The following is a 72089-nucleotide window of genomic DNA, read 5'->3' on the forward strand; positions in this document are numbered from 1 at the left end:
TAGGAGGGCTTGCTAAAACCTCTAAACTAACTCAAAAACATAAAAACAAAGTTAAAAACGTTTGAATAGACTTAAAGAACTCAAAACAGGTTCACAAGACTCAAAATAACTTAAAGACACTCAAAACTGCCTAAAAACACAAACTAGGCAGTTTCTGACTCTAGCACAACTTTGGACGAAATTTGGGTTTTGACTTGACTCAAAACACTCTAAAACACAAACAAACAAATTTTAAACACTTTGAAACAAGAAAGTAAAAGGGGATTTTAGTTTTGATGAATTTGAAACAAACAAACAAGTTATAAAACTAGGAAGATTGTAAAACAAATTTAAGAAATAAGATGATGGATGGATTAGTTAGAGGTCCGTTCTTCACACATGACACACTTGTATATGAATTGATTTCCAATTGCTTTTCAATAAACTATGATGCTCAACACCCCAGATTAATTAGGTACGCTTAAATTAATCCTCAGATTTTCCTAATTTCATTGAATTGGATGATTGCATACAACAACCCAAAGCATTCCCCACAAGTTCCCTACATGAATTGCATAATAGAGATACAAGCAAGAATCATTAAGTTCTATAAAAATCATAAGCATTGACGAAACACTTGTAACTATGAATTGCATGAAACTTATGCCAAGAATTCAATTAACGCGATTGTGATAAACAACCTTCACTACTTATGAATATAAATTTGTAACGATTAGGTGAAACTCATTTATATTCTAGCATCTAATTCATGCATGAAAACTAAGTATGCATCCTTAATAAACATACAAGAATTAGTTATGAATAAAATAGATAATTGAATTGCAATCACAACTTATCAAATCACAATTGGAAGAAATCAATTTAAATCTCAAGCATGTTCATGGCTTCAAACTTCCCCCTAACTAAATAGGGGTTTAGCCACTCATACTTACAAAGCAAAGATAAACAAATTTAAACATTGAAAACAAAAGAAAGAAAACACCTAAAAACGCTCCAACAATCCAATTTGAATGGCAAGCACGTCCAAGATCCTTCTTCTTCTCTTTGTAGCGGCACAAGGTGTGGTTTGATGGATGAGTGGTAAATTATGGTGGTGGATGGATATAGGTGGGTTATGGTGAAGGGTGGATGGGTGGATTGTGTTCTCTTTGGTTTTCTTCCCCCTTGTTATGGTGAAGGGTGGATGTATTTATAGGCTAGGGAGAGGACCACTCCATTTCCTTTGCATGTGAGCTTGTGTGGGTGTGTGTTGGCATGTTTCCTCTTTACATTTACACACACATGCTTCATCATTTCAACCACAAAACACACACATTTTCTGCCATGTTTTTCCCTTTACATTTACACACACATGACCTCCATCATTTCAACCACAAATCAACCCATTTTATGCCCATGTGTGTGTGTTTCCTTTGCCCATGTGTGTGTGTTTCCTTTGCCCATGTGTGTGTGTTTTTCCTTTGCATTTGTACACACATGTTCTTCATTATTTCAGCCAACAATCCACCCATTTTCTGCCCATGTCAAACTATCCATGCCTTGCCTTTCTCTTTGTGTATGTGCTGTCCACGTTTCTGAACCTTTCAGTGTTACAATGCCCATAACTTCTTCTAGAAAAATGATATTAACAATCCGTAAATTGCTCCAGAAAGTAGACATCCGTAGCTTTCCACGAATATAAGGCTCATTTTCTAATTCATTCTGAGCTGTTTGTAACATGCTTTCAAAGTCAGCTAATCTGCACAGGCAGTTTTGACGAATTTGTTACTTAATAATTCACTTGTGCTACTTTTCTTTTCTTTGCTTGATAAATCACACAAAATACAAAAACATAGTAAATAGCTCAAAAATGTAAGGAACTAACTAAGAAAAGACGAGTGAATTCGAAGTAAAAATATATATAAATATGATCCGATCAACAAGCCCCACAACAACCTGCCCAAAACACCTCAGGTACATCTTTAGATAATGACACACTTCTTAAGTTACTCACCAATTTGTCTCAGGGGCAAGAAAATCAAGCCAAAGCAATGCAAAACTAAGACAAAAGGGTGGACCAAATGGAGAAGCAAATTGGGCAGATTGCGGAGTTTGTAGGATAATTCAGAGAGCAAGGTAAGTTGCCTAGTTCGACCATTGTCAACCTGAAGGGAGGATTCAAATCTGCAAAAGCCATGAGTTTACGAAGTGGAAAACAAGTTGGATCTGATCCCCAACCGTCCAATTCACGTTCCAACGAGGTTGAAGAGTTGATAATTGAAGAGGAGGAGCAAAGCACCCCCACGGCAAGGGTGGAAACATCTTTGCCGCAGGCCCCAAAAGCTCCTAAACCATCCAATTCGGCCAACAAAGGTAAGGAAGTTCCAATTTTGATTAATTCTAACGTTGTTCCTCCAAATGTACCATTTCCTCGTAGGTTTATGCAATCAAAGAAAGAGGAGGCTGAAAAGGATATTTTGGAAACATTTAGAAAAGTTCAAGTCAATATACCACTTTTGGATGCAATTAAGCAAGTTCCAAGGTATGCCAAGTTTTTGAAAGAACTTTGCACAACTAGGAAGAGAATTTCGAGCAAGGAGGTTGTCAAGGTAAGTGAAAATGTCTCAGCTGTTTTACAGCGTAAACTGCCCACTAAATGCAAGGATCCGGGTAGTTTTACCATTCCTTGTGTAATTGGGAATACTCGTTTTGAATCTGCCATGTTAGACTTAGGTGCATCTATAAATGTCATGCCTTATTCAATCTATGCATCTATGCACTTAGGCGAATTGAAAAAGGATGGTGTGATTATACAATTGGCCGATAGATCTAATGCCTATCCAAAAGGAGTTTTGGAAGATGTTTTAGTGCAGGTCAATCACTTAATCTTTCCGGCGGATTTCTACGTGCTTGAAATGGACGAGTCGGACCACTCCCCTACATTACCCATCCTCCTTGGACGGCCATTCATGAAAACTGCCCGTACTAAGATTGATGTGTTTAATGGAACTTTGACGATGGAATTTGATGGGGAAGTTATCAATTTCAATCTTTCTGATTCTATCAAGTATCCTAGTGAGGATCACTTATGTTTTTCTATTGATGTATTTGCTTATTTGGCGCAGGACCATTTTGAACAATTGAATGACGATGCACTTGAATTGGTCATTGCACGAGGAATGGACATTCAGAACAATGAAGCAGTGACCATGCACCCCCACGGCATGAATGATTTTTCCCTTGCCGTAACCCCTAATGAAGACGTGATGGAGATGGTGGCTGCCCTCGAATCATTGCCACTACAATCTGGGAAGTTTTTGGACCCAATTTCCATTTCAGTTTTGGCTAATAAGTTACTTCCTTCAGTTGTGCAGCCACCTACACTTGAACTTAAGCCATTGCTAAGCCATTTAAAATACGTTTTCTTGGGCGAAGATGAGACATTGCCCGTCATCATCTCAAGCACACTCACGGCACAAGAGGAGGACAAGTTGGTAAGGGTGCTAAGGGAGTACAAAAGAGCAATTGGGTGGACATTGGTTGACATAAAAGGAATCAGTCCCACCATTTGCATGCATCACATACTTTTGGAGGAGGGGTCTAAATCATCTCGAGAGGCTCAACGCCGACTCAACCCTCCGATGATGGAAGTTGTGAAGAAGGAAATAATCAAGCTTTTAGATTGTGGAGTGATCTATCCTATTTTTGATAGTCGTTGGGTTTCGCCCGTTCAATGTGTCCCAAAGAAATTCGGAGTAACTGTGGTGACAAATGCTGAAAATGAGCTTGTGCCTACTCGAATCCAAACAGGTTGGAGGGTGTGTATCGATTACAGGAAACTAAACGCCACCACTAGGAAGGACCACTTCCCTTTGCCATTCATTGATCAAATGCTTGAGAGGTTAGCGGGTTATGCTTTCTATTGTTTTCTTGATGGTTATTCTGGTTATAATCAAATTGTCATTACACCCGAGGACCAAGAAAAAACCACTTTCACATGCCCCTTTGGTACATTTGCTTATCGTCGCATGCCATTTGGTTTATATAATGCACCTGCCACATTTCAAAGATGCATGATGAGCATATTTTCTGATTATTTTGAGAAAATTATTGAAGTTTTTATGGATGATTTTAGCGTTTTTGGTGATTCATTTGATGGTTGTTTGCATAATCTTAGTTTGATCTTAAAATGATGTGTTGAAACTAACCTTGTTCTCAATTGGGAAAAATGTCAACTTACATTTCTTGAATTCTTTGAAACATTTTGCAAAGTATTCGGACTTGTGTTTATTCAAAATAAACTATAGTCCAACCGAGAGTGATCTTCGGTGAATGTCATCCAACATGAGTAGTATTATGTTGTGGACAAGTGCCACTAACATCTAAGTGAATTAACCTCAACAACTTTGTGATTCTTTCTTCTTTCCAAAAGAATAAAGATTCGAACATTTCGCCTCTATACAATTTTAACAAGAAGGTATTGGATCCGGATCTAACGATCCAAAGCGTCCATCTATGACCAACTCGTAATTTATGTTTTAGAGGTATCACAACTTTAGTTGGGATTAGTCACTACCTTGCAACCTTTTGGGTTTTAAGCATCATTATTTTCTAAACAGTTAACACTACCATATTATCTCTACTATAGAGATAATTAATTAGATTACCATAATCCAATCATTGATTAATAAAGAACATTGTTTTGTCAAACAAAACATTTATCCATTTCACATAGTGACGGAATTTAGTTCCTTAAAATTTGGAATATAAAGACAATCTATGTTTTTCCAATTTCTTTGGTAGTTCATATGAGGAAGTAAGTACCATCTGCTTTCGCAGAGATCTACATTTGATTCACGTTTCGAATGTGAAGTACTTTCTCTTCTCTCATTAATCTTCTACTTCTTATTAGTCACACTTTTACAACGATTGTAAAACATAGTTACTAATACGGAATCAAGCATTCAAGTAGAAGAACCAACTGTTTTGAACTTTTCAAGAACAATTTACAACACCTTCGAAAGGTGTGTTCTTGACACTTGCAAGACATTTCTTGCAAATACCCCTTCCAATGTCCATCCTTTCATAAAGAAAGTTTGTTCCCTAGGAGTTAATTTTAATCTTCTTCATTTGACTTCTCCTTTGACTACAATAGTCATGGTCCCTAAACTCCCACTATCTCTCTTGAAACTTATTTCAATTGTGTTATACACATCAAACATTTTGGAGAGCATGTGGTTATTGTTCACTATATAGTTTACAATAAACTTAGTGAACCATAAGGATAGGGACACAAAGGTGAAGTCCTTGCCTAGTTTCCGTCTCATTAAGTGGTTTATCACTTCAACACTCAATGATTCAGAATCATCATAAGTCCATGTTAATGGACTATTTTTGTCAACCAACCATTATGTTCTAAACATAATTACAAACCTTCAAGAGTTGTACAAGGCAACTCTCATTTCTTCATACAACAATTTGTAAGTGAAGAATCATGGCACATAAAGTGTCCATGCCTTTGTGCTTTCTTCTCAAGTTCTTTGTTCATTTAACAAAGAAACAAGCACTAGTGTTTGCATTGACTAAGGGTTGTTCAAAGCAACTATTATTTCTTCATACAACGATTTGTAAGTGAAGAACTAATAACACTAAAAGTGTCCTTGTCATTATGCTAATCTTCGTAAGTTCCTTTGTTCATTTAACAAAGGATTAAGCATTGGTTGTTTGTGTTGTCCTCTTCATGATAGACCTTTCTAACATGTTCTTCCAATGATACATTATCATTAGGAAGATTGTGAGGATGAGACTACTTAGGTACATATACAATCCATTTAAGACAATCTTTGGGATTGTGGTACCAAGTCCGGAAACTAAAGCATTCGGCTTTTCTTTGTCAAGTTTTGGATAGCGTTTGCAAATATATTGGTAAACAAATACATAACGAATATAAATTGATTGATTTTAAGCCATTTGATTCGGGTTTTTAAATCAAATAGCACCACCCACTATTTTTGGCAAATTCCATATCCCTCATTGGAATTCGAGAGTTTTGGAGGAAACTCTTAGTAGGTTATGGGAGGCTCACTATTACCAAGCCCACCTCACAATGATATGATATTGGCTAGCATTAATAATAATGAGAGAGTACGCTTACTCATTTGCAACTAATGCCAGTACCCATCTTATTTGGCCTCTAGAGAATGTCACCTCACAATGATATGATATTGGCTCCATTGCACTTAGTTAAGTCATTCCCACCATGCTTAGTTCGTGAAGGGGTTCAAGAATAGCCTCACGATGATACGATGTCGGCCATCCTCGTTGCCTACACTAACCTCATCATATGTTTATGGATTCCTCCTGAGTATAAGCATGCACTTTGTACTCCCCCATGATAGGGTGAAGCCGGTGTACAAGTCATAAACGATTGGAGCCACCACGGTGGAAGGCCTACGAAAGAATGTTCAAAGCACTCTCACGCTTATCAACTTAATAATGGTTTGGTTGAGGGTTTTAGGTCTCATCACATATAAACATACATTTTAATCTCTATTAAAACTATTTTGGTCCTATTACAACTATTGGTCCATATGATTGTTTTTAGTTGTATATAATACTCTCACTATGCTTATAAAACGGTTTTTAGTTGTATATGATACTACTAACATAAACTTTGCATTCATTTTATGGACTATATAGTTGCCTTAGGGCCTTAGGATGACTATGAACCTTTGTTTAGATTCAACACGAGCCTTGTGTTGAATCTCGGTCTAAAAATGGTGATTGATTTTAGTTACGCGTTTAATCACATTAAGGCGTGTTGTCTTAGGGGCGTTGGACCCAACTACTTCATTTTCATGCATATCATATAAAGCAAGAAAGAAGTACTTCAAAGTAAAGGTGAGCTTATGCTCATTACAACATTTGCATAAAACAAATTACTTTAAAGTAAAGAAGAGCTTATGCCCTTTTACAACATTTGATCAAATCAAATTACAACCAAAGTCTAATCTACACATTCCCATGGTTCAAACAAATTTGAAACGGCCTTTCACATAGCTCAATTATATTAGGCTTAGGTTCATAATCACCCTTTAATTAATTAACACATTAACTAATTAAATTGAATGCAACATTTTCATTTGGTTTTTGTATCCATAAAATTGATTTAAATGGAGCTAAACAAAATGAAAATCCAATTCTCATTTAAAGAGACAAAACAATTTTGTTCTCTACCTAATTTGGGCCAAATTGCAATTACCACAACCTTTGGGCAATATTGCAAAAACATAAACTTTTGGGGTCACTTTGTAAGAACACAAAAGTCCACTACTTCATGTAATTACACTAGAACCCAAAATTTAAACAATGCAAAAACTTCATTAAAGGAGCAAAACAATTTGTCCTTTAGCGTTTTTGGACCTAAACGTAAAAACGTAAACTTTTGGGCCAAAGTGCAAATACACAAAAGTATCAAAACTTTATGTAATTGCATAAAAGACCCAAAAGAACCCTAATAATAGGGTGGCCGGTTTTGGAGTGTTAGTCCACAAAAATTTTGAAAATTTTTTCAACAAATTCATAAAGCCTTGCAAGTGGTTTGTGACATAAATACATGCAAGTGGTTTGTAAGGTGTGTAAGTCTTACACACCCATCACAATTTCTATCACCTTTCAAAAAATATAAATGTTTTGATGATAGATATTTCACACCAATCAACACAAAACAAAGACTTTATGAAATTAATCAAAACTTTGAATCAAAACACCAAACTTTTTGTTCTTGGCAAAAATGTCAAGAACAATGAAGAACATTCATGAAAAACCCAAAATTTTTCCATGAACTTTTTCCACCCAAAAACATTCCAAAACCATTCAAACTTTAGGGAAATAACATCTAACCAAACTAGGGTACATAGGGGTTCCAAAAGTCACCTTAAAACACTTTTAACAAGTCAAACAAGAACCCAAAAATCCACCCTTTGGATTTGGCCGAAAATCCCCAAAGTCATGGCACCAAATTTTAGCTCCAATATTCATGCTCATATGAACTACATCTACAACATTTGAGATGGCAAATTTTCTAACAAAATTTACATTCAAAGAAACAAGAATAAAGCTTGTAACAATTACAACTTTTAAATCACAAACTATGAACCACAAAACCCAAAAGGATTCACCAACTACTAGACCTAGGCTCTGATACCACTTGAAGGATAATTTTGTGAAAACATGTTCATTTAAGCAACATCATATAGCATGCAATTAACAATTAAATGCGGAATCATGCTAGCATGCTCTTAAAAACAAAACATTAACCAAGAAATTCAAAGCCTAGTAGATTGGTGAACCATAACTCAACTCAAATCAAAGTGAGTTGAGAAATATACCTTTGTAGATTCCTCTTTGCATAAGCAAAGGCTAATCACCCAAAGAGAGGGCCTTCATTCCTTGCATCTTAAATCTATGGATTTGGATAGATGAATAGGTTTCTCCAAGTTCCCAAAATAGGGAACCTCTAAGTCTCTTCACCAAGGAGAGATTGGAGAAGAAATGAGTGACCTTGGAGTAGTGGGATTGCAAGATGCACCCCAAAGGTGGCCGGCCTCTTTAGAGAGAAATGGAGAGACATGTTCTCTCCAATTTTCTCCAAAACAAACCCTAATGAATTTTAGGCTATAAAGTCATATTTATACCTTTATTCATTTGAGTGGCAAACTTGTAAATAAGTCCAAGTTCACTACCCTTAGCATCATGGCCGGCCCTAGGGTATTTTTGGGCTAATTAGGCCTTTGTGAATCATTATTCATTAAGTTGTCATACAACTTAAGTCAATGGGCTTGACGTTCGAAGCTCATTGGGCCTTAATGTCCAAAACTATCCCGAGGTCTTTAACGAACTTATTCGTTTGATTAATTAACATATTAATTAATCCTTGCCATAAATAAATGATTAAACCATTTAATCATTCTTACTCATCTCCATTGTTTCTTCAATCTCCACCTTACACGGTGTGCAATCCATTAGGTTCCTTTTAGCGAGGCAGTGGGCGATTAAAACCATTTTATATCGATTGTGAATTGAAACTTACTTTCAATTCTCCCTTTAGTGATTACACACGTTTAGGGCTTCCACAAACCATGAGTGACACCTTGCAGCATATCATGGTTACCCAAGCTAATCAGAAGAGGTAGAGAAAACCTATTCAGTTTGGGATTACAAATGCAATACGGTCTTTCTCTAATACAATACTCTTGACCACATTGTTTGGTTTGATAGTTTATTTATTCATGTCTACTATCCAATGTGATTCGTGTGCTTATATGATTACCTTGAATGTGATTTAGAACGACTTTTCTAAATCTCATTCATACTCTGGCTAGAGATTCTAAATCATATCATAGAGTATTCTCCCTCAAACATTTTGAAGGTTAGAGATCCCTTGTTGCGCATTCACTTGCCTCCATGGCTAAGTGGCTTAACCCCAACGATGCCATGGACACCCCGATGGGGTGACTTTGACATAATCAAAGATCAAGGACTTAACCACAAGACAACTGTGATGCCTCAGGTCAAAGGACTACTTTGCATTATCCCAAGCATGAGTTCTCATGTGACATGAGTATGAGAACTCTTCGTTGATCGCGTTCAGTGAACTCATTCTCTACTGAGCACCTACGTACTTGTCTTGATGTCACACACACCAATGACTCGAGACTAGTCACTCTCCCTGAGAGAAGACATAGCACGTACCGATCTTGACGGACTGTCAATGCCCAATTGGCAATCCTATGATCAGGAACATTTAGGATGTGTCTACGAAAGAATGGTCTCATGAATCTAACTTCATTAGATTACATTCTCCCAATCACATATTCCTTGGACTTTATCGTTTAAGCATATAACATTTATATGAGACGGCTCAAACAATAATCTTTGCCCTTTATATTAAACTAGATTAGTTTAACATGTGAAATGTCCGTAAAGCATCATCACATGATTGGTTTTAGGGCACATTTCCAACACTCTAGTGAGAAACATTCCTTGTTCTAAGAGCTTTTGGGCTGTCACCTTGGTAGGGCGGCCGTTCTTATCTGCTCCTGAACATTGCAGGATTCCTACATTGGGATCGTAGAAATTTGCTTCCGCTACATTGGCTGTAGGAAGAAATGGCCGTGACTCGACCTCTAACATCTCTCAAAAGCCTGGTCCCCCTATTCCTGCTTCGTGGTAAACAGTAACTTGTTGATGTAGAGTGGAGGGTATGGCAAGACTTTGGTGGATCCAATCCTTTCTGAGTAATGTTCCATAGGTGGAAGAACAATCCACCACAAAGAATGCCAGCATGATTCGCTTGGATCCCAAGTCCACTTCTACAGGTAATATTCCATGAGTTTTGGTGATAACGCCGGAGAAGCTCGAGACCGTGAGATCTGTGGGAATGAGATCTTCTACACCTCTTCCTATTTTCTTCATTTTCGAGGCAGGCAATATGTTAACAGCTGCTCCTCCATCAATCAAAACTCTTTTGAAGGGAACTCATTCTAAATGAGCTGCAACATATATTGGCTTAAGATGGTTGGCTAGTAACACGTTTGGGCGGCTGAACACCATTTTATCAGTATAGATTCTTAACGGGCCATTTTGGATTGTCTTGGATGACTCAGCTTTTCCCAATTCTTCTTCTCCAGCTACTTCAACACTGACATGGGCCATCATTGGTTCTGCTGTCAGATAGTCACCTTCCATAGTGGTGGGCTGATTAGGTTCAGCACCGAACATGGCGGATAACACATACGTCATGTTGATATGAAAGGTACTAGGCTCTGGAAAGTCTTCTTTCTTGCTCCCGATCTGTTCCATAAATTTGTCTAACTAGACCATCGCATCTTTTGGGAGTAAAGGTTATGGTACTCCCTCCTGTTGATTTATGCCCGAATCTGGTATTTGCTTGGGAACTTCACCGAAAAGATCCAATGATACATCAGGGAGCTTCTTATCAGGCGAAACAGTTCCAAAACAAATAGGCTCTGTCCTCAATCCAGGAGTAGGCATCATTATCATATCTTCTTGAGCTCTTCTCAATATCCTGTACTTCCCAGGGTGTAGGCTTTATGGTACATGGTTTCCCTCACCCTCTGTTTTGCTATTAGCCATCTGCACCTCCTTTTTACTCCTCCAGTTAAACTGACTACTTCCCCAGAGGGTGTTTTTTCAAACTTTTGATTCTTGGAGGCTTCAGATGTCACGGGAATATTTAAAGAATTCATATAGGCTTTATGTTGCCTCTGGACCTTCTGATCATAGATGCTCCCATTTGTTTAATGGGTTGGCCATTTTTCCCGACCACGTACCATTTTCGTCCGAGACGGGCATGGTTCTCCTTTTTGACAGGATTTGATATCCTATCATTTCTTTTATCTTCTCTCCCTGTACGGCTATATTGAGGATGCCTTATCTCCCTCTCTTTTATACTTTTAGCCTCTTTGTCTTCTGCCTCCTCAGAAGCTTCGTGATTTCGAAACACTTCTGATAGAGCTCTGGGTTGGGAATCTCCTCCTAACCGCTGAAAGACATTTTGGGAAGTCTCTATTCCGGCTATTCATCTAGCTTTTTTGCAGGCTTCTTTTCTTTCTCCTTCCTCTTTACTCCTGATTAGTTCATGATCAATGAGGACTCCTACTGGCGGTACTTCGAGCTCACATTCGTATTGGCATCTACTGCACATAACCATTCCTTTGATTATGGTTGCTTTTAGATGTTCGGGCAATTTGATCACCCCTTTTGTGGACCTGTCAGTTGGCCTTCCTTCTTCTGTCCTTTGCAACTTTCCCTTTTCCCTTCTCAGCCCATGCTAAATTAATCATATTAACTAGGGCTTCCAAAAAGGAATCTGCATGCTTGTTTAGCATTGTTTCGCCTTGCACCGGATATGGGCTAGGTGGATTGTTTGCCAAGATCTTCTCTTCACCTGGCTGGCTGGCCTCCAGTTTTCCTCTCTTTTCTCCCCCATCATCTTCCCTCCTAATTAGAGGTAAAGATATGGGAACACTTGGTTTCATAACTAGATCTGTTTTTCTTTTGACGCTTGAGGAAACGTCTTCCAATCTTTGCAACATCTGCAACAAGGTGTTTTGCAAATCTTCAGGTAGCTTTGACATATTTGATCAAGAGTCCCACTGGGCGTGCCAAAACTATGTTCGGTATAAAGGAATATCTAGTGAGGACGTTTCCTAGCCACCGAGCACACAGCTCCCCGAGAGGTTGGCGTCAGTTGATGTCATCTGTCGGGCTTCTGCTTATTGCCGAGCTGTAAGAGAAGGACAAAGTTAATTTTGAAAGGTGCGTTTATGGGGCCTTAGGTGTAGGCCTTGAGGTTCACAATCAAAATTAACTTTAAGTACCCAGGCGTGCCACTGCCATCTTTAGCATGACAGATGTAAAACCGATGTTAAGTTTATTGTATATGTATATATGCCCGAGCGACCCAGTTAATTCTGAAAGGTGCCTTTGTGGGGCCTTAGGTGTAGGCCTTGAGGCTTCCCGTCAAAACTAATCGAATACTTGAACACATCTTGGTTGTTTCATTGTTTGTAGAAGTATTACACCTGTTATACTTTTAATTGCCCAAGCCCGTCGAGCAGAATGAATTCAAATAGGTGCCTTTGTCGGGCTTTAGGTATAGGCCTTAAGGCTTCATATCAGAGTTAATTCCATACTCAAACGTTCTATAGGAATTATGATATAACATAAGTAAGACTAGAGAATAAGACAATTACTTGCGCCCTAAGTAACTTCGGGCTTCTTGTTATCACGGATTGTCGTGGATGGGTTAAGTCCACATAAGGTTCTTTTTATGCCTTACCAAGGACTTTTAATTGATCAATCTCGTCTGCCCGAATGATTAAAACTTATAAGTCTTTTAATCATAAATTAACTAGCATTAACTTGGATGCAAATGAAAACATACATCATAGTACTAGATCTATGAATGAAAGACAACAACAAAGGAGGTTGGGCAAGGTTTCACCTTGTCGGGCAAGGCTGATCGTCTTGCAACTTCCTCTCTTTGTGATTTACAGAGTATTCAAATGCTAGAAAGGGGAGATTGGAAGATGAGTTTATATGAGGAAATCGATACTACAGCAAGATTTAAACAGGGTAGCAAAGCTTTTACAAAGGATTCCTAGTGAAGGTTGATCCCGAACGGGATGAAGATTGGGGGCTGACTACAGCTTCGTGAAGGCAAATCTGGTTTGAGCAGAGTTTGTGCTTGTATTTGTTTGTTTGATTGAGTGTCCTTGTCTCTAATTTTTCTTCGTCCTTTTATAGACGATTTGGCTTGGCTGTCTGCAGTAGTGATTTTGCCCGAATGCATCTGAAGGGCAATGACTCATCAACTTTTTACTTATACTACCATTGTAAAGTACTTTTGGGCTGATTAGCTGGCTGGCCTACACCACTTGACCTTTAGGTAGGTGAGCAGGTGGTTTGATGATCTGCACTTGGTCAGGAAACAAACCCCTTCTTTCTTCTGGGCTTCGGCTGGGCCTTGGACTTCTTCTTTTGAACCTCCTTTTGGGCTTTCTTTTGGGCTAACCCAAAGTTCAAGTTTTATCCCAAATAGGAGGCCCTTAAGGAAAGGGGTTCCCATTTGACGTAGCTGCTAAATTCATAATTGAAAATAAGTTATGAAATTCTATTTATGCTGAATGTTTCCGTTTTGCAGGATGAAGTTTTGGCTCTTCGACAAGTGCTAACATGGGCGATTAGACTCAAGTTGTCAAGACTAGAGATTGAAGGAGACTGAAATTTAGATATGAGTTTAAAAAAAGAGATCAATGTGTCATGGAATATTTGACCAATTGTCCAGGATATTGGGTATTTAATCGATCAAATTTCATCCGACATATCTTTTGGGGAAAAAAATTATGGTGGCTGATATCTTAGCTTCCTTAGGACAATTATATGATCACTCATTGTGCGTGGTTTAGTAGTTTTCTTTCTTTTAGAGTAAGCTATAGAATTTGTCCTTAAATTTTACTATGGTTTAGAAGTCCTTAAGTTTTATTTAATGCAGAAAATTGGTATGCTATTAAATTTTCTGTCAAAACTGTTGTATGAATTTAGTGAGGGAAGAAAAAGGGAGATTGGCCAGAGAGAAGAGAAGGGAGAGAGGAACTTGATGAATTATGTGTGTGTTATTCCTCATGCCTTGTGCCTTTATTTATATTAATAAGGGAGACAGAAATTTGCTCTCCAAGTAATACAAGTTGTACAAGGAAAGATCTTTTAGATCTCTAGGATTCTTGTGCATAATCTATTAACATTTACACAATCAAACTACTAATGAAATTAGAAATGCAACACTCCCCCTTGAGTAGGTAAATACTCAAGTAAATGGCACATCAAGTCTTCATGTGATAATGTAGAAATAGTTACTGAAGTAGTCTTATCTAGTTGGCACATTGAAGCAAATGCGAGTTTAAAAAATAAACGGAAGAATGCGTAAGTAATTAAACTCACAAAACTTGTCTATGGTAGAACCCAATGTACGATAAAAGCCATAGTCTAATGAGAAATGTGAGAAGTTGCATTAAGTTAAAACTAAACGTCTTCAGGACGCAAGTAGAACACACACAAGCGTATGACTAGCCTATGATAGGTGCCTCGTTAAAACCTTATTAGGTAGCAAAAACCCAGTGGAATAAATGCTCCTAATATAAGAAAAAAGAGTACATTAAGGTCAAGTAAGTATACTTCTGGGACTTAACGTTTGAGATAGTTTACGCATACTAATTCCTCAGACAAATTTTTGGAAGTTTGACTTCAATGGTGACTTCGTGAAGAGGTCAGTAAGGTTGTCTCGAGTTCAGATCTGCTTGACTTCAATCTTTTGATACTTTGCTAATGTGATGATGGTGCAATATGCTTGGTGTTGGCTTTGTTGATGTATCATGTCTTGGTCTAGTTGATACATGCGATATTGTCTACATAGATTGTCCTTGAGACTTAATGATGCATAAAAAACCGCATGCACTTTGAATATGCTCAACAAGAGCTCTCAACCATATCTCTCACGTGTGGCATTGTGAGGTATGGTGAGCTTTGGAACGATAAGAAGATTTGGCAACTAAGGTCTATTTCGTGGACCTTAGATATTGCGATATCCCTAATAGTAAAGACATAACCATTTGGAAACTTGCCTTGTGCGTATTTGATAAATAACCAATGTTAGCATAACAAACAAGGAAAGCATCATTGCGAGGATCAAGGGGTTGGATCCACTCGGGATACATAGGGATAAGCCCAAATCTATAGTACCTTTAAGGTAGTGGAAAAACGACTTTAATGCCAATTCAGTGGATGTGTGCAGGCCTAATGTTGTATCTTTACCAACATATCAATAGTGAAGGAGATGTCATGTCTCATGTAATGAGAAAAGTACAACAAATCACAAAGTTGAACTTAGATATGAAACTTCGAGTTCCACAACCTTTCCAAGGTATTCACTAGCATCTAGCGTATGAACAATCATGGGCATACTCAAAACAACACCTTCAAAGTGAAGTTCGACTAGTAGACCATATTATTGTTAGAACAATGCTTGAACTTCAAGTAAGACATAAATAAGTTTTTCCAAGATCCTTCATCTCAAATGCCGTCTTCAGGTGCGAGGTAGTTTTCTCAAGCTCTTCCAGAGTCTTAGTGAGATTTATGTTATCGACATAAACTGCAGCTTTAGCAATTCAGAATACTTCTTAATTAACGCGCAAGGGCACAATTTATTCTCCTATTCTCGACTATCAAATAATCACTTAGATGGGTATACCACATCCACCCGGATTGTTTCGATCTGTAAATTGAATGCCTCATTTGAATTGAGAGGGTGTTCCGTGGTCTGGAACTATTTGAACTAGTCCATGTAATTCTTCGGGAGGTTACTTGTAAATCTCAGTATTAATATCCCCATGGAGAAACACTAACTGCATTGATAATGCTACAATCAATCACATGACGTTTCAGAAAAACCTTGCGCCATAAGGTTTACCTTACATTGCACTATTTCATTCATCTAATTACGCTTCCTTTCTCACTTGTAACACAACATGGTTACCTTGGGCATTGCAGGAGCGACAGGTTCAAACACAAGATAAGGAATCTAATTCAACCTGGATTGTCATTTGACCAATATGATCTGCATTGTCACTAATCAATGAATTAGTTACGCATACTTATAATATGCTAAGGCTCATGACCTCGCCCTAGCAAAACGAATTAGTTACGCATACTCATAATGAAAACCGAAGAAAATATCATTAAGTAGAAAAAGATTGAAAATACTTTGTGGGTTAAAAGTCCCAATGTAGCGTAGAGAACCCTAATGGCTAAATAGCCTTTTTTGTATTACTACAAAATAAAATCCTTCCTAGAAAAGGTATTCTAAAAACTAGGAAATAAAATAATAAAAAGATAACTTTGAATCACAATCCAAATCAAGGTAGGAAATCTGCCTAGTAGAGAAGTAGCCACGTTTCTGGACCTTTAGGACTCCAAAATAGGCCCAAAACGACTTGAATTACCGATTAGGGCCTCATCTTCAAGTTTCAAGTACAACTGAAGTCCAAAATTCATCATCTTCCAGCTCAAAAGTTGCAAATAAGCTTTGTAACACAATCTGCCAACACTACGTGCTGGACATAAATTAATTCACCACAATCAAATGCTTCGGGTTAAAATTATGAAAAACTCTACCGTTTGACTATTTTAAGCTAAAAAAGGATTCGCTTGTACTACATTGAAAATACATAGCAAAACATCAAAATCTTACCAAAATAATCACCAAAACATACTAAAAATGGGGAAAAATATATAGTATAAAATTGACTCATCAGTCACTTTGGGTATCTCAATTAGTCCTGCAAGGTCCTTTAGGACAATAATTCTTTCTTGGGCCATCCGTAACCTTGTCATGGTCAAGAATTATTTCGGTGTTTCAAATTTTCAGAGGATTAGAATTATAATAGTTTGTTCAACCATGTAACAAATGGAGTAGTACACCCTAAGTTATTTGTGGATGAGACATGGTGTTTCCATTTCCTATGGCAGCGGTTCCCTCCCTTCAAAAGTGATAACGACAGCGCGATCCGGTCATTCATTGTTTTCATAAAGCTACTAAAGTAAAGTAAAATCACCCATCCAGTCCATCGTTCTGGACGAGAGCCACTCACTCTCACCCACACATGATTCCAAAATACCAATTACATGATTTGACTTTTCAGATTCTGTACTCTTAACCCAATCCAAATAGACAAACCAATCAAAATCCTCTCTCTCTCTCTCTGTGTAGGTATTAGTATTGTATATGGCACTTTTACGGGGCCACGTACATAATACTGTTCATTCTACAGCAAAATAAGTGGGCATATTTGCAGGCGAGTTACAGTCCACAACAACGTCCTTGGTTTCAACAGAACGTACCAAGTTAAATGATGCTTGTACGATTTACGACCCCACGTCTCTCATTCTTGCTTTCTCTAATCAACCCTGGGTGATGATAATCAGAACCCATCAACGGCGAGTGAACTAGCTAGGGTTAACCCGTCAGCATGACCAAAGCAATATGCATGCATCCCGCAGTTTATGTGCATGGCCCCTTGGTTCGTTCACAGAGATCATACAAATTAGCTGAATGAAGACGTTATTAATTTAAGATGCATATATAAGTTGCTTAATTAAGTTGAGTAATGGAATATCTTAACTTGAGAGGGAGACATGCATGCATATGCAGCTAGCAAGTAATCAATTACTTAAGTTGCTTAATTAAGTTGAGTAATGCGAATTTCAGCCTAATTAGTTGCTTAGTCTTCTATTAAGAAAGTGACCCACGACTAATGATGCCACTAACCTAATTGTGGGTACAATCTCTAGCGTGGTTTGAAGAAATTTTGCAAAACTGAATCTTCTTCATAAATGAAATGTTCAAGGAGGGACTTGTGGTCAGCAATCTAGCATGTTTTTTTTAGTATCATTTTCAATATGGTTAGCTATTGACCTGTGTCATCTTCAAAAGTTGTGTTTTTGAAACCCAAGGTATTGTCTGCATCTTTGCATATTATTCGTTCCACCAACTTGGTGATTATTTTGTACTTTAACTATGATTTGGAAGTGTAATGATACAAATAGTAATTATGGCGGAACGAATTTCATTTACTTAATTTTTTAAACTGAAAAGAAAGATAAATTAGGTGATTTTGTAACCATCTAATTTCTGTGGCAGCTAGTTTCACTAAAGTGTCTTGATATTTCTATCCTTTTTTAATATTATAATAAAATCATTATCATTTTGTCTAAAAAAAAATAAAAATATAAGTATTAGTAATCGGTAAGCATTCCATATTCAATCTGTTCATGTGGTAGCAAAAATCTCCAATCTTGTTGAATTCGCACCTACAAAACAATCAACACCTTTAATCAAGGCCAAAGCCTCATGCACCCATGAGGTGTGGGGTTTGGCCAATGGATTTGCATTGCCTAAGTCAATATCTCTGAAAAGAGTGAGTGTTTATGGCTTGTATGCGTAGCAAAAGGTTACAAGTAAATGGTCGAGATGAGGTATCTATAAGTGGTGGCCGACCATGAGTATAGGGTTTGCCCTAATCATGGTGGCTTCTAATTGGCCAAGGTGAATCATCCGGATGGATGAGGAAGGTAAATTCTAATATTTTAATTAAGAGAGAATATCTTAGAATTGTCAGGTAAGTAACCTTGATTGAATGTGATGAAGATTTCTTACTTGTTTGAGTTGATCTTCAAATAGGGATGAATTAAAGATAGGATTTGGTGATTAATCCCATCTTTAATGCCTTTGACTTTTCCACGCCATAAGTCGATGAGCTTGATGGTGTCGTAGGCAGCTTCTTGAGCCTCCAAGGATGTTGAGATGCACGTGGGAATATTGGAGAGCCCTGCCCATTTAATGAGGGCAATCTTGTCTTCTTCGAGATAAAGTCCACGTGCCATCTTCTAAATTTATGGGATTATTTTTGCCTCCACAAATGCCCCACATCTGCTGGGCTGCATGCATGAAAGGGAAGTAGGTGTAGAAATCCCAAGCTGATTAGGCGAGCTGAGAATTATTTCCTGGTTTGATGTATCTCCACTTTGACTTGGAGTGTAAGCCTTCTAGGAAAGGGAAACCAATTGCGTCCAAAAATCTATTTAAGCCTACCTTAAGTAGGGGTTAAACAAATCTAGAGAGCTAATTTTTTACCCACCAAGAAAGAGAGAAAATGCTAGAGGATATTGTAAATCCCTCCCTCAGTTTTCTTTTTTGCTTGTCCTTATGAAGAGTCAATCGTCATTCTTGTCTCATTCTCTGTGCCGCACCAAGGTAAAGTTTAAATTTTTCTTTTTCTTTTTTTCAATGGGTGCTGCCATAGGGCAGTCGTCGTGGAAGGTAGGGTGAGCTGTTGTGGGTGGCGTCATAGCGAGGTCGGCTGGCTAGGGCCAGGTGTTGGCTCATAGCAGTCGGGAGTTGTGGAGCAGAAGTCGGTGCGACTAGGGCCACGCTAGAGGCACGAGGCCTTGCTAGCAAGTTGGCTTGCTTGCTGGACCTATTGAGAAGAAGTCAAGGACTTTCTCTGCCACTCGTGGGAGTTCAGTTGCTTCTAGAAAGCTTGTTATCGAGCTATTTCTAGCATTCGTGTCTAGGGATAAAGTGAAGTATCCAACTGTGGCTAAGTCTGGATTAGCTTATGAAATTCTCACCACTATGAGAAATGGGGAGAAAAGTTCGTCACTTGGGAAAGTGGATTCAGTGGCCAAAGAAGCGTCAAAGCTTGCTCCTTCAACTACTTCCAAGTCTGTGTTGCCTACCAAGAAGCGGGGAATTGCTCGAGTTCAATTTCTCAATTGTCGTAGATGGAGCAATAGAGGATGAACCTACCAAAATTGCATATGTTGGAGATAGAGTGTCGGATAAGCAAACAGTTGAGTGCAAAGTGGTTGCTGAAGGCATGATATTTGCTGGAGAGCCCAAGGTCATCCAAACTACTAATAAGGCGTCTGCTTTGTTTAGCTTACGTCAAATTTTGGTGACCTTTGTGCATGTTTATCAAATTTCTAGAAATTTAATAAATTGTTTTCTTCACTTTACTCAATCTTCATTTTTTTTTTGAAACTTTGCTTGCTTGAAGTGTCTGGCAAAACTTTTAGCCATAGAACCGTTGGCTGGGCATGCTCTCTTAAAGAGCAGACGATCCCACTGAGTCACTATGTCGTGAGCTTTGGCTTCTTGGGGCATCACAACATGATAAAGATTTGTGGGACAATAAAATTGCTAACTAATCACATCAAAAGTGTGCAGTGTAGACATTCATGGGCAGTTTACCCTTTCTCAGGGCTCTCAGGGGGAGAGTATACCCATATGGGTGTCTGAGAATTAGTTTATAATCTCTCACTGGATGGTGCAAACAACATCAACTTTTAGCATTCGCCTCCTTGGTCTTTTGAGTGACCTTCAGGCACCACCCATGAGTAGTTAGCTTAGGATATTTTACATATGTTGTACTAATGCTGTCGTCAGGCAAGTTTGGTTTGTCGGCCCAAGTTAGTTAATGTATTTTACCCGACAAAATTTTTTGTCAGGTAAACATTATTTGCCCAATGAAATTTAAATAGTTGTTGGGCAAACGTTCGTGCGATGACCCTTGATCCAAGAATTTCGATCGGGGGAAGTTTAGGTGAACAAAAACCTTATTGTGCCTCACGAAATCCTTTGATCTGGACGTTGTGGTTTTTTTTTCATATTGTGTTACACACTTAAAAAATGTTACTATGCAATATGCACTCCTTCAAGTTCTTTAATTTGTCCTATATATTTATACATATTTAGAGTGCAAACTAACCTTTTTTAGAGTGTTAATAACAACTCCCTAATATATACATTATAAATGTTCTGTGAAAAACTAGAGGAATGTGAACAATAATCAATGATACTATTTTTTTCAAAAAAAAAAAAAAAAAAAAAAAAAAAACTAACACTCTCCAATAGAGTTGGACCCTTCATTATATGTGTTACACCCACCCCCACATTTTAAGTATATTGCTATTTCCTCATGAAACATATTTAAATCTATCAATTTAATCCCTTATCTCATTTAAATCCTAGCCATTGATCTAGATTCCCTATTTCTCCTAAACTGCCAAGTGGCAGGTTCTCAGCTTTCTTTTCTTCCCTCTCTTCCCGAGCACTTCCTCTCGAACCTCTCTCTCTCTCACGGGAACTCTCACACTCTCTAGAGCTTTGAGAGCTCTTGTTTCCTTCCTCTTCGAAAACTAATCAAACCCAACAAATTAACAATCCTTGGGGCTTGAGAAGCACAGTTATAAAACCTGCATGCATCAGTAGAACACCTCTGTGTGTTCTGCCATTGAAGCCGAGAGCTTCAAATCTCTGAAACTCGAACTCATGCAAGGCTCACTACTCTATTCTGTTTTGTTGAGTTAATCTCAGTTCAAATGGAAGGTTCTAATTTATGCATGCCTTATATTTTTGTTTTCCAGAACCCGACGAGAAAACCTGATGAGTTTCGTGAATCAACCCAGGCGAGAAAACCCGATGAGTTTCGTGAATCAACCCAGCCATTCTCGACCACAGTCGAGACTCACAGTGGTATATTCTCATTCCCATCATTTCAGCTATCTTCCCTCTTCATTTTGGTACTTGGTTTGGGTGTTGGATTGCGAGTTTGCCGTCAACCAGAGCTGTAGCAGCTCTAGTGTCCTTCCCTGACACCCCACAGGCCACCAGGCCTTCTCAACACACCCACGGGCCTTAGCCCGTACTTAGACCAGCCCATTTTGTTTCTTGCTTAATTGGCCTACGGCCGTGCCATACATGGGCTCAGCGTGTGTGTGTGTTGGGCCGTGCGTATGTGTGAGTGTATATGTGTGTTGTGTCCGTGTGAGTGTACGTGTGTTGTGCATGTGTGTGTGTGTTGTGCCTGTGTGTGTATGCGTATGTTATGCACGTGTATGTGTGTGCATGTGTGTGTATGTGTGCTGTGCATGCATGTGTGTGTGTGCTGGCATGTGTATGTGTGTGTTTTGTGGGTTTGTGCTCAAGCCTAAACCACCACCTTTTTTATTCCTAAACCTATCCAAAAAACCCAATAGGTGCTAACCTTATTTAACCTAAACCTAAACCCTAATCCGGATCCAAACCCAAGACCCATTTTCCATTCCTTGAAATTCTATAGTTGGGTAGTTTGATAAATTGTACATTTTTGTGCTTAGGTGAAGTTGCTAGTGGGGATTTCCTTAATCCTTTTTCGCAAAACTTTGCTGCTACGGAGTATCTGTGAGTGGACCCCTTCTAAAATTTGCATAATTTTATAGTTTATTTGCATAAAGGAAATGCATGCCTTACGAATTTATGAACTAATTTTATGTTAAGCATGTTTATGGAATATGTTGTTTATCGTCTCGTTTTTTGTGAGGAATTAATTGTTGGCCTATATTGAGCTATATTTTAAAATATCTATTTTTCTATAAAAACCTTGAAGTGGTAATCTATTTGATGGATGACGATAGGATGCTAGAACACGTTTTAGAAACCCCTCTTTATAGTATAGACGATGGATGACTTTATACTATGAAGTGGTTATTTATGAGAGCCGTAACTATTTGTGCGTACCTAGTAGACACTATGCTGCCTGGTGCGAGGATTTGGTGTTGGCAGATAGGTCGGGAGAAATAATCCCTAGCTACGGGCCAAGGGACACGGCGCAGGCATTGGGCCGGGAGTTGATAATCTTTGGCAACGGGTGCAGAGACCATGGTGCTGGCATAGGGCTGGGAGATATATTTATTCAGTGATCTTACTAGTAGTACATCGCGTGACGAGATGATCTGTGAGACGTTTGATATTTTGTTTTCCATGATATGTCTTTTGAGATATTTTTGGCATGCTAGGGTTTTCAGTAAAACTATCACTTATTATGCTAGTAGTTTTCTTTATATAAACTGTGGGGGTTAGTATCTTGATAACTGTTTTATTATTATCGTATGAACTTGGTCCACTTATCTTTGTTTTGCGCCCCCATTCAGGTCTTAGAAACGAGAACTACGATACGACGTACGAGGCATTCCCTTACCAATAGCAATCTATCACTCATTTATGTGATATCCTGTAATGATCTTTCCTTTTGTGATCTTGTTTTAGAACGTGTTATGTGCATTCTAGACATTTCCTTAAACTTTGTTTATTACCTTTAGATTCTAATGATTATTCATAAATATTTCCTCCTAATGATTACTCTTGTAGTCAATAAATATCTTTCGTCACCCTCAGGTGTCGGCCAGAACGTGCCTATCCAGGTATTCGGGGAATATCGGGGTCGGGACGTGTCAGATTGGTATTAGAGCATGGTTAGGGTTTCTTTCCACCAATTTGGTAAATTTCAGCCTTTCTAAATCTTGTTGTCTTTGTCAGAATCATGGCTAATCCTGGTGGGAATGTGCCTCGACAACCTTGTTCTTTTATAATGGAGGCAATCCAGCAGTTTACCTCTGCATTAATGAATGCTCTTTCAGGTCATAGGCCAAATCAGACGTATTTAGAAATTGCTAGAAGTCATGGAGTTACTGAGTTGAAATCTGTGGGGAATTGTGAGGAGGCTGTGTAGTGGTTAGAGAAAATGGAGGATACTTTAAAGGCTATGAAGTGTCCACTAAATGAGTGGGCAAACACTGCAGGTTTCTTCATTCAGGGTGATGCTAGGAGTTGGTGGAAATCAACGAAGGAATCCCGTCCACCTGGCTCTTGGATGACATATGCTGCCTTCAAGAAACGTTTTATTACTTAATTTCTAAGCCCTAGCTACAAATTAAGGAAGAGGCATGAGTATTTAGAGTTCTGACAGGGTGACCTCAACATCACAAAATTTGACAGTACCTTCAGGCGTTTGGCTAGGCATCATGATGGGACTTATGATAATCCACAAACACAGATGGATCAGGCGATAATTGCACTGAACCAAGAGTACTGTACGCTGGTAGCTACTCAGAGACCTAGTGTTGGAAATGTGCCCTAAAACCAATCATGTGATGATGCTTTACGGACATTTCACATGTTAAACTAATCTAGTTTAATATAAAGGGCAAAGATTATTGTTTGAGCCGTCTCATATAAATGTTATATGCTTAAACGATAAAGTCCAAGGAATATGTGATTGGGAGAATGTAATCTAATGAAGTTAGATTCATGAGACCATTCTTTCGTAGACACATCCTAAATGTTCCTGATCATAGGATTGCCAATTGGGCATTGACAGTCCGTCAAGATCGGTACGTGCTATGTCTTCTCTCAGGGAGAGTGACTAGTCTCGAGTCATTGGTGTGTGTGACATCAAGACAAGTACGTAGGTGCTCAGTAGAGAATGAGTTCACTGAACGCGATCAACGAAGAGTTCTCATACTCATGTCACATGAGAACTCATGGTTGGGATAATGCAAAGTAGTCCTTTGACCTGAGGCATCACAGTTGTCTTGTGGTTAAGTCCTTGATCTTTGATTATGTCAAAGTCACCCCATCGGGGTGTCCATGGCATCGTTGGGGTTAAGCCACTTAGCCATGGAGGCAAGTGAATGCGCAACAAGGGATCTCTAACCTTCAAACTGTTTGAGGGAGAATACTCTATGATATGATTAAGAATCTCTGGCCAGAGTATGAATGAGATTTAGAAAAGTCGTTCTAAATCACATTCAAGGTAATCATATAAGCACACGAATCACATTGGATAGTAGACATGAATAAATAAACTATCAAACCAAACAATGTGGTCAAGAGTATTGTATTAGAGAAAGACCGTATTGCATTTGTAATCCCAAACTGAATAGGTTTTCTCTACCTCTTCTGATTAGCTTGGGTAACCATGATATGCTGCAAGGTGTCACTCATGGTTTGTGGAAGCCCTAAACGTGTGTAATCACTAAAGGGAGAATTGAAAGTAAGTTTCAATTCACAATCGATATAAAATGGTTTTAATCGCCCACTGCCTCGCTAAAAGGAACCTAATGGATCGCACACCGTGTAAGGTGGAGATTGAAGAAACAATGGAGATGAGTAAGAATGATTAAATGGTTTAATCATTTATTTATGGCAAGGATTAATTAATATGTTAATTAATCAAACGAATAAGTTCGTTAAAGACCTCGGGATAGTTTTGGACATTAAGGCCCAATGGGCTTCGAACGTCAAGCCCATTGACTTAAGTTGTATGACAACTTAATGAATAATGATTCACAAAGGCCTAATTAGCCCAAAAATACCCTAGGGCCGGCCATGATGCTAAGGGTAGTGAACTTGGACTTATTTACAAGTTTGCCACTCAAATGAATAAAGGTATAAATATGACTTTATAGCCTAAAATTCATTAGGGTTTGTTTTGGAGAAAATTGGAGAGAACATGTCTCTCCATTTCTCTCTAAAGAGGCCGGCCACCTTGGGGGTGCATCTTGCAATCCCACTACTCCAAGGTCACTCATTTCTTCTCCAATCTCTCCTTGGTGAAGAGACTTAGAGGTTCCCTATTTTGGGAACTTGGAGAAACCTATTCATCTATCCAAATCCATAGATTTAAGATGCAAGGAATGAAGGCCCTCTCTTTGGGTGATTAGCCTTTGCTTATGCAAAGAGGAATCTACAAAGGTATATTTCTCAACTCACATTCATTTGAGTTGAGTCTTGGTTCACCAATCTACTAGGCTTTGAATTTCATGGTTAATGTTTTGTTTTTAAGTGCATGCAAGCATGATTCCGCCTTTAATTGTTAATTGCATGCTTATTGATGTTGCTTAAATGAACATGTTTTCACAAAATATTCCTTCAAGTGGACACTATGCCGCTTGGGGCGAGGATCTGGTGTTGGCAGATAGGCGGGGAGAAATAATACCTAGCTACGGGCTGAGGGACACGACCCAGGCATTGGGTCGGGAGTTGATAATCTCTGGCTACGAGCATAGAGACCACGTTGCTGGCATAGGACCGGGTGATATATTTATTCAGTGATCTTACTAGTAGTACATCGCGCGACGAGACGATCTGTGAGACGTTTGAAATTTTGTTTTCCATGATATGTCTTTTGAGATATTTTTGGCATGCTAGGGTTTTCAGTAAAACTATCACTTATTATGCTAGTAGTTTTCTTTATATAAACTGTGGGGGTTAGTATCTTGATAACTGTTTTATTATTATCGTATGAACTTGGTCCACTTATCTTTGTTTTGCGCCCCCATTCAGGTCTTAGAAACGAGGACTACGATACGACGTACGAGGCATTCCCTTACCAATAGCAATCTATCACTCATTTATGTGATATCCTGTAATGATCTTTCCTTTTGTGATCTTGTTTTAGAACGTGTTATGTGCATTCTAGACATTTCCTTAAACTTTGTTTATTACCTTTAGATTCTAATGATTATTCATAAATATTTCCTCCTAATGATTACTCTTGTAGTCAATAAATATCTTTCGTCACCCTCAGGTGTCGGCCAGAACGTGCCTATCCAGGTATTCGGGGAATATCGGGGTCGGGACGTGTCAGATTGGTATTAGAGCATGGTTAGGGTTTCTTTCCACCAATTTGGTAAATTTCAGCCTTTCTAAATCTTGTTGTCTTTGTCAGAATCATGGCTAATCCTGGTGGGAATGTGCCTCGACAACCTTGTTCTTTTATAATGGAGGCAATCCAGCAGTTTACCTCTGCATTAATGAATGCTCTTTCAGGTCATAGGCCAAATCAGACGTATTTAGAAATTGCTAGAAGTCATGGAGTTACTGAGTTGAAATCTGTGGGGAATTGTGAGGAGGCTGTGTAGTGGTTAGAGAAAATGGAGGATACTTTAAAGGCTATGAAGTGTCCACTAAATGAGTGGACAAACACTGCAGGTTTCTTCATTCAGGGTGATGCTAGGAGTTGGTGGAAATCAACGAAGGAATCCCGTCCACCTGGCTCTTGGATGACATATGCTGCCTTCAAGAAACGTTTTATTACTTAATTTCTAAGCCCTAGCTACAAATTAAGGAAGAGGCATGAGTATTTAGAGTTCTGACAGGGTGACCTCAACATCACAGAATTTGACAGTACCTTCAGGCGTTTGGCTAGGCATCATGATGGGACTTATGATAATCCACAAACACAGATGGATCAGGCGATAATTGCACTGAACCAAGAGTACTGTACGCTGGTAGCTACTCAGAGACCTAGAACTTATGAAGAAGTAATCGAGATAAGTCTAAGTATAGAATAGTCTAAGTGGGATACGGAGATACAGGATCAACCTCAGACTTGGATCCATCCCCCGAGGCATAATAGACAGCGGAATCAGAATAAGAGGAGTCAGAATTTCCGGTCATGGAGTACCAGAGAATCAGTGGGCCCCTTCAGTTCTATAGGTCTCAGACATTCTTTTTCCCTTAAACGACCAGGTCGAGGTTTAGGGTCATCAAGTGAAAGCTTAGGCAACGAGTCGGCGAGACGATCTTTCGGTCATTTCACTCCGAGTTATCCGGTCTGTAATCAATGTGGGTTACGTCATCGAGGGAGTTGTGGGATAACTGATGTAGATTGTCACAGGTGCGGTGGCATTGGGCATTTTGTTCGTGATTGTCATTTAGCACCACCTGGTGATTTTACCTCTGTCTCAAGCTATAATGGATATTAGCCAGTTCAGAATTTTGGCGCCTGATAGTGCTATGATGGTAGTGGCAGTAGTAGTCGGAGTTATGGTAGCAGTACTAATCAGAACTACAGGGGTAACAGAGGTCTGCAGTTTGGTGGCAGAGGTAGCCAGAGTTTTAGAGGAAATGACAACTGAAGTGCTTAGTTTTCGACTCAGCAGCAGGCCGGAACATCTTCTGGTAACAGTAATCAGAGGAACAGAGCAAGACGTGGTTCCAGAGGTCGTGGTGGTTGGAACAATAATGCGGGGTATCAGGTTCATGGACGTATGAACGCCATGACTCAGCAGGAGGCTGATCATGATCCTCGAGTTATCATCGGTACGTTTCCTGTCTATAATACTTGGGCTAGAGTTTTAATTGATCCAAGTGCTACATAGTATTTTCTTTCTTCATCTTTTGCTCGGGTTATACCTTCTCAACCTCAGCCACTAGGTTTTGATATGCTGATTCACATGCCAAGTGGTGAATTGTTTTATGCTCAATGGCAATATCAGAATTGTCCAGTTATTGTTGAAGGGGAAAACTTAAAGATGGATTTAATTCCTTTCAAACTAGCGGAGTTTGATGCCATTCTGGGAATGGATTGGTTATCTAAGCACCGAGCGAATGTCGCATGTTGGGAGAAAATTATGACGTTCAATCGGCCAGGACTTCCATCAGTTACATTTATGGGTGAGCGACGTGTCCTCCCCAATAGTATTATTTCTGCCATTCAAGCAACTAGGTTGTTGAATAAGGGTTGTGTGGGGTTTTTAGCCCACGTAGTTGTGAAGGATGAACCTTCTTTACATCCAGAAGAGGTGCCAGTTGTAAGGAACTTCATCGATGTGTTTCCTGATGGTTTATCAGGGTTGCCACCTGCAAGGGAAATTGAGTTTACTATCGATTTACTCCTAGGTACAAATCCTATTTCCTTGGCACCTTATCGAATGGCACCAGTGGAGTTAAGAGAATTGAAGATCCAACTCCAGGAATTGGTAGACAAAGGTTACATCCAGCCGAGTACATCCCCGTGGGGAGCTCCTGTTCTTTTTGTTAGAAAGAAGGATGGATCAATGAGACTCTGTATCGATTATAGGCAACTGAATCAGGTGACGGTAAAAAATCGTTACCCTTTGCCTTGGATTGATAATTTGTTTGATCAATTGAAAGGTGCTCAGGTATTTTCCAAAATCGATCTCCGATCGGGTTACCATCAATTGAGGATTCGCGAGATGATGTTCCAAAAACTGCTTTCCATACGTGGTATGGGCATTATGAATTTCGTGTCATGCCTTTTGGATTGACAAATGCACCTACAACATTTATGGATTTGATGAACAGAGTCTTTAGACCGTATCTAGATCGGTTTGTGATTGTGTTCATTGATGACATTCTAGTTTATTCTAGAAGTGTGAATGAGCACAAGAAGCATTTGAGACTAGTGCTAGAACAACTGAGGGACAACCAGCTTTATGCCAAGTTCTGTAAGTGCCAGTTTTGGTTAACTCAGGTTGGTTTTCTTGGGCACATAGTTTTTGCTGAAGGAATTAGTGTGGATCCCTGAAAGGTGTCAGCAAGGTCTAATTGGGAACAACCGAAGAATATCACCAAAGTGAGAAGTTTTCTAGGTTTGGCAGGGTATTATCAAAGATTTATTCAGATTTTTTCTGCAATTGTAAAGGTGTCCAGTTTGTGTGGGATGAAAATTGTGAACAAAGTTTTCAGGAGCTTAAGTGACGCCTCACTCAGGCCCCTATTCTCGCTTTTCCAGATGACAATGGTGAATTTGATGTGTATACTGATGCTTCTCTATCAGGTTTTAGGTGTGTACTAATGTAGCATGGAAAAGTTATCGCCTACACTTCCAGACAAACCCATGAAAGAAATTATCCCACTCATGATTTGGAGTTAGGAGCAGTGATTTTCGTTTTGAAAATTTGAAGGCACTACTTATATGGGGAGAAAAGTTATATTTTTATGGATCATAAGAGTCTTAAGTATGTGTTCACCAAGAAGGAGCTGAATTTGAGACAAAGAAGGTGGATGGAGCTTATCAGTGATTATGATTGTTTGATCGAGTACCATCCTGGGCATGCTAATGCCGTGGCAGATGCTCTTAGTCGAAAACATCACTAGCATCTTGCATCACTTCAAGTTGTACATGTTCCATTACTATTTTCTCTTCGGGAAACTGATGTTAATTTGGAACTAGGTGAGCACGGAGCTTGGCTAGCACATTTTCAAGTTAGACCTATCTTTGTAGACATGGTCAGAGAAGCTCAAGAACTTGATCCGAAATGCGCTGAATTAAAGGAACAAGTGTTGAAGGGGGATAATGAGAAATTCGTCATCCGTAGGGACGGAGCTTTATTGAAAGGGAACCATTTATTTGTGCCTAAAATAATGAAGCTGTTAAAAAGGAAATTCTTGATGAGGCTCATACTTCAGCTTATGCTATGCATCCGGGAAGTACTAAATTGTATAGCACCATTTATCCTTTCTATTACTGGGAAATGATGAAACGGGACGTAGCAGAGTATGTGAGTAGATGTTTAATTTGTTAACAGGTTAAAGTAGACAGACAAAGACCTGGGGGACTGATGCATAATCTTCCAATACCAGTTTGGAAGTGGGAGGATATCACTATGGACCTTGTGTACGGACTGCCTAGAACACCTTCAAGGTATGATGGTATATGGGTAATTGTCGATGGGCTTACCAAGACCGCTCATTTCTTACCAGTTCGACAGACCTACTCGTTGGAGAAATTGGCGAAATTATTCGTCGATAATATTATTCGTCTACATGGTGTACCTGTCTCCATTGTGTCAGACAGATCCTAGATTTACTTCCAGGTTTTGGAAAGCCTTTAATGCCGTTATGGGTACTTAATTACTGTTCAGCACTGCTTATCATCCACAAACTGATGGTCAGTCTGAGTGGATGATTCAGACTTTAGAGGACATGTTGAGAGTGTCGGTGTTATAGTGGAAAGGTAGCTAGGATAACTATTTGTTGTTGGTGGAGTTTGTTTACAATAATAGTTTTCACTCGAGTATTGGTATGGCGCCTTTTGAAGCACTATACGGGAAGGCGTGTAGGACGCCATTATGTTGGACAGAGGTAGGAGAAAGGCCGTTGGTGGGACCAGAGATTGTGGATACCACCAACGCTAATATCCAACTAATTAAGGCGAATTTGAAAGTAGCACAAGACCGACAGAAAAGCATTGCAGACAAACACTCAAAGGATCGTGAGTTTACAGTGGGTGACTTTGTATTCTTGAAGTTGTCTCCCTGGAAATGTGTTGTTCGTTTTGGTAAGCGAGGAAAGCTGAGTCCTCGATACGTCGGTCCCTATCAGATTATTGAGAGAATTTGTGCAATTGCTTATAAGTTGGAGCTACCACTGGAGTTGTCACTGATCCATAACATTTTCCATGTTTCCATGCTTCAAAAATATGTACCAGATCCCTCTCATATCATCCAGATAGAGCCATTGGAAGTAAATCCAAATGCTAGCTATGTAGAAGAACCAGTGGCTATCCTTAGTAGACAGGATAAGGTGTTGCGGAACAAAGTTATTCCTTTGGTAAAGGTACTGTGGAGGAACCATGCAGTCGAATAAGCTACTTGGGAAATAGAGGAATTAATGCGGAACCAATATCCTTTTCTTTTAGTGTAAATTTGTAATTTCGAGGACGAAATTTCTGTAAGGGGGTAAATTGTTACACCCACCCCCACATTTTAAGTATATTTCTATTTCCTCCCTGAAACATATTTAAATCTATCAATTTAATCCCTTATCTCATTTAAATCCTAGCCATTGATCTATATTCCCTATTTCTCCTAAATTGCCAAATGGCAGGTTCTCAGCTCTCTTCTCTTCCCTCTCTTCCCGAGCACTTCCTCTCGAACCTTTCTCTCTCTCACGGGAACTCTCACTCTCTCTAGAGCTCTGAGAGCTCTTGTTTCCTTCCTCTTCGAAAACTAATCAAACCCAACAAATTAACCACGTATCTATAATCTTTGGGGCTTGAGAAGCATAGCTATAACCCTGCATGCATTAGTAGAACACCTTTGTGTGTTATGCTATTGAAGCCGAGAACTTCAAATCTCTAAAACTCGAACTCAGGCGAGGCTCATTACTCTATTCTGTTTTGTTGAGTTATTCTCAGTTCAAATGGAAGGTTCTAATTTGTGCATGCCCTATATTTTTGTTTTCCAGAACCCGGTGAGAAAACCCGACGAGTTCCGTGAATCAACCCAGCCATTCTCGACCACAGTCGAGACTCACAGTGGTATATTCCCGTTCCCATCATTTCAGCTATCTTCCCTCTTCATTTTGGTACTTGGTTTGGGTGTTGGATTGTGAGTTTGCCATCAACCGGAGCTGTAGCAGCTCCGGTCTTCCCTGACACCCTACAGGCCACAAGGCCTTCTCAAAACACCCACGGGCCTTAGCCCGTACTTGGACCAGCCCATTTTCTTTCTTGGTTAATTGGCCTACCGCCCATGCCATGCATGGGCTCAACATGTGTGTGTTGGGCCGTGCGTATGTGTGAGTGTGTGTGTGTGTGTGTGTGTGTTGTGTCCGTGTATGTGTATGTGTGTGTACGTGTGTGTACGTGTGTTGTGCATGTGTGTGTTTGTTGTGCCTCTGTGTGTGTACGCGTGTGTTGTGCACATGTGTGAGTGTGTGTGTATGTGTGTGTGTGTGTGTGTGTGTGTGTGTGTGTGTGTATGTGTGTGCAGGTATGTGCATGTGTGCTGTGCATGCATGTGTGTGTGTGTGCTGGCGTGTGTATGTGTGTGTTGTGTGGGTTTGGGCTCAAGCCCAAACCACCACCTTTTTTATTCCTAAACCTATCTAAAACCAAAACCCAATAGGTCCTAACCTTATTTAACCTAAACCTAAACCCTAGTCCGGATCCAAACCCAAGACCCATTTTCCATTCCTTGAAATTCTATAGTTGGGTAGTTTGATAAATTGTACATTTTTGTGCTTAGGTGAAGTTGCTAGTGGGGATTTCCTTAATCCTTTTCTGCATAACTTAGCTGCTTTAATCTTTTTCCGTACAACTCTGCTGCTACGGAGTATCTGTGAGTGGACCCCTTCTAAAATTTGCATAATTTTATAGTTTATTTGCATAAATGAAATGCATGCCTTACGAGTTTATGAACTAATTTTATGTTAAGCATGTTTATGGAATATGTTGTTTATCGTCTTGTTTTTTATGAGGAATTAATTGTTGACCTATATTGAGCTATATTTTAAAATATCGTATTTTCTATAAAAACCTTGAACTGGTAAACTATTTGATGGATGACGATAGGATCCTAGAACGTGTTTTAGAAACCCTTTTTTATAGTATAGACGATGTATGACTTTATACTATGAAGTGGTTATTTATGAGAGGCGTAACTATTTGTACGTACCTAGTGGACACTATGCCGCTTGGGGCGAGGATCTGGTGTTGGCAGATAGGCGGGGAGAAATAATCCCTAGCTACGGGCTGAGGGACACGACCCAGGCATTGGGTCGGGAGTTGATAATCTCTGGCTACGAGCATAGAGACCACGTTGCTGGCATAGGACCGGGTGATATATTTATTCAGTGATCTTACTAGTAGTACATCGCGCGACGAGACGATCTGTGAGACGTTTGAAATTTTGTTTTCCATGATATGTCTTTTGAGATATTTTTGGCATGCTAGGGTTTTTAGTAAAACTATGCTAGTAGTTTTCTTTATATAAACTGTGAGGGTTAGTATCTTGATAACTGTTTTATTATTATCGTATATATGAACTTGGTCCACTCACCTTTGTTTTGCGCCCCCATTTAGGTCTTAGAAACGAGGACTACGACATGACGTATGAGGCATTCCCCTGCGAGTAGCAATCTATCACTCACTTGTGTGATATCTTGTAATGATATTTCCTTTTGTGATCTTCTTTTAGAACGTGTTCTGTGCACTCTAGACATTTAAACTTTGTTTATTACCTTTAGATTCTAATGATTATTCATGAATATTTCCTCCTAATCATTACTCTTGTAGTCAATAAATGACTTTCGTCATCCTCAGGTGTCGGCCAGCACGTGCCTATCCGGGTATTCGGGGAATATAGAGATTGGGACGTGTCAATATGTGGAGTCTACCATATGTTAGAGAGTGTATGAAAAAGTGTATCAGTTTTATATGTACAAATAACATTTATTTAATACATTAATATTATTCTTGGGTAAATAATGATTTTCTTAAAATTATACTAAATCCTACTTTTTTTTTGCTCAAGCTCAATCATACTTGTATACCTTCGTTTATTAGAATAACATTTAGCCTAACTAGAAATAAGGTATTTCTACTTTAGGTGTTTGCCTAGAGTATATCCTTAATAAAATCCTTGATTCATTAATTCTTTGCTTCTTTAACAAACTAGCAACACTTCTGGACTCAGAGTTCTCTTAAATAATATTTCAAATTTGAAAATTCCTCTAGATTCTGTTTATTTATAAATTACTAACCTTTTTTTTTTCGTGACCATGAGTATAACGACGAGCAACGCTCATATATATTGTCCGCCTCAACAGACCTAAAATACTCACGATTAGATTATAGACAATTTTTCTTAAAAGTAATTTTGTTTAGGGTTAAAATAGTAGTAAGATTTTCATTTTAAACCTGTGGTTTCATGAGCATTTTGTATGGGTGAAAAGTTAATTAAGTTAAATATTTGGTTTGATGAGCATTTTTAACGATGAACTTTAATCAAGTGGTATTGAATTATTGGGGAGCGAAAGTTGAGAGACAGGTTAAATGCAAAATCTAAGCTAAATATTTGGGTGCATAACCATTTCAATTTTAGTTTTTAGTTTTTATTTTCTGTATTTGTATATGGTGAAGTATATAAAAAAACGAAGGGACAAAGAAGAGGGAGTGATTATATATGAAGGAAAATGATGAAACAAAGAAGAATTAAAAAAAAAATCTTAAAAGTGAAAATAATGGCTTTTTTTTTAATTTTAGATTTCATTTAGGGTTACTTCGTTCAATATCAACAATACCCTAAATCAAACACAAATAGGTTTTCCAAACCTAAGGCTAGTACTAAATTTTCCAATATGAAAATTATGAATCTGATCAAATGAAACGACATCTCACTGTCTGTGCATTTAAAAAAAAAAAGAAGACGATATTAATAATTATCTGAGCTCTCTCTCTCTCTCTTTCTCTCTCTCTCAGTAAAAGACGGGTGAAGCATGGAAGAACGTCTGCATCATCTATATATCTTATGAATAGTGGCATCTCTCTCTCTCTACCTCGTGTTGCTTTAGTCATGACAGCTCGAATACAGTACTGATAAGCTGGTTGTAAAATTATAAACAGCCAAAGATATTGATGTGTACCTATGGTCCTCCGGGTGGATTCCCAGATGCATGGAATATCACATTCAGTGTTATAAAAATCTTCGTCTAGTGCCGCCTAGGCCCCGCCTAGGCGCTAAGTGGCTGGCCACCACCCCGATTAATGCCTAGGCGTTTGAAAATTAAGAAATAACGCCTAGACTTGCTGAGGCACCCCCCTAGGCATCTGCCTAGGTTGCGACTTAGACAAAAAATTGATAACTTTCATTTTGCATTTTATTTGTTTCAATAAATTGTAAGAGACTTGTTGTAGACTTAAATGAACACACAATATATGCTTGCTTACGAGTCGCCTAGGCGCTAGACTCCAACCCGCCGCCCAACTGGCGCTCAGCGTCTTTTAAAACCTTGATCACATTGGTTAATTTTTTTGTGGTCCTGCCACCGAGAGAGAGAGAGAGAGAGAGAGAGAGAGAGAGAGAGAGAGAGAGAGAGAGAGAGAGAGAGAGAGAGGGAGAGAGGGAGAGAGAGAGAGACTATGCTTGGTAATCCAACAAACGCATATTTAACTGTTTTCTTAAAAGATTAAAATATGTTCAACCTGGACGAATCACAGGAGTAGTATTTGCTTCTTAGACAGTTAGGGAAAATCAATTTAAACACGTAGTTATAGGTAGTAAACAAAAAATGAGGTTCTAAAGAGGTTTCCTAGCTACAGGGTCAGGAGACTTCATCAACCTCAATATTTTCAAGTAATTGCATCATGCATACATACATACATATCTACATACATATATAGAGAGGGAGAGAAGCCTGCAGGTACTTCTCACGGGAGGGGGTATTTTTTGTATACCAGTTTGTTTTAGTACAAGCCATTAGACTTTTAAGTTCCCTTTCCTGCAAAAGCCTGGTCTAGCTTTGGTTGCTTGTTGGCATCCAGCTTTAATCCAAAGTGAATGTGGGGAAAATGTGCCCACTGCAACACAAACGACCATTTTCTCAGTTGATATATATAGGTTTTAGTCTGACTAGCACATTCACATTGTATCATAAATGTATTCTCTCTAATTACCCTTAATACTGCACATAATTCCATACTGCACATCGTTTAAGAAAAATGCACATAATTCATATTCCAGACTCTATTAAAAGAGTGTTATACTTTGTACAATGAGGATGCCTGCAATTTGTGCTCATGTTTATAAATCAAATTATTTGGTGACCTTTATACTACTGCTGTCTTGCTTCGATATCTTATTAATTAAAGGGAGAAAAAGTGAAATTAATTAGTATAATGGTATATAATGTAGCTGCATATGTCTGAAAGATTATAAGATTTTGGAACTTAATTATAACATATATCTGCATATTGATGGTCATTCAATCCTACTTCAATATTGACAAATGAATGTATGAGCCTAAGCCACTGGGGTTAGTCTAGTGGTGAGGGTGGGTTGGAGTAAGCTAGGTCACGGGTTCGAAACCTTCCAATGTAACCAAAAAAGTATGTATGATAAGCTAAAAGAACATATCAATAGTAATTGTAGAAGCAAGTCTAAGTAACCTAAACCCTAACACATATATAATCAAGTTGAAGGTGATGCTCAGAACGCCATTCATGCGGTGTGGCAAGGACTTTAACTTCTATATCCTGGTTGAGGACAATGAGTAGGCTAAAGCTGTGCTTAAATTTTTTTTGATTTAGAGACCTTTCCTTTTGTCCTAGAGAAGATAATAATGAATAGCTTATTACATTGCTAGAGCTGCACTTTCTTTAGATCATCCTTTATTTGAAGTTGAGCCACCAAGCTCTCTACATTTATTAAGTCTGAGTTGAATGTACTTTTATCTTCGAGTTAATGAGTAATTTCTATATGAAAAAAGACCCAAAAACAGACTGAAACTTTTACAAAATGTCTCAAAGCAATTTTAAGGCGAGCTACCGGCCACTTAATGTAATGGATATTTACTTCTCCAATATGGGACACTTGTGTTAATAAACAATTGCTAAAATCTTGTCCTTTGGATGTACTGATCCAAATCTTGTACATATAAATAACATTAACCTAACTTTTAATCAAAATAATCATTAACCGTGCTTCTTGCTACCTTAACCATCAAGGAAATTTGCAGTCTTGACTTCACATACTTAATTTGTTATTAATCGTCAGGACTTAGATGCTAATTACTGACAGGCAATCCACATAAAATCCAATCTCCATCCTTGTTTTGTATATGTTACTATCATAAATAAAGTTCACATCCAGTTTTGCATAAGTATACTTATAATCTTCAAATTGCAAAAGTCCATGGATAAGTTATTTTGAGAGCTTGATCTTCTATTATCTTGCTGATCTGATTTTACCTTTGGCCTTTTATAGAATTAATTAAGTTAAATTAACAAAAGGGAATTGTTATTGGTATTTCAATTCTCATTTTGCACTCCAAACTTTCTATACTTAGATAAAAAAAATGCACTTGTGAAGTGTATAATAAGATTTTTGAAGTGCCAATAACAGTTGAAAAAAAATAAAAATTCAATCATTTGTTAACAGAATTTGTATGTTGATCGACCTTAATTTCCTTTTGTTGATCGACTATTTAAGGCTAGGAGGAGAAACTTATATGAAACTGGAAGAATCCCTACTTTCATAACTTCAAATATTACCAGTAATAACAATTTGAATATAGTGGGAAATCACTAACATTCCCCACGCAATGCAAGTCTTCTCTACTTTGGCTTTTGCAGTTTGTATAGCACTAATCAGCTTATGCCTAAATTATGCATTATACTTCCATTAAATTGCTTTTCAACAAAACTCTAAACCCTAAACTCAAAATACATAACCTTTAAATCCAGAAACAAGTAGTCCTTTTTTATTTAAGCATGATAAAAGCAAACACAAATAGAGGATCCTATTTTTCCAAGGACTTGTCAAACCGAGAGTTTCCTCTTTAACCCCGGGGTCATTTTTAGGTCACAAAATACTTTTAATATAAACTATTGGGTCAATCATATTGTAAGATGTCAATGAAGTGAAATTTTAACAAGTGATATTGAACTTAGTTGGACAGGAATATTGTTTCAATTACTAGAAAATGAAATGAGCATCAACCTATGCTGAAATATTAAATTATTTATTGACCTATTAAACTTTTAAAACTGTTTTTTGAAGCTTTCGTCTATATGAAGTAAGATTTTAATATTCCCCTTTTCTATCATGTATTCAACCACCCAAGTGATGAAACCAAAACATTCATTTATATTTTATAATAACAAAGTGTGAAATTTTAGGCATATTTAGCAACCTTTTCGAGTTTTGGTACATAACCTGTAGGTTGTTCTTTGATTGGTTAGTCATACCATACTTGCAAACTCCTGTATGATTAGTATTTTTTTTTGACAGAATTTTCTTTTAAGTTCTCAATTATTATGATATATTGTATGACTGTTAAGTTATTTTCAAGAGCCATATATTATTAGGGGTGTGATATCCACACACCCTTTTTACTTCTCACACACTTCTTGTTAATTTCAGTTCTTTGATCTTCTTCAATTCACCGATCTGACGGCCGAAAATTAGAAGGATGTGTGAGAAATAAAAAGGGGTGTGTGGATAACACACCTGTATTATTATGATGTAGGCCAAAGATTGATTTATATTCTTATAGATGAAATACTTACATCGGTTCTCGATCGGCAAGAATCAAATCATCCCTCACTATAACGTAGTATGGATCAACTTGGTGGTTCTAATATATACTAACAAAATATAACTTGATAGTCCTACCATATCATAATGAGCTAATAGGCCTCCCATATGAAATATGAAAATTTTGAGAGACATGATGGCTGCTATGTTATCAACCCGTAACTTACATTTTTAGCTGCCTTGCTAAAAGCTTCCCTATGACTAATGTCAGGGTTACTAGCTTTAATCCTTTGGATCTCCTCCCTGCAGAGACAGAGAGAGATTAAATTAATTATCTTATCAGTATTTCATCTTCAAGGGTAATTTCATCTCTTAATAATAATATTACCATCATCGATAACTTATAGCAACAAAATGTGTGACAAAAACAATGATTAAAAGTAAACTTACTTAATAAACCTGTTATATGCTGAGGGAACCCGCTGTCTTTTCTCTGGTGCTATCATATATGTATGCAGAAACAATTAGTTTGAAGAAATTTGTTTTATTTTGAGAATATAATACATTGTGCAAAATGCTTCCCATGAAACCAGGAGGCAGTGGGCAGTAGGAAAAAAATTACATCATTCGATCGAGCTAGATGCCACACTTCAACATCGCAACCTATTAATTTATTTTCTGAAATAGTTATTGTATTAAAATGTGAAAGTATTAATACTCATGAGCACAGTTTCTAGGACGTTGCTATCCATTAATTTACGGGTACTGAAATCTGCTATGAAAGGTCACCATCCTGGATGGCCCATCAGGAGGTGAGAACAAATCCCTAATTGAGCACTTGTAAATGGTGTTTGCATGAAGCTTTTATATTCAGGTTTTAGATTTTTTTTTATACAATTGATATTTCTATTTGAAACCAAGTTTAAATTGCACATAGAGAACTCGACTCGGTTGGGACATTCAACTAACCTAAATAAATGATATTAGAACATGATCACTTTGAAGTATATTGGGTGATTTTGCCTTGTTATTTACTTTTTTTCCAATTGTGTGGAAACGTACATTGTTCAAAGCTATCACAAGATAATTTATTAACCTAGGTAGTTGGTTTTGCAATTAACATTTGGTATGAGACATTAAGTATTAGACGAGGAGGCGAGAGATTTTTCAACGTGTCGGGAATATGGCACAATACGCCATATTTTATTATACAAGTGGAGGAATTTTTTTTTTCAAGTGTCCCTTTCACTTATATAATTAATGACATATAGCTTAAATGCTCGTATTCTGCTCACACTGAAAAATTTATCGGAACGAGGTTACTGGTCCAATCGACTCCATTACTTTAAAGTGAGTAATATTTATTTGTGTATACAATTTGAGAGAGAGAGAGAGAGAGAGAGAGAGTGAGAGAGAGAGAGACTCACGGGGTATGGGAGAGACTCTAGGTTGTTCATGAAGCTCTAGAGACTCAAATGCATGACCGAACTTGTTGGATTTGGATGATGACGACGATGACGACGATCCACAGTTTTTATTTGAATCCTCGGAGCTCAGGTGTTGTTTCTGTAACTTTCGTTAATAAATTATTAACCAAAAAATAATTAAATTACATTAATATATATCAGTCAAATCACAGTCAACACCTTGGCTCGAAAAGAACTTGAATTGAGATTTCAGAGACACACTCAACACAGAAATACATAATATTGAGTTGGCACTGGTTAAATAATCACTGCTCGATCTTTACTACTTCTTGAAAAACTAAAAATCACTGTGTCTAATCCTTAACTTATCATGAATAAATTCACTCCCACACTTGCACATAAAACTACCTTGTTCACATACACCCCCATCAAATTCCTTGTTGAAATTTAGGGAATCCGAGTCAGAAAAATATTGTATATTGTTACTTAAGAAAAGGAGAGCAAAATGCACATATTTGTAATTCTTTTACAAACAATAGTACTAGTCTAATTTCTACTAAAAGAATTATAGGGTTTGAACTTCGAGTGCAGGGCAATCCATCATTTGCAGAGAAAAATGCACATACATTTAAATTAATAATTAATGTATGAGTACCTGAGGATCTTGAGGAGGAATGGTAGTCGACTGAAGGGAACCTCCAGTATTAACAGAGAGCAGATTGGCACAATGCCCACATCTCACCGTCACCATATTCAGTAAACTGTTGCATGGAACACTCACCTGCACTATTCGATTCAGTTATCGATACGTATATAATGTAGGAGGTACAGTAAATTATTACCTACATGCTTAATTTATTCTTCTTAAAAGAAAAATAAAAATAACCAGTATACCACTAATAAATGTGAGATTCTAGCTAGGTTAACTTAGTTAATGCTTTAGTATCATGTTGATTGATTTCTAGTTTAATTTGTCCTGAATCTTTATTTCTTGCTCTCTCGCACACACGAACTCAAGGGCGTTAATGTAACCATCATATGATCGTAACTAAACGCTATTGACCAAACAAAAAATCAAACCCTTATTCATAAAACAGAAACAAATCCTGTATGAGAACAAACCAGATTGCATTTATAGTCATATGATCTCATTATGAAGAACTCTATCAATTGAAAACAGCAATACATAGGACACGCATCAGCGATATGAGGACGAATAATCCAGTTATAAAGACGAGGATGATGATCAAAGGAGAAGAAGAACAAGGAGAAGGATGAAATGCCCAAATGCATCTGAAAACCTGTTTTCTCAAATTAACAAAGTACGTGCAGAATTGATCTCAGACCACACATGAGCAAATAACTGCAAGGTCTCTTGGCCCCCTTCATTTAATTACATAAGAGTTAAGACACACACACACACACACACACAAACCATCTCTCTCTCTCTGACTGATTCACACGCAGACACACAGAAACTCACACACGCACATAGAGATGCTATTCTTTCTTTTTCTTTTTTTCCTTTCGGTGCCCCTTCTGGCTTTTCTGCCTGACACACCCGCAAGGAAGGTGATAAAAGATAGAAAGAAATAGCTCAGTGTATCAACAGAGGGAGAGAGAGAGAGAGGGCGAAAGAAAGCGACGTGACGGGAACGGAAACCATTAAAGGCCATGACCAGCAGGATTATCCACTCACTCTTCTTTACTATCAAACATAACTACTCATGATTAAAGGAAGAGGACCGAATCATCATCATCATCAACTACACTAATTTAACCACTGTACATTCTGCAGTGAACTACCCTCCAGTGTTTAACATCGTCATTTTCCGTATATATATTTTCTCAACAATCACAATACATAGAGTTCAGAAAGGAAAAAGAAAACAAAGGAAATAATTTTAAAAGGCTTATTTATCAGAGGCACGTTATGATGAAACAAAGAAGAAAAAAGAAGCACTATTTGCTGCTTTGGCGCTATCTTTCTCCCCCCCCCCCCCTCACTCCCTTCCTCAGATTATATTCACAGGTATTTGTAAAGAGTAAGGAAAAGCCGCCTTCTGTACTACATTGGTATTCAGAACCTGAAATATGTAACAACTGGATCACATTTATTCATCGAGAGAGGGAGAGAGAGAGAGAGAGAGAGAGAGAGATTATAAGTAAGGAGTAGGAATCTGCACAAAGTTTGGGCATATATAGCTTGGGATCTGAAACTTCAACCCTAGCTAATAACCTAACTACTTGTTGCCCTAGTTCATGGCCATGAGAATCCCGCAGCGGAAAACATTCAGGAGATTTGTTTGCTATCTTTAGCCGGAAGCAATCTTCCCTCACTTTTGTTATTGTTATAAATCCACCTAACTCTTTATGGGGTTGATTGCAATTCTACAACTACTGCTCGATCTTGACGTTCATAAAATGATTTTATTTTATTTATTTTATTATTTTCATGTACTTGGAGGCCTGCAGGCCAAAACCCAGGTAGATTTCTTCATAAAATATAAGGTAGGAGACAGATTCTTTGATCAATTCCATATGAATCACAAGAATTCGCAATTCTTGGCGTCAATTCGAGTACTTAAACTTTAACCAGAAAAGGGCATTTTAAGTAGTCGGTTAAGGGCCAAAATTGTTCTATAGATTCACAAAAACCCCATTATTTATTCTTCTGCACTTTAAGTAAGTTGTTATTTTCGGGTGCATAGAGGGACATGACGAATCAAATTCATTCTTGATCTGAAAGCTAAAATAATGAAAGCCCGGATATTGGTCAATTCAGCTGTTAAAATACATGGCACAAATAAACCTTAGAAATGAATAATTAAGGACATGACTTGGGGAGAGAGAGAGAGAGAGAGAGAGAGAGAGAGAGATACCGCTAAAATGGTGTTGCAGAAGTTGCAGTGAACATAACAAACACGTTCAGATGCCATCAAATCCATTGACATAATATTTCACAGCTTAAATTGTAATATATAGCCTGATCAGGTAGTATTTCTTGAGAAAGAAGGGCTAAGGTGTGAAAACAGAAAAAAAGAAACAAAATATAATTTGTGATTAAAGAAATAAAAAATGTACAGAGACACGAACACAAAGACAAAAGATGAGAAAAGAAAGAACTTTTTATGAGAGAGAAGTAGACAGAGAGAGAGAGAGAGAGAGAGAGAGGATGGGACTAGTCTGGTCGGAGTGAAGTGGGAATGGATGTAAAATGTAAGTAGTGGTTTTAGTAAAATGAATATATAAAAGGTGGTTTTATGGGAAAGGCTGTTTGTGGATCATTTTAGAGAGAGAGTGAGAGGTGGTGATGGTGGGGTTGGGTGTGTTATGATTGAGGGAATGAGTGGGTCGGAGTGACCCATCTCTTAACCTTCCTCTTGGCTTTATGTAGTGGATGAGGGGGGCGCGATCGGGATATTTATGCTTGGAATGTTTAGGGAAAAGAGAGAAAAAGAGAAAGAAATTAATAAAAAGAGATCTTATTATTGGGATGAGATGAATGAGAAAGATAGGGAGGAGCTTATGGAAATGAAATAAAAGACACGTGGAAGTTTTGGGAATTGTTATTAACACTCTAGAATTTTTAATTTACACTTTACATTTTTTATATTTAGAAAAAATAATACATTTATGTGGAGTGTTAATAACAGTTTCTGAAGTTTTTATTTGTGCTAATCAAATAAGACATGTATAAGTTTTATTGACATGAATCAATATACTTGTACCGTATAGTTAGTTGTAATCTAAAAGATGTGCTTAGAATGTATGTCATGTATTTGTATTTTGTGTGTCTGTCAAGTGTCCAAGCTGGAGAGAGTGAAGGTGTTTTGCCTTATTACTCATTACTCCTTTCTCCTTGTTATTTCTTGTTTTCAATTTTTTTTTTCCATGCATGTTCAATATTTATATTATTTTTATTTTTGATTGATTTTGTTAGAGCGAAAATGTCTTTTGTCTCTTACTTCGACATGACATTTATGTGTTGCATCCTAACCTACTTTTAATTCTATGTTGTGAATGAAGCTTTAACCGCACAAAACCTAATTTTTGTTTTTGGGAAATAAGACCTTTTTTTGTTTGTCGGAAACTAGAAAATCCCATTAAATTCCGAGATTAAAGTTTGCATCCTTTGCTAAAATGCTAAGTAATCCTTTTAGACCAAATTGATCTCACTGATACTACCAACCATGCATATACACATATGATGCTACAACATGCGCTGTCACAGCCCGTCCCGAAAGATTTTCTCTGATGGTGTGCAATGTGTAATTTACCCTTATACGTTTGTGGTGTTGTGTGGTTTAAGTTGTGTTGTGGACCAATTATTTTCTTTCCTAAATTTTTTGGACCTAACTAGAACTAAAAATTTTCCTAGTTTTGGTTGGTGACAAGCTGGACCACATACTCACACACACACCCAATCTCGTTGGCCCTCTCTTTCTCATCCCTCTCGGTTTTTCTCCATTTTCCGTACAATATGAATGGACAAACCTCAAACCAAGCAATTTCTTCACGGATCAAGATTTTTGAAGTCACCTTCGTGTTCCTTGTGAGCTCAGGAACACATCTATACCATTTTTAGAACATGAAGACCTCATTTTCCCCAGAATCCGAGAACCTAGTTTTGGATTATTGTTCATGCACTCGTGATTGTGAAGTCTTTAGGAGATTTTAAGCTGCTAGGAAGCTTTAGGACGTCTTCGTGAAGCTCGGAGAAGAAAAACGAAGTGTTTTGGACGTCGGGAAGTTGAGTTTGACAAGTTTCAAGTTTGGCCGGAATATCGAGGTTTCTCCGGCAAAATCCTATGGATTTCAAGGCGTGAAATTGGTAAGGTTGTTTTCTAATCCCTCTAAGCTTCATTTTGAGACAAATTTCGGAAGTTTTGGTTGAGAATTGAAGGAGATATGAAGATTTTAAATTTTTCCAGAAATCGGCGAGTGTAGCGGTGATCGGCACGGGACTCCGGCAAACCAAGGAAGAAGGAGGAGAATATTCCGTCAAAGTTGACGAAATATTCTGAGCCGTCAGGTAAACATAACAGCATATTCTGATTTTTTACGGAATATTCCCTAACACCGTTAGGGAATCCGTTTGGTGTGCTAAGCATGTGCCTGAGCATGAGCCGCACGTCTGGCCGTGCCTTGGCTGGCGCGTGAGGGCGTGTGGGGTAATGAAATTTTTTTCTAAAAATTTGGGGATGTTCCTGAGGTTGAGTAGGTCATGGTGGTATATTCAAATACCCCATTTGAGCATTGTATGAGAAGTTATTCCCTAGTTTTGTATATGTGCTTTAAATAACATTTATTCAGTTATTTCGCATATAAGTGGGACCTATCCTGAGGACGAGCACCATCAATCGAGGCTCGGGGGCTACAATCCTTCAACATACTAGTGAGTGGGCTTTTGGTTTTCCGTATATACCTATATACTTCAGATTTTTTCCCAGAAAATGAATTTGAATGATTATACGTTTTGAAATGCCATGCAAAGTATCCGCCTATTTTATTTATGCATTAGTAGTTGCATATAATTATGATTGGTGCTGCGGACGCACAGGTAAGTGCCAGGTAAATTCATAAATTAAAGATTTGAGGTTACTTCAGTTATGTGAGATATGATGTGATATTTTAAAAGCTCATAAACCTGCACCCCGGTGTTAGTTCTCCCACCCAGAGTTAAGGCACAGTCCTTCACGTGATGTTCACCTCCCGCACCATATGCTCACCTTGGATCCAAGTTAGGTGCACAGGCTTGTCGTATTGACCACTTTAGGTGGTTCTAACTCGTAGGTGACCCGCGATTATTCGCACAGCCTTCACGTGATCGTAGCACTAGAGCATATTTATTTTATACTTAGTCTTGTCTTACAGGCAACTTTAGGTGGTTCTGACTCGTGTGCAGGATTTGATTTGATATGATTGAGATTGATATATTTTGCCTAGATTACTTATAGCATTGCATTGAGATACTTTGGCATGGTATACTTCTATGGATTTTCATCTTGAGTATGATTTTTGATACAACTTATTATTATTATTATTATTCTGGGAAATTATACAGGTTTTACTGCAAGGGTTTGAACTTTTGAGAAATGAAATGATTTTGAAAAGCTTTGTTTTTTCCCACTCACACTTTCTGTTTTGCGCCTCTCTAGGTTTTAGGTAGAAGTGCTTTGGTGGATCACGAGGATTTCATCGGGGGTTCTGATAGAACATCATAAATGTAGGATCACCCTTGGATGTTGTATAATTAGTACTTGTCCTGCTTAACTGCACTTAGGCTATGTATGCTCTGGTTGTCTACTTCACACTTAATCTCGCACTGGCACCTTATCTTATCTAGTACTCTAGTTGATTTAGTTTTTGTTTATTCGAAATTCCTTGTATCTCTATTGCTTCCGCATTATGCACATGGCTACATCACCCTTACGTGACGCCAAACATGCCTTGATTTAGGTCGGGGTGTGTTAGTTTGGTATCAGAGCCTTAGGTTGCAGTCCTGCATGTCTTGAGAATTTCTAATTATTTTGATGTCTTCTGTCAGAACTATGCCGCCTCGTAGAGATCCACATCCTTCTGTTGAGCCTAGTTTCCCTGATATAGCTCAGTCAGGGGAAGCTATAGCTAATGCCATTCAATCTTCACTTCGTGCTCCCTAAAGAACACATCTTGAGACTGTGTATAATCTGAAGCTAAATCATTTTTATAGGGAATGAAGGACATGAAGGAGCAGAGAAATGGATCAATCATCTTGAGAAGACTTTCCATGTAATGCAGATTTAGCGGAATCTTTCTCATGATAGGTAGGTCGAGACGACTACCTGGTTTCTGGGTCCGGAGCCTACATTCTGGTGGAGACAAGAGTCTTATCAGTTGTCACTAGAGGAAGTAGCTGATTGGGAAATGTTTAAATAGTTGTTTCAGAAAAGGTTTATTCTTTCTGAGTATATTGATCATAAAAAGTAAGAGTTTACTCAATTAAAGCAGGGGAAGATGGCGGCAAATGAGTATTATAGGAGATTCACTGATTTGTCTCGCTATCATCCGGAGGTTGCTGCTAATCCGGTTGAGATGCTCCGTCGCTTCAAGTTGGGTACAAAGAAGAAATGGCGTTTTATAGTGACCTCGACTCCCTGTGCTACTTACCAGGAATTTTATGAGATTTTGTTGAGAATTGAGGACTTAGAAAATATGCCCAGTGAGAATGAAGATGAAGAAGAAAAAAATGGGAGTCAGAGGCGAGATGATAAAGGTAAAGGTCAGTCTTCTCAAGGACCTCACAAGAATCAGAGCTTTAAGAGGAGTGGAACTAGTTCCAGCTCTTCTAATGGAGGTATTAGTGCCACTGGTCAGAGGAGAGGTCGTAGATTTTCAGGAGGTCCTAGATTCCAGAGGCAGGGAGATGTTGGAAGAGGAAGTGCTCCTTAGTGCTGCAGATGTAATAATAGGCATTTTTGGGAGTGTAGAAGAGGTAGCCGTGGATGTTTTACTTGTGAGCATATGGGATATAGAGCTATAAATTGTCCCCAGAGTCAGCAGAGGCCCCAACAGCCTTTTATGCGACCAGCAGCGCCGATCCAGCAAGTTCCAGGGTCTGGTAGTTATGGTCAGATGGGTCAAGGTGGTGCTTACCATTATCAGGGTGATGCCGCTCCTTATACTTCAGGGCATTATCAGTATTCGCAGGATCTTTATTACCATAGTGGGTATTCTCAGTATCCTAGAGGGTATACACCGTATCCTCCTATTTCAGCTGGTGGATCTTAGTGATATCAGGGAGGACAACCCCAGCAAGTAGAGATTGCTTCCAGTAGTGCAGGATCTTCGAGGTAATCTGGTCAGCCAAGTCAGGGGCGAGGTAATCAAGCTAATAGAGGTTGTGGGGGGCGACAGCAAACCCAATGACGTATTAACAATATATCTCTGCAAGATGCTCAGAATCATCCAGACTTGATCATGGGTACATTAAACATTCTTGGTCACTTTGCTAGAGTTTTAATTGATTGCGGTGCTACGCATTCTGTTATTTCTCATACATTTGCTCAAGTGATGCAACCTCATCCTACGCCTCTAGGGTATGATTTAGAGTTTGCTATGCCTAGAGGGGATAGATGTTATGTTGATTGTGTATATACAAGATGTCCAGTGATGGTAGAGGATATGGTTATGCCAACTAATCTTATCACGTTAGATATTGTTAATTTTGATGTGATTTTAGGCACATATTGGTTGCATTATAATCGTGCCAATATAGATTGCTTTGGGAAGACAATTACTTTCCACCGTCCTGGATTACCTGAAGTCACTTTTGTGGGTGAACGTAGTGGGGTGAGGCACGACGTTATTTCTGGTATAAGGGCGAAAAGGTTGTTATCGAAAGGTTGCCAGGGATATTTAGCTCATGTAGTGCTAAATGATGTTTCTTCTAGTAGTGTGGAGGATGTTTGAGTAGTCAGACATTTTCCTTATGTATTCCCTGATGATTTACCTGGATTGCCGCTAGACCGAGATGTGGAGTTCACTATTGATTTGCTTCCAGGTACAGATCCTATATCTTTGACTCCATATAGAATGGCTCCTGCTGAATTGAGGGAATTGAAAGTCCAGTTGCAGGAATTAATCGATAATTCAGCCTAGTACTTCACCCTGGGGAGCTCCAGTTTTGTTTGTAAGGAAGAAAGACGGGACTTTGAGGCTATGTATTGATTATAGGTAATTAAATCGGGTAACAATTAAAAATCGTTATCCATTGCTGCGTATAGATGATTTGTTTGATCAACTTCGAGGTGCCTGTATGTGTTTCTAAGATTGATTTGAGGTCTGGTTATTACCAATTGAAGATCAGCACTGAGGATGTCCCTAAGACTGCTTTCAGGACTCGTTATGGTCATTATAAGTTTCTTATGATGCCATTCGGATTAACGAATGCACCAGCAACTTTCATGGATTTGATGAATCGAGTATTCTAGCCATATATAGACAAGTTTGTCATTGTTTTTATTGATGACATTTTGGTATACTCTAAGTCTAAAGCAGAGCATGTTTGACGTCTTACTTTGGTGTTGAAGAAATTAAGGGAACATCAGTTGTATGCTAAGTTTAGTAAATGTCAATTTTGGCTGGATTAAGTAGCATTTTTGGGACATGTCATTTCTGCTCAAGGTATTCAGGTGGATTCTAAAAAAGTGGTAGCTATTGAGAATTGGGAGCAACCTCGAACTGTCACTGAGGTACAAAGTTTTCTTGGCCTAGCAGGCTATTATAGACGGTTTGTTAAGGATTTTTTAGTCATTACTTTGCAATTAACAAGGCTGACTAGAAAAGAAGTTAAGTTTGAGTGGGATGATAATTGTGAGCAAAGTTTTCAGTAGTTGAAGTATTATCTCACTCATGCACCTATTTTGGCACTCCCAGATGATAGTGGTAATTTTGAGGTTTGTAGTGACACTTCCTTGAATGGCCTAGGTTGTGTGTTAATGCAGCATGGTAGGGTGATTGCTTATGTTTCACGACAATTGAAGCCTCACAAGATGAATTACCCTACTCATGATCTGGAGTTAGCAACTATCATCTTTGCTTTGAAGATTTGGAGACATTATCTCTATGGTGAGAAATGTAAGAACTTCACAGATCATAAGAGTCTTTAGTATTTTTTTACTCAGAGGGATCTTAATCTTCAGCAGCGGAGGTGGATTGAGTTGCTTAGTGATTATGATTGCACAATTGAGTATCACCCTGGTCGTGCGAATGTAGTGGCTGATGCTTTTAGTAGGAAGACTCCAGTTAGACTTAATGCCATCTATGATTGTCATGTTCCTCTTCTTGCGGATTTGAGGTCTACTGGAGTGAAGTTAGAGGTGGAAGATCAAGAGGAAGCCTTACTTGCTAATTTTCAAGTCAGGCCAATTTTAATTGATCGTAGGCTCGAAGGCTAGAGGGATGATGAAGAGACCCAGGAAATAATTCAAGCGAGGAATCGGGGGAAGAAGAAAGACTTCAGAATTCGAGAAACTGATGGTATGCTTATGCAGGAGAGTAGGATGTATATGCCAGATAATATGGAATTAAAGAAAGAAATTCTTGATTAAGTAAATATTTCAGCTTATGCAATGCATCTAGGAGGTACAAAAATGTATCATACCATTCGACCATTTTATTATTGGCTGGGTATGAAACAAGAAATTGTTGAATATGTGAATAGGTGTGTTATTTGTTAGCAAGTCAAAGTAGAAAGAAAGAAGCCTTTTGGATTGATGCAGCCACTTCTCGTTCCACAGTGGAAATGGAAAAATATTACTATGAATTTTGTGTACAAGCTTCCTCGTACATAGAATCGTTATGATGAAATTTGGGTGATAGTTGATCAGCTTACTAAGTCAGCACATTTTATTCCTGTGAGGGAGAAATATCCTTTAAGCCGATTAGCTGAACTGTTTGTATCGAAGATCGTGAAGTACCATGGAGTCCTAGTTAGTATTATCTCGAATCGTGATCCTAGATTTACTTCTAAGTTCTGGATAGTGTTCTAGGAAACTTTTGGTTCGAGATTATTTTATAGTACAGCATATCATCCTCAAACTGATGGATAATCAGAGAAGATTATTCTGACACTGGACGATATGTTGAGATCTTCAGTATTACAGTTCGGTGACGCTTGGCATAAGCGGTTAGATTTAATGGAATTTGCCTACAACAATAGCTTTCATTCCAGTATCGGTATGTCACCTTTCGAGGCTCTTTATGGTAAATTTTGTCGCACACCCTTATGTTGGTCAGAAGTTGGTGAAAGAGTCTTGGTGGGCCCTGAGATCGTGGATGAGACTACACAGAATATTCAGGTGATTAAGTCTAACCTGAAAGCGGCCTAGGATCAACAGAAGAGTCTAGCATATAGACATGCCACTGACAGGATGTATAATGTAGGTGATTGGGTATTTCTAAAGCTATCACCATGGAGAGGTGTAGTACGGTTTGGAAAGAAAGGCAAGCTGAGTCCTAGGTACATTGGACCATATATGATCACCAAGCGAGTCGGTAAGGTTGCTTACAGGCTTGAGTTGCCTCTTAAGTTGTCCAAAGTACACAATGTTTTTCATGTCTCTATGCTTCGTCATTACATCTCAGATCCTTCTCATGTTATACCTCCTCAACCGCTGGAAATTAATCCGGATTTGACTTATGATGAGGAGTCAGTGACTATTTTGGATTGGAAGGATAAGGTTCTGAGAAATAAGATTGTGCGCTTAGTGAAAGTTTTGTGGATGAGTCACTCGGTAGAGGAAGCCACTTGGGAGACAGAGGACCGGATGATGATATGAAATTTAACTAACACACAAATTAAACCCTATTAAGATAGATCTAGTATATGAAAGTAGGGATCGTTCTAGGCCGGGGACTAACTAGGGATGCTAATCTACACAAATATGACTCAAAAACACAAAACTAGATTTAAAAACACTTAACTAGACTCTAAAAACTCAAAACACACTAAACAGACTCAAAACAAACTCTAGGGAGTTATTTGGATGAATTTAAGACTAGTAAGACTCAAAACACTTAAAAACACAAGTTTGGACAGATTCTAACTAATTTGACACAATAAAGTAAAGGGGATTGGGTTTTTGATGAATTTAAAGTAGGAACAAGTAGATTTAAGACTCTAAGTAATTTGAAACGAGATTGGTGAATTAGATGGGTGAATGGCTAGTTAGAGGGTCCTTCTCCACACATGACACATATGCATATAAATAGATTTCCAGTTATTCCTTCGATAAACCATGAATGACAATGTCCCAAATTAATCGTGAGAAGCACAAAATTATGGGGCATTGCATTGCATTGATTACTTATAGCATTGCATTGAGATACTTTGGCATGGTATACTTCTATGGATTTTCATCTTGAGTATGATTTCTGATACAACTTATTATTATTATTATTATTTTTCTGGGAAATTATACAGGTTTTACGGTGAGGGGTTAGAACTTTTGAGAAATGAAATGATTTTGAAAAGCTTTGTTTTTGCCCGCTCACACTTTCTGTTTTGCGCCCCTTCAGGTTTTAGGTAGAAGTGCTTTGGTGGATCACGAGTATTTCGTCAGGGGTTCTAACAGAACATCATAAATGTAGGATCACCCTTGGATGTTGCATAATTAGTACTTGTCCTGCTTGACTACACTTAGGCTATGTATGCTCTGGTTGTGTACTTCACACTTAATCTCGCACTGGCACCTTATCTTATCTAGTACTCTAGTTGATTTGGGTTTTGTTTATTTGAAATTCCTTATATCTCTATTGCTTCCGTACTGTGCACATGGCTACGCCACCCTCACGTGACGGCCAACATGCCCTGATTTAGGTCGGGGTGTGTCATGCACAACCTTTGTTAAAGAATTATATTTGTGTTAATTACATTCATAGCTTGGATAAATTGTACTTGGGGATTCCATGATACACTTGTGGAGTAAGAGATAATTCAGAAATTTTGGAGTTGATATGTAGACTTTTATGATTGATTGGCGAGAATGCCCTAGTGATGCTCATATTCGTTTCACATGTAGTTCAACCACCAAGAAGACCTGAGCTGTTGACCACAACTTGTCCAAGCTCCTATGATCATGGCAAGTAGATAAGGCAAGGGAATTAAAGGTAGAATTAATAACTAATTCCTACCTTTACGCTTTCATCATTAAAAACATTTTCTTTCAAAACAAGGAAGCTCAATCACATCCAATCAAGGATTCTCCAAGATAATCCTTAGAATTTTTCTTGTAGCATTATAAATAGCGACGTGTAAGACCTCGTACTTTACTACACGACTTGTCTTATTGTTTTTGACATGTGCTTTAGTCTTCACCTAATACATTGATCATTGCCTTACGTATGAAAGATTTTTTCATGTAACTGGAATACAAGACAGTACAACACTTGTCATAATACAAGTAGAGAGATGATATATTTGTTAAGTGTTCCTCCATTATATTATCACATGTGCTGTATTGGCTTATGTTTTTCCAGGTATGTACATCGAAAAATTTCTCGTCATGTATGTATGAATGTACCTAATTGAGTAGAATATATCTCTTAGTCAACCGACTTACATAAAACAAGAACCCCAAGGTATTGCTTTTCTAAAACAGTAATGCTAGGTAGACCAAAATTTTAAACTAAATTTGCAAACCAAATTATGTGTAACCAATAGGAAATAAGCATGTTAATCAACACTTAAGTAATAATCCAATTATCAACAACCACATCATTTGGTTTACAAAACTTGGTTCAAAAATTTGGTCTTCTTAGCATTACCTTTTCTAAACTTTATCATGCGTCATCATTGTGGGACCATGATTTTCTAGAGTTGGAGTAAGGCTGATTCGAATATCGTTACCTCAAAAGTTCAATTATGGACTTACCGGCCTTGAGTGCAGCTAGATCAGACTGGGCAACGGTGCCACCATCAACCTGTTTCAAGGCAATAGGCGAAGTCCAAGCGACTCTGCTGGATGACCATGCTTATTCCGCAAGACAGAAGATTTGATCCGGATATATGGACATATCAAATTTCTCATAAGTCTTGGAGTTCCTACAATCTACAAATTGACAGTTGCCGCAAGTAATTACAACTTCTAAAAGAGTGCAATATCTATTTCTAGATATCTTCTAGGATTCTCCAGCTTAGAACGAGGATTCTATCCAAAAAGGTTTCTCCCCATGGTATAAATACACCCATCTAGGGTTCGTCTCTAGTAATGCAATCTCAATACTCTAATTCTCTTGCCCATTACTTGAGTCTAAAATTACTTACTAACTTGATTGTCGAAGAGCCTTAGGCCGGCACATACCCACACCTCTGGTCTTACGCATGCTTATGGTTATTCTCTATTTTGTACGTTGCTCAAATTTGTGCCTCCACCTTTCGCAACGGTGCACATATTTGGTTCCAACAATTGGTGCTTTCATTGAGAGTAAACTCATATTCCTCTCGACCAGATCACCCTACCATTGACATGTTTGCTAAAGAAAGCTCGGTTAACGTCCACACATAACCATGTCGGTAGGGATAACCCACCCTCCAGATGTGTCTGTTGTTCCTAGAATGGATAACTTGTTACCCAATGCCTCTGTTAGTCTTGGAGCGAGTAACAATTCGTAAGGAGTAACAACTATACCAGAAAACAATAAGGAACCAGCCAACAGGCCCTCTCATTTTATAGACCAGATCTGGGAGACCTTGATGAACATTTAACACCTCTGTCAACAAATTGCAAAATAACCAAGTAGCTGCTCGAGTTAAAAGATACTCTACTTTTATGGGCATTGAGAAACGCATGAAAATTTTGGAAAACTTGAGAGGGACAACCCTTCAAACCCAAATTCCTGTTTTCGGTTATGCAAATATAAGCACCATAATCCCTAAAGGAGAACGTATAGTCGCTCAATATCCCAACTTCATTAAACATCACTGATCTAAGCAAGGGTCTTTTACACAATAAGCAAGTTATTAACTTGACTTATGTCGACAGGTTCCGAGCTTCGCAAGACTCTTTTCCCTTGAACATGATAGGGGTATCGAGAGCGGAGCCTCATCGCATAGGGTTTGATGAGCCCAAATCCTCTTAAGATCAAGAGCGACGACATCCCCTAGATAAAGAGAATCCAGAGGTTGGGTCAAAGATGACCACTCTTGCATCTCTAGCAGACCAATGGTCTGGATCAGAAGCCCTATTTCAAATCATTTTGTGGTGATTTCACCTTGTACTACCATATTATGCACTATTGGAAAGCTATGGCTATACAACAACAACGATGCATGGATGTGTAAGATGTTTCCATCCACCCTAGAAGAACTAACGATGAGATGGTACTCTGAATTGCTAGCGAGGTTAATCAATTTCTTTGAAAGCTTGGCTAACATCTTCACCAACACTTATTCAGTATATCACGATATGCACAAACCCACGGAGCCATGTTCATAATGGCTCCTCAATCCAGAGACGAAAGCCTCAAGACCTAATTGGTAAATAGAAAAGCCCAATGATAAACTAACCACCATGGTATTCAAGCAGGGCCTATACATTCATTCACCCATTTCCCAAAAGCATAACAAAAGGAAATATGAATACGCCACTCTGGAAAATGCTTCGATATCGCAAACGACCTCACATATTGGAATGATAAGACTAAAAGGATAATGGTCGAACCAGACTATTCTAAGAGGATTGATAAAAGAAGATGTGACAGAGACACTCATCCCCTTTCCCCATGCCAAGCTGGCAGAGGAAGACGTCAAGACAAACAAGCCCCACCTAAGTTGAAGCAGTACATCACTCTGAACACCACCATCAATAACATCCTCCACAACATAAAAGACAAACCTTTCATTTGATGCCTAATGCCACTCCCGAAGCATCTAACGAAGAAGAACCTTAATGAATACTGCTATTTTCTCAAGAGCACTAGTCATATTACTAGGGGTTGTTGCATGCTAAGGGATTATATAGAAGAATTGCTTAATCAAGGACATTATTGGGAGTTCGTTATAGACAAGGCAAGGAAATAGTGCTCAACTGAGCCCAAAGACATGGACAGGTTGGATAAGCATACTGATGATAAAGATCAACGTTCGGCAAAAGTCCACTCTTAACATAAACTGCATCTACAGAGGATGCAAAATCTCGAAAGGCCAGGATTCAAATGAGCGGACTCCAAGAAACTCGTTACCCATCACCCTAAGATGAACCCCCTGCCGACGCCTTCAAATCGAATATAAAATGATACCATCCAAACTATATGCGGTTCAATTTCATTCTCGAGATATGTAGGCTGTCCATTCCGGACTTAATCGCAACGGTGTCACTTGCCCAAAGACAAGTCCATGAAGAACTCATCTCCTAACACTCAATCATAAGCTTATCGTCAAAAGTGTTTCCAACCCACATGTAGGTGACTAGGTCCATAAAAAACTTTCGCTTAAGATTCACAGCCATTCCAGACATAAGACAATAATTCTCCACCCTTTATCCGGTCAATGCAAAAAGGTAAGTGCAAAGCAAGAGGTTTTCAATGGGTTTAATATTTAAATTCCTAGTATCGAAGTAAGGTGGTACTCCATATATAAGGTGGTACTCCAGATATCACGATGGACATCTCTATAGGCACTAAGCTTGGGAGGTGATTTTCTTCTGAATTAACTTAACCAATGAGGCTTTTGAGCTCTGTTCTTGGCCCACAAGCTTGATCGTGCTCCGCTCTATCACTTACCACTTCAAAGTTAGCTTACTTTGGAAGAATTGCTGAATTAAACTATAGTATATGGAGAGAAATTAGACCATGATCATTTAGAAAGACAAACATTACTTGGAAATTATGCATTAGTAAGGGAAAACTCTGGAAGAGCGTGAGGCTCGTAAATATGCAAGAGAAGTTCAAGTTATAAATGGGACAAGCCCCCATATATCATAGTCGAACAACAAACGGATAAAGAAAATGAAAGAACTTAACAATTGCGACTCTTCATCAACAATCGTGTCTGCAACACCCCTAAAACTTGCTCGAGGAAGTTTAATAGAAGCAATATTTAGGTCAATTAGATCAGCTCCCTTCGGTTATCACAACAACCATAAAAGATAAAGGTATAAGTAAACCAACTTCCCGAATCTTCGTCAACAAACAGCCAGAATTATATTCATCGCGATGATCCTAACATGTGTAATAAGTGAGGTAACCCTAATTATCTTTGCAGTCGGTTGCCTCCTTATATAACTTCCATATCTTTGTAAGATCCGCTTCATTCTACTAAAAGACTTCCTCTTAGAACTTCTCAATTTGACTTACCTCCTATTGAGAAACATCCAAGTTTAACTGAAGGATGGATTGATCGGTATCCTAAGAACATTGCTCTTATGCCAACGTTCTCCCTACTTCCCCTTTGGCCTTTAATGCTTGGACTTTTGTTGATTCAGAATCACCTAAATACACCATTAAGGCACCCTTCTCAATCCCCTAAGCTTGTTTGGTGTCTAAAAGTGCTTCCAATTTAGAACTTTTCTCCTGTAAATCCCTCTCGAGTTTGATTCTGTTAGCCAGTTCACTCTTGTAAACAACTTCGAGTTTGGAAATCTTATCCTTCTGGGCATGAACCAAAGCCTCCATCCAAGCATTTTCTTAAAGATAGTATGGTATAAAAAGGAAGAGAAAAAGAGAGAAACAATGTTAGAAATGGAAGAATAGTAAAAAAGTTAACCGCGCATCTACTCCGATAATATTTTTTTCCAGTAGGTCATCATTGGCCTTCACCTCTCTAAAATCAACAGGAGAAATGGCTTACCAAACCAGAGCCTGAGCATGCCTAACATCACGCCGACCACTTACGTCTATAGGAAGTGGTATCAAATCATGGGTAAGCTTGAGTACCAAGCATGATGCTTCACTGGAGCTGCCTTAGGGAAGAACATATTGAGTAGGTGGTACTTTTGGAAATTACTGATCATTTCCTCAACTGGAGGTGAGACATGGGCAACTAAGGTGTTGAGTCACGAATCAGTTAAACGAATGTTCGAATTTGAGAGCCTTAATGTTGCAGTTACTATTGCTGCTTCGACAACGTTTAATTATGTGCTGCAGCAAAAGATTTTTTCTCCGATAAGCCTCTGACAAGGCTCCTAACTCTTTTAAGAGTAGGTTCTTCCCTTCATTGCCACCGGTTATTGGAAGTTGCTGAAAGTGTTCATCAACCAAAGAAATGAGGTCAACGGTTTTTGACACTTTACCTTGATGGCTGTCGGAGCTACTCGCTGACTTAGCCATCTTCTTGGAAGCCTTAAAGTGAACTACTTTTGGGATAACCTCTTCTGGTTTCTTCCTCTTCTTCTTCTCGGGCTTGGAAGCACCTTTAGCAGTTTTTGGGTCTAGGGGCAACCTGGCGATCTCAGTATTAACCCACGTTGGGTTTTGGATAGGATGATTGGAGCAAGGGTCTATGATGGCATCATTCCCATGTACTCTCTCTTTCTCTAGGGCAATGAGCCATCTCTAGCTCTAGTACGCAGAAGGGATGATATGGAAAGCTCTATCAATGAGCTAAGGGTAATATGGATCGAGGTTTTTAATATTGATTTTGCAGTCAAGGTTGCTGGTACGTTTGTTAAGGACTCTTACCCCAGATATATCTTCTTCCCAATTCCCGTCGACGAGAAGGGTGTCTTTGTATAAATCTTTGTCTTGCCAGGGCAAGTCGGCGCTGTATGCAGACCACCTAAGGTTAGATGAGATTGAAATTAGTATCGGGTTTCAGTTCTCCTTTGCATTGTGTAAAGGATAAAAAACTTTGGAAGGCCCATTTTAGCTCCATACGAGTTGTTTAGACACTAGAAACAAGTGATAATGCATATTAAAGAGAAGTGAGCTTACAGAGGCCAATTTGATAGAAGATTAAAATCTCTTTCAATAGAGGTGATAAAGGGAACCTTAACCCAAAATCTAAATACCAAGGATGAATCCTAGTACAAGGGCGATTGGGGTTGAAAGGTCTGGGTAATTTACCAGTTACATCATGGTTATCCACCCACTAGACTTTGCACCCATTCTATATATAGGTGCAGCCCGCAAGGAAGGTAACCTTTACTTATTTATTATGGACTCTGAGGATAAGAGAATGTATCAAGGTTAGCATAAAGAGTGGGATGAACAGATAAAGTGGTGGCCATATTTTTTGCTAGAAGAATAGATTTTTTAGGAAATACGGAAAAAATAAGTTTGAATTGGAGAAAACAACTATCGATGCATTTCTAGACAGACGAAAAAATTAGGGATTTGATAAGGAAAGGAGTATAAGGATGCGATAGGTATTTGAGAAGACATTTCAAATCATATAGCCGTTGAATATGGACCGATTTCCTTGAGGATCGACAAATCCGACAGTTAAAACATCAGTGAAGAGTATTAGAGTAATTTCTTGTTTTTCGTGCTCACACAACAAACACAAAGTTTCATCATTACAGACTTTATGACACGATACCCAAGATGGACCATTTAAATTTGAAATGTCTCCACCTCATATCAAAATATCAGATCACCACACAAAGTTTGAAGACCAAACGGTACGTATTCCAGCTTACTCCAAAAGGTGTGGTATTTGGATAACTATCTATCCTTAAGAGGAACAAGTTGCCTTTCAAATACATAGTTAGAGGCAACTCTGGGAACATGATAGGGCCAGAGCTAGGTTGATTCAAATATTGTTACCTCAGAAGTCTAGTTATGGGCTCACCAGCTCCGAGCGAAGCTAGATCAGACAGGGCAGCGGTGCCACCATCACCATGTTTTGGAGTAATAGGCGAAATCTGAGAGACTTCCACTGGGTGATCATGCTTGTTCTACAAGACATGAGATTTGATCTAGGTATTGACATAATCAGATTCCTTAAAAGTCTTGGAGTTCCTACATAAAGGAAATTTTGTGAAAAACATGTTCATTTAAGCAACATCTATAGCATGCAATTAACAATTAAAAGGCGGAATCATGCTTGTAAGCACTTAAAAACAAAACATTAACCATGAAATTCAAAGCCTAGTAGATTGGTGAACCTTGACTTAACTTAAAACAACATTTGTTAGTTGAGAAATTATACCTTTGTAGATTCCTCTTTGCATAAGCAAAGGCTAATCACCCAAAGAGAGGGCATTCATTCCTTGCATCTTAGATCTATGGATTTGGATGGATGAAATGGTTCTCCAAGTTCCCAAAATTGAGAACCTCTAAGTCTCTTCACCAAGGTTAGATTGGAGAAGAAATGAGTGACCTTGGAGTAGTAGGATTGCTAGCTAAACCCTCCAAGGAGGCCGGCCACTTTAGAGAGAAATGAGAGCTTATGTTCTCATTCTTTCCCCAAAAGAAAACCCTTAATGAATTTTGGCTATAAAGTCATATTTATACCTTTATTCATTGGAGTGGCAAACTTGTAATTAAGTCCAAAACCCACTCCTTTAACAAAATGGCCGGCCATAGGGTTTCATTGGGCTTTTAAGGCCTTTGTAAATTATTTGTCATTAAGTTGTCATACAACTTAAGTCAATGGGCTTGACGTTCGAAGCCCATTGGGCCTTGAGGCCCAAAACTAACCCGTGGTCTTTTAACGAACTTGATTCGTTTGATTAATTAACATATTAATTAATCCTTGCCATAAATAATTAAACCATTTAATTATTCTTACTCATCTCCATTGTTTCTTCAATCTATGCCTTACACGGTGTACGATCCATTAGGTTCCTTTTAGCGAGGCAGTGGGCGATTAAAACTCTTTCAAATCGATTGTGAATTGAAACTTACTTTCAATTCTCCCTTTAGTGATTATACACATTTAGGGCTTCCACAAACCATGAGTGACACCTAGCAGTATGTCATGGTTACCCAAACTAATCAGAAGAGGTGGAGAACCTATTCAGTTTAGGATTACAATGCAATACGGTCTTTCTCTAATACAATACTCTTGATCACATTGTTTGGATTGATAGTTTATTCATGTCTATTATCCAATGTGATTCGTGTGCTTATATGATTACCTTGAATGTGATTTGGAACGACTTCCTAAATATCATTCATACTCTGGCTAGAGATTCTTAATCATATCATAGAGTATTCTCCCTCAAACAGTTTGAATGTTAGAGATCCCTTGTTGCGCATTCACTTGCCTCCATGGCTAAGTGGCTTAACCCCGACGATGCCGCGGACACCCGCCTGATGGACTGACTTTGACATAATCAAAGATCAAGGACTTAACCACAAGACAACTATGATGCCTCAGGTCAAAGGACCACTTTGCATTATCCCAACCATGAGTTCTCATGTGACATGAGTATGAGAACTCCTCGTTGATCGTGTTCAGTGGACTCATTCATTATTGAGCACCTACATGCTGTTGGAAATGTGCCCTAAAGCCAATCATATGATGATACTTTACGGACATTTCACATGTTAAACTAATCTAGTTTAACTATAAAAGGCAAAGATTATTGTTTGAGCCGTCTCATATAAATGTTATATGCTTAAACGATAAAGTCCAAGGAATATGTGATTGGGAGAATGCAATCTAATGAAGTTAGATTAATGAGACCATTCTTTCGTAGACACATCCTAAATGTTCATGATCATAGGATTGTCAATTGGGCATTGACAGTCCGTTAAGATCGGTACGTACTGTGTCTTCTCTCAGGGAGAGTGACTAGTCTCGAGTCATTGGTGTGTGTGACATCAAGTCAAGTACGTAGGTGCTCAATAGAGAATGAGTTCACTGAACACGATCAACGAAGAGTTCTCATATTCATGTCACATGAGAACTCATGGTTGGGATAATGCAAAGTAGTCCTTTGACCTGAGGCATCATCGTTGTCTTGTGGTTAAGTCCTTGATCTTTGATTATGTCAAACGTCATTCCATTGGAGTGTCCACGGCATCGTTGGGGTTAAGCCACTTAGCCATGGAGGCAAGTGAATGCGCAACAAGGGATCTCTAACCTTCAAACCGTTTGAGGGAGAATACTCTATGATATGATTTAGAATCTCTAGCCAGAGTATGAATGAGATTTAGAAATGTCGTTCTAAATCACATTCAAGGTAATCATATAAGCACACGAATCACATTGGATAGTAGACATGAATAAATAAACTATCAAACCAAACAATGTGGTCAAGAGTATTGTATTAGAGAAAGACCGTATTGCATTTGTAATCCTAAACTGAATAGGTTCTCCACCTCTTCTGATTAGCTTGGGTAACCATGATATGCTGCAAGGTGTCACTCATGGTTTGTGGAAGCCCTAAACGTGTGTAATCACTAAAGGGAGAATTGAAAGTAAGTTTCAATTCACAATCGATGTAAAATGGTTTTAATCGCCCACTGCCTCGCTAAAAGGAACCTAATGGATCGCACACCGTGTAAGGAGGAGATTGAATAAACAATGGAGATGAGTAAGAATGATTAAATGGTTTAATCATTTATTTATGGCAAGGATTAATTAATATGTTAATTAATCAAAGCGAATAAGTTCGTTAAAGACCTCGGGATAGTTTTGGACGTTTAGGCCCAATGGGCTTCGAACGTCAAGCCCATTGACTTAAGTTGTATGACAACTTAATTCACAAAAGCCCAAAAGCCCAAACAACACCCTAAGGCCGGCCATATTGGTTAGGGTAGTGAACTTGGACTTATTTACAAGTTTGCCACTCAAATGAATAAAGGTATAAATATGACTTTATAGCCAAAATTCATTAAGGGTTTGTTTTGGAGAAAATTGGAGAGAACATGTCTCTCCATTTCTCTCTAAAGAGGCCGGCCACCTTGGGGGGTGCATCTTGCAATCCCACTACTCCAAGGTCACTCATTTCTTCTCCAATCTCTCCTTGGTGAAGAGACTTAGAGGTTCTCAATTTTGGGAACTTGGAGAAACCTATTCATCCATCCAAATCCATAGATTTTAGATGCAAGGAATGAAGGCCCTCTCTTTGGGTGATTAGCCTTTGCTTATGCAAAGAGGAATCTACAAAGGTATAAATTTCAACTCACTTTGTTTTGAGTTGAGTTTTGGTTCACCAATCTACTAGGCTTTGAATTTCATGGTTAATGTTTTGTTTTAAGTGCATGCAAGCATGATTCCGCCTTTAATTGTTAATTGCATGCTTATTGATGTTGCTTAAATGAACATGTTTTCACAAAATAATCCTTCAAGTGGTATCAGAGCCTAGGTCTAGTAGTTGGTGAATCCTTTTGGGTTTTGTAGTTCATAGTTTGTGATTTAAAAGTTGTAATTGTTACAAGCTTTATTCTTGTTTCTTTGAATGTAAATTTTGTTAGAAAATTTGCCATCTCAAATGTTGTAGATGTAGTTCATATGAGCATGAATATTGGAGCTAAAATTTGGTGCCATGCTTTTGGGAAAATTCGTCCAAATCCAAAGGGTGGATTTTTGGGTTCTTGTTTGACTTGTTAAAAATGTTTTCAAGTGACTTTTGGAACCCCTATGTACCCTAGTTTGGTTAGATGTTATTTCCCTTAAGTTTGAATGGTTTTGGAATGTTTTTGGGTGAAAAATGTTCATGGAAAATTTTGAGTTTTTTCATGAGTGTTCTTCATTGTTCTTGACATTTTTGCCAAGAACAAAGAGGTTTGTGTTTTGATTCAAAGTTTTGATTTATTTCATAAAGTTTATGTTTTATGCATTTTCAAATGTTTAAATGTTTTAGATATTTGTTTAAATGGCAATAGAAATAATGGTGGGTGTGAAAGGATTAATTCCCTTTCACACATACCACTTGTGCACTTGCATGCTTTATGTCAAAACTCACAAATCAACACACACATCACTCATATCCTCTTCCAAAACCGGCCACCCCCTAGTGGGGGTACTTTTGGGGCTTTTATGCAATTACATAAAGTTTTGATACTTTTGTGTATTTGCACTTTGGCCCAAAAGTTTACGTTTTTACGTTTAGGTCCAAAAACGCTAAAGGACAAATTGTTTTGCTCCTTTAATGAAGTTTTTGCATTGATTAAATTTTGGGTTCTAGTGTAATTACATGAAGTAGTGGACTTTTGTGTCTTTACAAAGTGACCCCAAAAGTTTTGCAATATAGCCCAAAAGTTGAGGTTAATTGCTTTATGGCCCAAAAGTTGTGGTTATTGCATATTGGCCCAAATTAAGTAGAGAACAAAATTGTTTTGTCTCTTTAAATGAGAATTGGATTTTCATTTTGTTTAGCTCCATTTAAATCAATTTTATGGATACAAAAAACCAAATGAAAATGTTGCATTCAATTTAATTAGTTAAAGTGTTAATTAATTAAAGGGTGATTATGAACCTAAGCCTAATATAATTGAGCTATGTGAAAGGCCGTTTCAAATTTGTTTGAACCATGGGAATGTGTAGATTAATTTTGGTTGTAATTTGATTTGATCAAATGTTGTAAAAGGGCTTAAGCTCTTCTTTAGTTTAAAGTAATTTGTTTTATGCAAATGTTGTAATGAGCATAAGCTCACCTTTACTTTGAAGTACTTCTTTCTTGCTTTATTTGATATGCATGAAAATGAAGTAGTTGGGTCCGACGCCCTAAGACAACACGCCTTAATGTGATTAAACGCGTAACTAAAATCAATCACCATCCCTAGACCGAGATTCAACACAAGGCTCGTGTTGAATCTAAACAAAGGTTCATAATCATCCTAAGGCCCTAAGGCAACTATATAGTCCATCAAATGAATGCAAAGGTTATGTTAGTAGTATCATATACTCTTGCTTTAAAAACCGTTTTATAAGCATAGTGGGAGTATTATATACAACTAAAAACAATCATATAGACCAATAGTTGTAATAGGACCAAAATAGTTTTAATTGAGATTAAAATGTATATTTATATGTGATGAGACCTAAAACCTTCAACCAAACCATTATTAAGTTGAAAAGCGTGAGAGTGCTTTGAACACTCTTTCGTGGCCTTCCACCGTGGTAGGCTTCAATCGTTTGTGACTCATACACCGTATTCGTCCAGTTCTGGGGTTGCAAAGTATGTGCTTACATTCAGGAGAAGCCTATACACATATGATGAAGTGAAAGGTAGGCAACGAGTGTGGTCAATATGATATTCTTCTGAGGCCATTCTTGAACCCCTACTTGAACTAGCATGGTGGGAATGACTTAACTAAGTGCAATGGTGCCAATATGATATTCTTCTGAGGCATCATTCTCTAGAGGCCAAACTAGATGGGTACTTGCAAGAGGTTGTTGCAAATGAGTAAGCGTACTCTCTCATTATTATTGTTGCTAGCCAATATGGAGTTCTTCTGAGGTGGGCTTGGTAATAGTGAGCCTCCCATAACCTACTAAGAGTTTCATCCAAAACTCTCGAATTCCAATGAGGGATATGGAATTTGCCAAAAATAGTGGGTGGTGCTATTTGATTTAAAGACCCGAATCAAATGGCTTAAAATCAATCAATTTATATTCGTTATGTATTTGTTTACCAATATATTTGCAAACGCTATCCAAAACTTGACAAATAAAAACCGAATGTTTTAGTTTCCGGACTTGGTACCACAATCCCAAAGAATGTCTTAAAAGGATTGCATATGTAGCTAAGTAGTCTCATCCTCACAATCTTCCTAATGATAATGTATCATTGGAAGAACATGTTAGAAAAGTCTATCATGAAGAGGACAACACAAACAACCAATGCTTATTCCTTCGTTATATGAACAAAGGAACTTACGAAGATTAGCATAAAGAAAAGGACACTTTTAGTGTTATTAGTTCTTCACTTACAAATCATTGTATGAAGAAATAATAGTTGCTTTGAACAACCCTTAGTCAATGCAAACACTAGTGCTTGTTTCTTTGAAAAATGAACAAAGAACTTGAGAAGAAAGCACAAAGGCATGGACACTTTATGTGCCATGATTCTTCACTTACAAATTGTTGTATGAAGAAATGAGAGTTGCCTTGCACAACTCTTGAAAGTTTGTAATTATGTTTAGAACATAATGGTTGGTTGACAAAAATAGTCCATTAACATGGACTTATGATGATTTTGAATCATTGAGTGTTGAAGTGTTAAACCACTTAACGAGACGGAAACTAGCCAAGGACTTCACCTTTGTGTCCCTATCCTTATGGTTCGCTAAGTTTATTGTAAACTATGTAGTGAACAATCACCACATGCTCTCCAAAAATGTTTGATGTGTATAACACAATTGAAATAAGTTTCAAGAGAGATAGTGGGAGTTTAGGGACCATGACTATTGTAGTCAAAGGAGAAGTCAAATGAAGAAGATTAAAATTAACTCCTAGGGAACAAACTTTCTTTATGAAAGGATGGACATTGGAAAGGGTATTTGCAAGAAATGTCTTGTAAGTGTCAAGAACACACCTTTCGAAGGTGTTGTAAATTGTTCTTGAATAGTTCAAAACAGTTGGTTCTTCTACTTGAATGCTTGATTCCGTATTAGTAACTATGTTTTACAATCGTTGTAAAAGTGTGACTAATAAGAAGTAGAAGATTAATGAGAGAAGAGAAAGTACTTCACATTCGAAACGTGAATCAAATGTAGATCTCTGCGAAAGCAGATGGTACTTACTTCCTCATATGAACTACCAAAGAAATTGGAAAAACATAGATTGTCTTTATATTCCAAATTTTAAGGAACTAAATTCCGTCACTATGTGAAATGGATAAATGTTTTGTTTGACAAAACAATGTTCTTTATTAATCAATGATTGGATTATGGTAATCTAATTAATTATCTCTATAGTAGAGATAATATGGTAGTGTTTACTGTTTAGAAAATAATGATGCTTAAAACCCAAAAGGTTGCAAGGTAGTGACTAATCCCAACTAAAGTTGTGATACCTCTAAAACATAAATTACGAGTTGGTCATAGATGGACGCTACGGATCGTTAGATCCAGATCCAATACCTTCTTATTAAAATTGTATGGAGGCGAAATGTTCGAATCTTTATTCTTTTGGAAAGAAGAAAGAATCACAAAGTTGTTGAGATTAATTCACTTAGATGTTAGTGGCACTTGTCCACAACATAATACTACTCATGTTGGATGACATTCACCGAAGATCACTCTCGGTTGGACTATAGTTTATTTTGAATAAACACAAGTCCGAATATTTTGCAAAATGTTTCAAAGAATTCAAGAAATGTAAGTTGATGAGTAAGACATCTAAAGTATTTACCTCCTTAGATTTGATCCAAGGAAAGGTAACACTTTAGATGAGTTTCCTTGAAAGATATCAAGGAAAATAGCATCATAAGATAATGTATTTCTCCATTAGGAGAAGAACGAACTCAAATAAGATTTAGTTCGTTAGATGTTATCTATTACCCATATATAGGATATATACTTCTAAAACAATATGATTGTCAATGAGAAGATCTTCCAATATTTTCAGGACTCCATAAGATGTAGTTGGAAAGAAAGACAAATCTTAAAACATGTTAAGATTTGGGGTTGTGTGCTTATAAGCAATATTTGTTTGATAACAATCTTGTAGGATATCCTTAAATTAACTTTTGGATATCGCTTCTATAAACCAACTAACAAATGTTGTTTTGTTGGGTAGTTCATTGTAATCCTACAATGTGATTTGCCTAAGAGCAATGAACGAGAGATAGAACTCAAAGAATGGGTTCTTTGAGAGACAAGAAAGTAATCAACAAATATAACAACCTAGTTCCTATACCAAAAGCTCCAAGGTAGTAGAGAAGGATTTATAAACCGTCTCAGTTGAATGGTTTGAACTTTATGACTATGTCATAGAGTTGCACCTCTTAATTCGAAAGAAATAAGAATGAAAATCCTTATGACTACATTAAGTGTATATATATGATATATACTCAAGAAAATGGTAAAGTATCATTTGACCCGAAATAATGAAACCTTAAATAGCTAATTGGTAGCTTAAGGTGACTACAATCAAAGAGAATGGTTGACTTTGAAGAAACCATCTTTGAGATAGTCTTGGTTTCAATTAATTCGAAGATTGCTAGCTACAACTAAATGGTGATTCAATGTTTGGACATAATATGAGTTTCTGAAACCATTGTTAAGATAGTCTTAATAATATATGTCTAAAACTATGAATCACAAGACATGTAAGTTGTAGAGATCCATCCATCATGAATCTAAGCAAGCTAGTGGGAGCTAGGAGCATCTTATGAGAAAAGGTCAAATCGTTTGATTTATCATAAAGATGTAAATGAATCTTTTGTTTACTAGGTTTACAAAAGATTAGTGGGAGTTAATCATATTCCTAAATTTGTATATATATATATATATAAATATATATGTGATATATATGAATATATATGATCATTAATTTTGGAAATGAAAAGAATACTTCTTTGTTAAGTTATGACTTTAAAAACATTATATGAAGATAGAATGTATATGGGAGACATAGTCTATAAACAAGGGATGGAAATCTATATTGATAGATTTTAGGATATAATTGGATTATATCATACCCTAATAATAGACAAAATATGCTAGGAAGTTTCTCATATGATGATAAACTTCAATCAAGAGGACAACTTTAGTGAGACTAAGATGTTGCTCTTCTCAAAGGGAACGTACCCTTTGACTCCCAAAGAAATAATGCGTAAATAGAATCCTTTATGCATACGCAGAAAGGTGATTTATGTATTTCATATTGTATGAAAAACATTGATATGAGTTGTACCTAGAAAGGTACAAGACGATATCAGTGCAAGCCCAGGATCAGAACCATGGCAACTGTCAAGTGAGTCCTTAAGTATTTAAGAAATACTAAAGGATAAATTCCTCAAAGATCGAGGAAGAATTAGAGTAACGTAATGGAAGCGTAAATGTATTAGATTATGAATCTAATCCATCATTGGATGTTTCTTCATTATGAATGAAGCGATAAACAGATATCACTTTATTATGACTAAAGAGATATTTGGATGGAAACATTAAAGTAATGACTTTAGTGTGTTCCATTATGAATGCAAAATATATTGCCATATAGAAGTTTACAACAATGTTGTTTGGATGGGAAAGTTCATTTATGAACTCTCTATTCGGTTCCAACCAGAAAGTGTATGACACTAATGGGGCGATAGCTCAAGCCAGGGAATCAAGGTCTCATCAAGATCCGAACTCATATGAGAGACCGAACCACATGATTGAGAATCATGTATAATGGTGACGTCGTTATTCTCAAGGTTGCTTCTATGGATAACATATAGATATCCATTGTCTAGGCCTACTACTCAGCCATTTATGAAATGACTACAGAAGAGGTATCATCACTGATGAACAAGCTGATTGGCTCTAGTGCAAGTGGGAGATTGTTGGAAATGTGCCCTAAAGCCAATCATATGATGATACTTTACGGACATTTCACATGTTAAACTAATCTAGTTTAACTATAAAAGGCAAAGATTATTGTTTGAGCCGTCTCATATAAATGTTATATGCTTAAACGATAAAGTCCAAGGAATATGTGATTGGGAGAATGCAATCTAATGAAGTTAGAGTCATGAGACCATTCTTTCGTAGACGCATCCTAAATGTTCTTGATCATAGGATTGTCAATTGGGCATTGACAGTCCGTTAAGATCGGTACGTACTGTGTCTTCTCTCAGGGAGAGTGACTAGTCTCGAGTCATTGGTGTGTGTGACATCAAGTCAAGTACGTAGGTGCTCAATAGAGAATGAGTTCACTGAACACGATCAACGAAGAGTTCTCATATTCATGTCACATGAGAACTCATGGTTGGGATAATGCAAAGTAGTCCTTTGACCTGAGGAATCATCGTTGTCTTGTGGTTAAGTCCTTGATCTTTGATTATGTCAAACGTCATTCCATTGGAGTGTCCACGGCATCGTTGGGGTTAAGCCACTTAGCCATGGAGGCAAGTGAATGCGCAACAAGGGATCTCTAACCTTCAAACCGTTTGAGGGAGAATACTCTATGATATGATTTAGAATCTCTGGCCAGAGTATGAATGAGATTTAGAAATGTCGTTCTAAATCACATTCAAGGTAATCATATAAGCACACGAATCACATTGGATAGTAGACATGAATAAATAAACTATCAAACCAAACAATGTGGTCAAGAGTATTGTATTAGAGAAAGACCGTATTGCATTTGTAATCCTAAACTGAATAGGTTCTCCACCTCTTCTGATTAGCTTGGGTAACCATGATATGCTGCAAGGTGTCACTCATGGTTTGTGGAAGCCCTAAACGTGTGTAATCACTAAAGGGAGAATTGAAAGTAAGTTTCAATTCACAATCGATGTAAAATGGTTTTAATCGCCCACTGCCTCGCTAAAAGGAACCTAATGGATCGCACACCGTGTAAGGAGGAGATTGAATAAACAATGGAGATGAGTAAGAATGATTAAATGGTTTAATCATTTATTTATGGCAAGGATTAATTAATATGTTAATTAATCAAAGCGAATAAGTTCGTTAAAGACCTCGGGATAGTTTTGGACGTTTAGGCCCAATGGGCTTCGAACGTCAAGCCCATTGACTTAAGTTGTATGACAACTTAATTCACAAAAGCCCAAAAGCCCAAACAACACCCTAAGGCCGGCCATATTGGTTAGGGTAGTGAACTTGGACTTATTTACAAGTTTGCCACTCAAATGAATAAAGGTATAAATATGACTTTATAGCCAAAATTCATTAAGGGTTTGTTTTGGAGAAAATTGGAGAGAACATGTCTCTCCATTTCTCTCTAAAGAGGCCGGCCACCTTGGGGGGTGCATCTTGCAATCCCACTACTCCAAGGTCACTCATTTCTTCTCCAATCTCTCCTTGGTGAAGAGACTTAGAGGTTCTCAATTTTGGGAACTTGGAGAAACCTATTCATCCATCCAAATCCATAGATTTTAGATGCAAGGAATGAAGGCCCTCTCTTTGGGTGATTAGCCTTTGCTTATGCAAAGAGGAATCTACAAAGGTATAAATTTCAACTCACTTTGTTTTGAGTTGAGTTTTGGTTCACCAATCTACTAGGCTTTGAATTTCATGGTTAATGTTTTGTTTTAAGTGCATGCAAGCATGATTCCGCCTTTAATTGTTAATTGCATGCTTATTGATGTTGCTTAAATGAACATGTTTTCACAAAATAATCCTTCACATGCTTGTATTGATGTCACACACACCAATGACTCGAGACTAGTCACTCTCCCTGAGAGAAGACACAGCACGTACTGATCTTAACGGACTATCAATGCCCAATTGGCAATCTTATGATCAGGAACGTTTAGGATGTGTCTACGAAAGAATGGTCTCATGAATCTAACTTCTTTAGATCGCATTCTCCCAATCACATATTCCTTGGACTTATCGTTTAGGCGTATAACATTTATATGAGACGGCTCAAACAATAATCTTTGCCCTTGATATTAAACTAGATTAGTTTAACATGTGAAATGTCCGTAAAGTATCATCATATGATTGGTTCTAGGGCACATTTCCAACAATCTCCCACTTGCACTAGAGCCAATCAGCTTGGTCATCAGTGATGATACCTCTTCTGTAGTCATTTCATAAATGGCTGAGTAGTAGGCCTAGACAATGGATATCTATATGTTATCCATAGAAGCAACCTTGAGAATAACGACGTCACCATTATACATGATTCTTAATCATGTGGTTCAGTCTCTCATATGAGTTCGGATCTTGATGAGACCTTGATTCCTTGGCTTGAGCTATCGCCCCATTAGTGTCGTAGTGTCGGTACACTAGAGACACTTTCTGGTTGGAACCGAATGGAGAGTTCATAAATGAACTTTCCCATCCAAACAACATTGTTGTAAGCTTCTATATGGCAATATATTTTGCATTCATAATGGAACACACTAAAGTCATTACTTTTAATGTTTCCATCCAAATATCTCTTTAGTCATAATAAAGAGATATTTGATTATCTCTTCATTCATAATGAAGAAATATCCAATGATGGATTAGATTCATAATCTAATACATTTACGCTTCCATTACGTTACTCTAATTCTTCCTCATTCTTTGAGGAATCTATCCTTTAGTATTTCTTAAATACTTAAGGACTCACTTGACAGTTGCCGTGGTTCTGATCCTGGGCTTGCACTGATATCGTCTTGTACGTTTCTAGGTACAACTCATATCAATGTTTTTCATACAATATGAAATACATAAATCACCTCTCTGTGTATGCATAAAGGATTCTATTTACGCATTATTTCTTTGGGAGTCAAAGGGTACGTTCCCTTTATGAAGGGCAACTTGCTAGTCTCACTAGAGTCGTCCTTCTAATTGAAGTTTATCATCATATGAGAAACTTCCTAGCATCTCTTGTCTATTATTAGGGCTTGATATAATCCAATTATATCCTAAAATCTATAAATATAGATT

At 37.9% G+C, this 72089-nt stretch overlaps 1 protein-coding gene and 1 pseudogene across 5 annotated transcripts; one reads left to right on the forward strand and one right to left on the reverse strand.

The window, feature by feature from the left end:
- The first annotated feature begins 26673 nt into the window (after nucleotides 1–26673).
- On the forward strand, nucleotides 26674–31393 carry LOC139189473 (uncharacterized; annotated as a pseudogene).
- A 4410-nt stretch (nucleotides 31394–35803) lies between these two features.
- Nucleotides 35804–43534, reverse strand: LOC103448124 (putative axial regulator YABBY 2). 5 transcript variants are annotated; one of them, XR_011573017.1, is made up of 6 exons: nucleotides 43037–43375; nucleotides 40810–40935; nucleotides 40155–40299; nucleotides 39178–39226; nucleotides 37440–39030; nucleotides 35804–37404 (listed from the first exon to the last, which is right to left on the reverse strand). XR_011573017.1 is itself a non-coding variant. In XM_008387367.4 (6 exons), exons 1-6 carry the CDS (start codon nucleotides 43106–43108, stop codon nucleotides 35958–35960), a joined length of 555 nt encoding a protein of 184 aa, XP_008385589.2. In that variant the 5' UTR covers nucleotides 43109–43534; the 3' UTR covers nucleotides 35804–35957. The 5 variants fall into 5 exon arrangements, 4 of the variants coding, with proteins under 4 accessions (XP_008385589.2, XP_008385588.2, XP_070664004.1 ...); XM_008387367.4 differs by having other exon boundaries at nucleotides 35804–36050; nucleotides 38955–39030; nucleotides 40155–40293; nucleotides 43037–43534; XM_008387366.4 differs by having other exon boundaries at nucleotides 35804–36050; nucleotides 38955–39030; nucleotides 43037–43382.
- Nucleotides 43535–72089: the final 28555 nt, after the last annotated feature.

Source organism: Malus domestica, chromosome 11 (genome assembly GCF_042453785.1).
Source record: "Malus domestica chromosome 11, GDT2T_hap1".
In the NCBI taxonomy this organism is placed as follows: domain Eukaryota; kingdom Viridiplantae; phylum Streptophyta; class Magnoliopsida; order Rosales; family Rosaceae; genus Malus; species Malus domestica.

Bases quoted from the DNA above. Each gene is read 5' to 3' on its own strand.
- LOC103448124 (XM_008387366.4), bottom strand. From the start codon at position 43,108: ATGTCAATGGATTTGATGGCATCTGAACGTGTTTGTTATGTTCACTGC. The intron at 40,936-43,036 runs GTATCTCTCTCT...CGAATAGTGCAG, and splicing joins TCTGCAACACCATTTTAGCG to GTGAGTGTTCCATGCAACAG. The intron at 40,300-40,809 runs GTACTCATACAT...TATTAACGAAAG, and splicing joins TTCCTCCTCAAGATCCTCAG to TTACAGAAACAACACCTGAG.